The sequence below is a fragment of the Aythya ferina genome (assembly GCF_964211825.1).
Source record: "Aythya ferina genome assembly, chromosome: 8".
NCBI classification, from domain to species: Eukaryota; Metazoa; Chordata; class Aves; order Anseriformes; family Anatidae; genus Aythya; species Aythya ferina.
The window spans coordinates 24,520,843-24,583,041 of NC_140304.1; the positions used below are offsets into that span (position 1 = coordinate 24,520,843).

General features: G+C 46.3%; 2 protein-coding genes and 1 long non-coding RNA gene across 23 annotated transcripts in view; all 3 read right to left on the reverse strand.

The window, feature by feature from the left end:
- Positions 1–15,354: 15,354 nt before the first annotated feature.
- Positions 15,355–29,550, reverse strand: TMEM275 (transmembrane protein 275). Of its 16 annotated transcripts, none has more exons than XM_084528055.1 (6): positions 29,423–29,550; positions 28,806–28,942; positions 27,846–28,526; positions 24,574–27,267; positions 17,500–17,904; positions 15,355–16,405 (listed from the first exon to the last, which is right to left on the reverse strand). In XM_084528055.1, the coding sequence occupies exon 6, from the start codon at positions 16,312–16,314 to the stop codon at positions 15,766–15,768; it is 549 nt and encodes a 182-aa protein (XP_084384181.1). In that variant the 5' UTR covers positions 16,315–16,405; positions 17,500–17,904; positions 24,574–27,267; positions 27,846–28,526; positions 28,806–28,942; positions 29,423–29,550; the 3' UTR covers positions 15,355–15,765. The 16 variants fall into 16 exon arrangements, with proteins under 16 accessions (XP_084384181.1, XP_084384186.1, XP_084384185.1 ...); XM_084528060.1 differs by lacking the exon at positions 29,423–29,550 and having other exon boundaries at positions 24,574–26,443; positions 27,225–27,267; positions 28,806–29,139; XM_084528059.1 differs by lacking the exon at positions 29,423–29,550 and having other exon boundaries at positions 24,574–27,108; positions 27,225–27,267; positions 28,806–29,139.
- An 850-nt stretch (positions 29,551–30,400) lies between these two features.
- Positions 30,401–32,278, reverse strand: LOC311440777. 4 transcript variants are annotated; one of them, XR_014695571.1, is made up of 3 exons: positions 32,240–32,278; positions 30,751–31,763; positions 30,401–30,639 (listed from the first exon to the last, which is right to left on the reverse strand). It is a non-coding gene; the product is annotated as an uncharacterized lncRNA (long non-coding RNA). The 4 variants fall into 4 exon arrangements; XR_014695572.1 differs by having other exon boundaries at positions 32,189–32,250; XR_014695573.1 differs by lacking the exon at positions 32,240–32,278 and having other exon boundaries at positions 30,751–31,375; positions 31,638–32,144.
- An 18,567-nt stretch (positions 32,279–50,845) lies between these two features.
- Positions 50,846–62,199, reverse strand: part of MKNK1 (MAPK interacting serine/threonine kinase 1) — a gene marked incomplete at both ends in the record, with an annotated part of 22,192 nt that continues 10,838 nt past the window's right edge. For 2 of the 3 annotated variants that reach the window (XM_084528044.1, XM_084528043.1), the window contains 8 exons: positions 50,846–52,642; positions 53,557–53,600; positions 54,205–54,369; positions 54,925–55,119; positions 55,389–55,484; positions 56,044–56,099; positions 59,138–59,242; positions 60,907–60,980. In XM_084528044.1, coding sequence (XP_084384170.1) covers positions 52,414–52,642; positions 53,557–53,600; positions 54,205–54,369; positions 54,925–55,119; positions 55,389–55,484; positions 56,044–56,099; positions 59,138–59,242; positions 60,907–60,980 — 964 coding nt within the window. Of the gene's footprint in view, positions 52,643–53,552; positions 53,601–54,204; positions 54,370–54,924; positions 55,120–55,388; positions 55,485–56,043; positions 56,100–59,137; positions 59,243–60,906; positions 60,981–62,199 lie in introns of those variants that run through there. The other variant, XM_084528045.1, reaches the window with a different exon arrangement.

Sequence of the window (62,199 nt, forward strand, 5' to 3'; positions counted from 1 at the left end):
CATCTCCTGAGGTGTGTGATGGCTCAGCCCAGCCCTGGAAAAGTGCTCTCTAGGTTTCCAGCTGGATTTGGGTCACAGCACGTTCCTCCACCTGCAGCCAAGTGAAATGTTTACCTTGGTTTGTGTTGTTGTGGCGAAATGTAATTAATTGCAGCAAAGGGCAAATTTCCTGTCTTCTAAATTATTTATTACGGTGAGATGCAGAGTGATTGCAAGGGTCTCTGTTGCTCTCTGGCTTCTGCTAAGGGATTGGTGTAATCCCTGTAAATTCATTAGCATTTATCAGCTCCCTGTTTGTGGCTATCCGGTTCCTTCCCCCTTTCTTGCCCTTCTCCTTCCATGGAGCAAAGATTTATCACTGAATTAAAGCTTGCTGATGAGCCAGGGAGGGAGGCTAATTCTATTACTTGCCAGAGCGGTTGAGGGGAGAAATTGTGTGCAATAACCATGGCTCGGAGCACAGGTTCCAGAAGTCCAAGCCTGTGAGATGTCATGGAGAGAAAAGAAAAAAGAAAAAAAGGAAAAAAAAAAAAAAAAAAGACCATACAGATGAGGAGGGAGACAGGAATCCTCACTGGCTGCCCATGATGAGGATGCTCAGCACCAAAGCCTCTGCACAGCCCTGTGCTGCGTTGTCCCCTCGGTTTGCAGCAGGGTGCTGAGGAGGAGGATGCTCCTGCCTGGAGGGAAGGCTGTGGTCTCACAGGTGCCTTCAGCCAGCCCAAGCCAATTGCCACCTTTTCCCCCATCTTGTCCTTTTTAACTGGACTGACAGCAGCAGCCAAATCCAAGCTGTGGACAACAATTTTGCTATGGAACTGAAGATGAGGCAAGCATCTCTACACCACGAGCCTAAACCGGCTTGTGCAACACCTAGATTTCCCCCCAGCATTGTGCAGTGCCAAAAATACACAGCCCGACCCATCTGTGAGTGCTTGGTGCAGAAAAATAAATGTGTATCTCCTTTTTGTATTAATTGCTGGTGACACCTACCAGCCTCATCTGGTAGTGCAGAAAACGAGCACTGCCCCATTTCCTTGTGCTCTGCAAGGAGAGATGTTTCTTACAAGCCCTGGGTTGCCCCACCAGCTCTCACCCAGGGCTGAATTTATCTCTGGGGGTCCCTGTTGAGCCCCAGGGACCTTTCCACGACCTTGGCCATCACATCTCACTGTGCAGCAAAGCTCCCCAGCTGCTTTCCAGCATCTCTGCTCTTTTCCCGTGACATTTTGCATTTTGGACTGTGGTTTTCAGCAGAGGCTCCTGTTTCTGTCAAAGGTGGGGAAGGATTCAAGGGCCAAGGGAGGGCAATGGGCAATAAATGAGCTCCAGGACTGGTCTGTGAGCCTAGAAAGCTCCAGATTTCCCTAGATTGGCATTGCTGTTGACTGGTTTGCCTCCAGAAAGTTTCCTCCAGCAGTGTCTGGCTGCTGCATGAGGATTTTGAGGCATCTTCCCCACATGCATCCTGCTATTAAGGCCACCCCTTGCCCACAGGAACCAAAGCTTGGGATCTGCTTCAGCCAGCCATCACCCAAACCACAGACCCTTTGCAAACCTCTCGCTTGGTGCACAGGTGTTTTTCTTCTTTTATTAGCCTCCTGTTGCTGTGACACAGGATATTTCGGAGCAGGTGCTGGCCCATGCAAAATTCAATAACGAAAATGCCAGCTTGGGCTCTCCTCCTGTGTTTGCAAATTGTCAAGGCACGGGCTTTATTCTGGAGGCTCTCCCCCTGCTCAGGGAGGTTGGCATAACAGCAGGACGCAATTTGGTTGTGCACCTTCACTGATTGCTGCTGAAAGGCTGAGGGTTATTTATTTATTTATTTTCCCCCAAGGTCTGCTCTTACAGCCTTGGGTATAAATTTCTTTCCATTTATTTGTCAAAGGCTCTGCTCTTGTGCTGTGTTTGGGCTGTCAGCGGTTGCCTTGAACATTTAGGTCAATCACAGATATTATTTCTGTCTCTGGTGCTGGCAGCTTCTTATCCTGGGCCTTCAGCTTTGTGTCTTGCCTATAAATAAAACACCATTCATTCGCAGCAGAGGGGGAGGAAACAGCAATGAGCTCAAAGTGCTGGTTTCCCAGGGAAGGGTGCTCATTTCAGATATCTCGACCCCTTAACGAATTATCAAACCCCATATTAAGCATCCCTGTTGCTTTAATAGGAACCTTGGAGAGAATTAGGGGGTTAAAAAATAGGCATCAGAGCTGCAGTGCGCACAAGTGTAGAACGTGTATTTGCCGTGCATGTTTGGGCACTACATGGCAGGGGCTTGCACCTGGTGAATGAGGGAGGCAAAGCCGGAGCCTGAGGAGTGCAGAAACAACTGCATTTGCTCTACTCCCTGCAGGTGCTGTTTAACACAAGGCTGATGTTCCTGAAGGCACTGAGCCCCCAGAAGTCTCACTACTCTAAAGACCTCAGGACTGTGGTTCAGGTCAGTGAATGCCCTTAGTGTTGGCAAATAGCAGTACTCTGGCCTGGTCCGCCAAAAGTCTGCTGAGACTTTTCCTCTGCAGCTAAGCATTTTGACATTAAACCAATAACAACGATAACTTTTACATATAACTACTAAACTGGAGTGATTTCCAGTGGAAGCAAGGTTGCTCAGCTCAGATATTTTTGAAGAAGCCTTGCTCTTTAGAGGCAATAAATAGGTGGCAGTAAATAGATGGTAATTTGGGGTCCCATCATTCTGCAGCCAATTGTTCTCGGGGGGCCGAAGGATGCAGATGCCTCCTCTGACAGTCTACACTTGCACTGGTAAGTAGAAAAGGATGCTTTTTTGTAATCATTCTGCGTACAAACAAATTTGAAATATTGACTAGGGAAGGGAATTGGGAAAAACCTGCAAAAACTGCTAAAATACACATCAGGCAGGCTTCTATCACCACATTTTATTTGTACCCTAGAGCAGTAATGATTATAAGCTCTAGGTCTTTGTTTAATCTCTTACTTCCTTATGAGTGCATGCATATTGTTTTGTCATTTAATGGAGTCATTTTGCAAAGTGGATCTGGGGTATTTTCACAGAGGGTTTACATTGCACATGATTGACTGAGCTGATTCCATTCCAGACACTCACGTATCCCCCTGCTGCATAAATTGGAGCTGAGCACTCTTTATTTCCTTGCAAGGGAAATGAGCTCTGACGAATGGGGATGAGCTGAATATCACATTATTTGGGGGCTGAGGGAAGGGAGGGGGGCAAGAGAAGACATTTCTCTGGATTCGTGTGGTTCTGTCTCTTCTCACCATTTTTCTCCCCATGCAGGAATACTTCTTGTCTCCATTAAAATAATCTCCCAGACACCTGGCAGTTAGTTATTATATTAAGAGGTGATGGACTGCAACGTTTGTAAAAAAAATGAAAATCTTCTGCTTTTTAAATTTCTAACCATGGTGGTGAAGTATGGGCCAAATTTTGGCAGGTGAGATCCTGGGGAGCTGCTGGCAAGGGCAAAGCATCCACTGGGCTGGTCCTGCAGCCTCCCTGCATCCCTGGTGCTCCTCAAGTTTTGCCTGGGCCAGCATGCCCCAACCAAACCCACAATGGGCTCTGGCTTGCCATACAGACACAGATTTTCCTACTGACTGATGCTAAATCCATCACTGCGAGCCCCGGCTCTTTGTAACCAGGTTGTTCCCCCAAGTAATTAGTCCATATTTAATCATTGTCAAATATAAAAGGCAGGGACACATTGCAGTCATCCTCGCAAATCATCTTTTGTCCAGATGGCCCACAGAGTACACTGGAAACCTCATTAACAGATTGTGTCAATTAATTACCTGGTCCGGGAATCACTTCTGTGGCTGCTGAGAGCAGCTGCCTGCAGAGCAGAGCAGGGGCCAGGGGCGGCAGTGCTGGACATCGCTGGTGGCTTTTGGGGTGAAACTTTTCAATTTGTAATATTTTTATTTTTTTTTTTGAGGGAAGTGTCAGTATTTCTGTTAAAAGATTTTTCCTCTTTCTAACCCCAGTCTGGCACCACTTGGGTCGAAATGGGTTGGCTTTCCAGCATGCCAGCAGCAGGGAGCAGCTTTCTCATGGCCTCAGACTTACCCCCATCTGTGCAAAACTGCATTATTATTATTTTTTTCTTACCTCAAAGTAAGCAGATTAAAAGACAATTTTTTTCTCAGTCTAAAACTTAGCAGCTATTGATAAATCGGTAATGAATTTGTACTCGAGGCTATTAATTGCCTTGCAGATGTTTAGCCATAGGATTCCAGTGCAGAAGGGGATCAATAGATGTTGAGATTAAATTATCCGACTGTTTCAAACCCCAAATAATCACTGCCTGAGCTTGTTTAGTTTGGGCCCGAGACAAAAGTCAATTCCTTCCCTGTGGACATTTCTATAAAGTACAGTTGACATAAGAAATGATGAGACTCTGGAAAACGAGATTGAGCCATAAATATTCAGCTCTGCAGTGGATCCGAGAATAATAATTTAACTTTCTCTAATGCGCAGCTCTCAGAACGCTTAACAAACCCCCTATTCTTGGCAATCCTCAGCTGTTTAACAATTCAGAGCCTCTAATCCATAACTTGGGAGGGAAAAATGAAGATTTGGTTCGAATAAACCCCTAGCTGATAGAGTTAGAAGAGCTTCACTGTGGCATTTGCAATCAGCTGAAAAGAACAGAAAAGGCTGGAGACGAGTGCTCTGCCTGGAGGTATCTATAGCTACCCCGGATAAGCTCCCTGCCACATTTTGCCTGCTTATACTTTACTATTTCCTAGCATGAGCATGCTCCCACTGGCATTTTCCCCCTCTTCCTTCTCACCTGAGCCTTTCTTGGCTCTTTTCAGCCCAAAATAAGGCACAGCTGCCCTCACCTGCTGCTTCAGTGGGCAGGGTGGGACCTTCCCCATCCAGCTGCTGACAGAGGGGCACGTGGCACCCATTGCCTGTGCAGCTCTGTGCAGAACCCACCTGTGGTTTTTCACCCAAATGAGGCAAATTTCCACCCAGGATACCTGCCCTGTGTGCACAGTGGGGAGGGTCCCGTGGCAAACCCTTAGCAGGAGCAGGGCTTGGAGGCAGCTCTCCTCCTCTCCCAAAAATGCTCCTTGGCCGTGGTTCTCTGCTGTTTCACAGCTGTATCCCTGCCCCTCGTAGGGATAACGTGTTGGGGGCTCTCTGCTGAGCTCCCTCCCAGTCTTCCCAGCACCTCTTCCCTCCACTCCTCGCTGGTAAGGGCTCGGGAGTTGTTATAGCAACCTCGGCGTGGTTAAGTCTCTAGAGGAAAGGTTTATAGGGAGAGGCAATATCTTTTATTAGACTGGCTGATCCAGCTGAAAGAGAAAAAGGAAAAAATAATAATAATAAGTGTGTGAGAGAGCAGCTCTGGCTTGCTGCTGGTCCCCAGAGCTCTGGGCAGGGGAGAAGGAGGCAGATACAGAGGACAGAAGGGGACACCTGGGGACATGCCCAAGCACAGCTGGTGGCAAAAATTTGGGCTTTTCAGGGGAAAAGCAGCAATTTGGTGGGAAATTAGCCCTGTGTTCAGTGCTGGCTCTTCCTGTCAAACACCAACATTTTGCTGCTTTGCCCTCATTGGGAGAGCAGCCACAGCAGCATCAGAGCATCCATCCTTCTGTCCATCTGTTCATCCATCCATCCAGTCCTCTCTGTGTACCCTGTCCACCTGACCTATCAAAGGCAGTGGAAAACACTCCAGAGAAGCCATCAGCATGACAGTCCCTCAGTCACCTTATTTCCAGGCTTCTGGAAATCCCCAGCCTTGATCCTGACCCCAACCCCTCTCCTGTGCCCACTGCCTCTTCCCCAGCACACCTCCAGCAGCACCCAGTATCTCCTTGTCCCGGTCCCACCTGGCAGCTCCTGTTTGCTCAGGGTTGGATCTCTGGCATCCATCAAGCACAAACTGCTTGTTTCAGGCCCCTCCTCACTCAGGCAGACTGCACTCCTGATGTTTGCACACCTCCATCAGTCATCGTGGTGTTCTGGATAAAGCCCACCTCCTAACACAAAGCTGGGATTCACCTGGGCAGTGGGTCCTTGCTGGGAAGTCTGTGATGCAGACTGTCAGCTTTCAGTTACATTTATGGCTTGATGACGATTTTATACAAACACATAGCTTGGGGCATAAAGCTCTGCATGCACTGATGTAAAAGCTCTTGTCTTTCTGCCTGGCATTTCCAATCTCCATCAGTGCCCGAGTGGAAAGTCACCTTTCATTCTGCATATTCTTTTCTGTTTAACCAGGCCCTTGTAACCTGCTGAACAGAAAAAAACAGATCAGGCAGTAACTCACAGCCTGTCTGCTGAAGGATACACAAATTCATAAAAAATAAGTAGATGGATCCTGTATTAACCAGACAGCTCTGGGGAGGGCCAGCCTGTCTGCACGGGGACGTGCTTGCACAGGGCCCAACGGCACGAGGTGGGATGGAGACAGCCCCTCCAAGCCAAAACTGAGATATACAGGAAGGTGGACAATTTATTTATTCATTTATTTATTTTGCCAGAAGAGGGGAAGTTGCACAAGTATAGCTGAGGCCGTGCAAGTCTTCCTCTCTTTTAATAGCTGTTCGCAGCAAATCACAGGCATCTTCTACTTCTTTGTAAGAAGTGAAACCACCAGCATCCTTCCACGTGTGCATTGAGCAGAAATACCAGAAGAGGCCAAGGGGACAGAGGGGCTGCTGCCCCCAGGTAAGTCTCCAAGAGTCAGAGAGGACAGGAGCAGCATGGATGGGTACATTAGGGTATCTCAGCACCTTAAAACAGGCTGGAAGAGATGTCAGGACAGCCCCCATGAGTTAGAGGCTCAGCCCTTGGTAGCCACTGAAGAGCTTTCTGAGGCATCAAGATCTTTCCTCTTAGTCATGGGAACTGAAGGGAGGATGACATTATATCCTGAGGGGAAGGTAGCACTTTCTCAGCATGCATCTCCTCCTCCTCCCGCATGCTGCTGCCCGCAGGATGTATGGCACTGCCCTGTGCTGCTGCCATCTAATAGGATCAAGCTGCCTCTGATTACATCCAGGGAGCTGATAAACAGCGTGGCTGAAAGCCACTCGCCCATTACGACCCAAGTGGCTCTTGCTGCAGGGAGTTAATTAGAGCCAAGAATATAGAGATTTTTTATTTTTATTTTTTATTTATTTATTTTTTGCTGCTGTGGAACTTGCCTTCTGGGGGAGCTGGAGGCATCAGTCTGAGCAGAAACAATCCCAGGAGCCTGTACAGATCTGTTGCCCTTTAGGAGTACAGTTACTAATGCAGTACCAATAAGCTGTGAAGCTGAAATGGGAAGCCCAATTCAGAGCCTGTCCAGAAATTTTCACTTAAGCTGGCCATGTTAGAGTATGTTGGCTCCTTGGCACTAATATTTTGGCAGAAGTTCATGGTTTCAACTGCTTTTTTTTTTTTTTTTTTTTTTTTTTTTTTCCTGCAAGAGTTTCAGTGGTGTTTTTTTCAGCAAGGGCTGAAGAGGCAGAAGAAACTACAAGAGTCCATCACAGGGAATATACACATCCCCTGGAAGCTGGGAGCAAAGGATCTTGAAATTAGCAGACCAAAGAAGCAAACCTGTATCTCTTCCTACTCACGGACTGCTAACCTTTGTTATTTTGAAGTCAGCCTCTGAGTTTCTTCTTTTTTTATTTGTTGGTGCAGCCGGGGTATGATCAGCCCCAGGTTAGCCCATCTGTGAATAAAGGGACAAGCTGAATCTCAGAGATAGGCAGACACTAAATGATAGCTGTGTCCCACAGGGACAGAGCTATACAGACCTTAAGGGTGCTTTACCCCCCCTGCTTAGTACAGCAGCCAAAGTGAACAGTGCACCCTCAAGACTGCTCTTTTTTCTCATTGCTACCTCCTAATTTCCACCTTCTGGAGCAGCGAACGGTCTTTGTGGAAATAGATTCAAGCCCATAAGCCTTAAACAAGGTTCTGGAGCGAGGGGAATTAATTGGAAAATGATTGAAGGCTATTAGAGGGCTTTGCGTGACTTTGTTTAAGGGTGGAAGGCTGCAAATGGCAGGCAGAGCCCTTAAGCCTCCTCCTTCCACCTGTCCGGCAGCAGAAGCTCCCCCTGATTTTGCCTCCTGGCCCCACAAAGCAGGCTTGGGGAGGGCTGGAGGGCTGTGTCACCCGTCGGGGTGCTGCCTGCCACCTCTGCTCCCATGGGATGGGCATCGCTTCCATCTGTCGTGCTATCACTCCTGGCAGGGTACAGATGAACCTCGATCCCGTCACCGCCGCCCTCCTCCAGTGCTGCCTCATGGAGCGTAAAAGAAGAGGAATCTCTGCCCTTATCACTGCAGGCTCTGCTCTTTTACCGACAGAGATCCGTGCCTGCAAAATGCCAAGCGGTTGCGTCAGGTCCCCTGGCCCGCCCAGAGCCGCGCTGGCTCTGCAGGGCCTGTAATTGCTGTTCCAGGCAGCTGCTGCCCTAAGATGGGAGCACTGACTCCCTTCTCCCACCCCATTGCTGCTTATTACTGCTCAGGCTCTCAGGCCCCAGCTCCCTGCCCTTTTCCCATGTCACAAAACCCCAGGGGCCTACATCCGGAGGGCTCTTAAAACCACGGGGATGTGGGGAGGACGAGGTGAGCCCCTGGCACTCTTCCTCCACTTGCACTTAGGTATTTCAGGGGGATAACGAGGCAAAATACCTCACCCCAGCCACTCTTTCTCCCTTTCTCTCCCGGTGAATGCACTTTGCACCTGCTCATTAGCGAACGTGCTCCATCCGCATCGACCTGGGCTGCTGCGGAGCTGCTCCTCGGCTGCCTGCTCAACGCCAGAGCCTGGTTAATAATTACGGCCGTGACTCACCCCGCTCCATGCTGCTGGAGCGCCATTAAGGGAATTGACAGCACAAATAACAGAAGCATTAAGCCTAATGACGGCGCGAGCCTTAGCCCTGCTCAAGTGCTGCTGGTGTCAAGGGAGAGGAGCCTTTCTCTTTGGCAATTGTCCCTCCCGGGGGGCATCTCTTGCCCTGCCCCGCAGGGAAAAGGGAGCCTGGGGTTTCTTTGGGATGTGACAGCTCTGGTGTGATGCACACACACTTCTCTGTGTGCCACCTGTGCAGCAAATCACCCACGTTTCAGAATATCCCCATTCCAGATTTGCAAACCCTCAGTATCCATGGCTTCAGCATGCTCCTGCAGCCCCACACCAGAAAGTTGCTGTCTTCCTCCCAGCCTCCTCCTCTAATGGTTCTTTCCTGAATCATCCAGAAATGTCTCATTTTTGACCCACTTCCCTGGGTTTCCTTTGCTCTTGCGCAGTGCCAGAGGGATGCCCAGCCCCTCGCTGACGATGGATGCCAACTGCCCCCTCTGAGTGCTGCTGTCTCCAGCACAGTCATGTTCAAGCATGGCCCAAACCCTTTGAATTGGTTTTCCCCGGTGGCTGCACTCATCTTCCAGGTGGCAGAGGTTTGCCCCAAAAATCTCTGGCCAGATCTTCTCCCCACCAAAAATCCGTGGCCAGACCTGATGAGCAGCGTTTGGCTGTCATTCAACTGCAGCACACCAAAATTCCACCAGCAAGGTATTTCACATGAATTTCTGCCAATTTATGCTCATTTTTTCACTGATTTTTAGTTCTTGGGACTGGGTTTAATATTTCGTAAATTAGCTATAAACATACCTAAGAGTCATGAAGCAATGTAGATGAACAGAACGCCACAAAGCACCTGATAGCTTTCAGCTGACTTGGGTTCGGCATAGCTATCCCTGCTATTATCTCCCCAAAGCAAAACTTTCCCCGAAATAGCCATTTCTTTTTCTTTTAAAAGGGAAATTCAATTTATCTTCTCTTTTTTTTAGCCAATCCCTTCTCCTTGCCTTCATTGCCACGAATTCCCTAATCTTGTTATTCTTGGGTGTTGGAAGAGAGTAATCATCTCAGCCATGAAATCGAAGACAACAGCAGCACTTCCAGGGAGGTGACTTCAGTCAGAGGAATTAATTCTCCCGGCAGACAGCTCCTCTTTAGAACAAATGCAAGTTTAAGACTCAAAGTCATGTTTTTAATGAGGCTGCATGAAAATATACGTGGCTCGGAGCTCTGGGGAAATTCAGTGTTGTGCCGGAGAAATGCATCACGCCAGGAAAACAAAACGAGCACGATTGTTTCTCAGTCTCCTGCAGAGAGAGCTCGTCCCTGCTTCCCTTCCCAGCACCTCGGGGACCGCTGACCTGAACGAGGGGCTCCGCAGGCTTTGATTGAGGGTTGGATGTGGCCCCCCAGCTGGATAAAGCACCGGCTGCTGGAGGAGGGAGAGGGGGGAACAGCTCCAGCATCATGTTTGCCCGGCTCAGCTGGCGATAAGGAGATAAACCACAGATCGTCCCGATTTCTCATACCGAGATAACAAAGGAGGAGGATTTGTCTCCAAGAGAAGTGTCTTTTCTGCCTCATGTGCCAACAAGAGAAATAATTTCCCTGACTTCATAGCAAACTTCGTCAGATATGCTTCTGGCACCAGGCCAGAGAGCTGCATGCAAAGCTCTGTTCTCCGGCACAGCAGGTTAACGCCAGAAACCCAGGCAAAGGTTTCAGCGGGAGAGACCCCCTGTGATGGCTTTGTAAGCGTGTACAGGTCCCTGGAGGCACAGGTTATTAAAAGCCCTGGTAGAGAGAGGTCTGGCTCTTGGAACCTGATGGGAGCAGGGGGTCTGGGAAGGGACCACAGCCCTAAAGCTGGCCTAGAAGTTTGGTCTCCACGTGGAGGCAGAGCCCAGCACTATCTTATTTTAGGTGTTGCCTAGAGGATTGGGTAGCAGAGAAATTCTCAAGTGTCTGGATCAGAAATTTCTTCTGGAACCTGGGCTATTTTTTGCCTGGCAAAAGCATCACAAGCCAGTGTCTTCTCAGGGCAGGCCAATTTCAAGAAATCATTTTTTTTTTTCTGATGAAAATTTGCTCCCTGGAAAAACTCCTGGGGACTCTTTATATTCAAGGATGCCCTTAAAAAATGTAATCTGCCCTGCCAGCCCTGGCACCTTCTGTGCTCTGAGAATTCAAAGCCATGTCAGCGTGTGCGGGTCCCACGGCGAGAGGCTGACTGTGATTGCAAGTAGCAGGAGATCTGCTGATGGAAACGGCAAAATCTCCTCTCCACAGACATCATAAATTAGACTGAACAGAGCCGTGGAAACAAGCCTGTAAGGAACAATCCCCACCGACTAACCCCGATGGCCCAGCTGCCTTCTGCAGCCTGAGCCCTGGTCCCCTCCTCATTGAGGCTCTGCAGGGGTGGCAGTGGGGCAGTTGCCTGTATCTTAGGGTCCCTCCCGTGGATGCTGACAGCTTCTGGCAGCTGGAGAAAAGCAGCCTTTCAGCCTCTAAGTTGAGCACATTTGCTATGGGCTCACCGAGGACTAATGGCATAAAAGCTCAGTTATGTATTTAAGAGGGACTTTGCACATGGAGGCTTCGCATTTTTATGGATATTTCTGCATTTTCATGGAGTTTTCTTCCCTCTTCCAATTCTTTCCCAGGGAAAAATGTCCTACTTCTTGCCCAAGAGGGATCTGGCAGGTTTGTAAGTTTTCTGTGGGCTCCTGGAAATCTGCTACAAATATAAAATATTTTGGGGGTAGAAATTGTCTGGAGGTATCTCAGTGTGAAGACATCACTGGCACAAGGATAACAGGGAATAAACTAGTCATGAATAAATTGGAGTTGGACTCAATGATTCTTGTGGGTCCCTTCCAACTCAGGATATTCTGTGATTCTATAAATTTGGGCTGAGAACCAGAAAAGCTAGTTAGATTCCATGTTACATTTCTGCTTTATTCTTCCAGGTGGAGAGAGAAGCTCACAGTTGGGGTTGGTGCTGGGCAGGTGCTGCAGCAGGAACAGGCTGGGGGCAGGTTCAGGAGAGCAGCAGCAGCAGGTCAGCAAACCCTCTGTGTGCTTTTCTCTCTGCTCCTACTTGTAAAAGAGAAAAGCCCTTCTGGGAAGTTCTTTCCAAAGGCCAAAAGAAATCCTTCCTGAAGGGAGCGGGTTCTCATTTTACACACGCTGGCAGTGCAGCCTTCTTAGCCAGTTCATTTCTCAGGTCTTTAACCAGCCAGCCTGCCTGGCATGGAGAGATTCCCTCTCATTTCAGATCACTTGGCTGCACATTGGAGAGAAGCCCTTTGACAGGGCGCATTTGCAAGGCTCTCAAATCCTCTTTATTCTTGCTGTGCTCTCTCCTTGCCTCATCTCCAAAAGACCACGCTGGGCTAAGCCCAGAAGGAGCCCAGAAAGGTGATGGCACCAGCCCTACACCCAGACATGCACAGATGCAGCTTCCACCCCTTCCCACACCGCAAACAAAACACCTCCCGTATCCAGAATGGGAGAGGATCAGCTCAAATAACCTGGCCCCTTTTCCACAGCCAGAGAAGCTGAATTCAGAACAGGTAACATGAACTTTTAGGGATACTTTTTCCTTGAAGGTAATTGTGCTGGCTAGAAAATCAAGCAGGTGAGTGTGGAGCATGAGGCCAAATGAATGCATCCGGTTGTGGGGAACACACACACAGTCCTGGGGAAAGGGAGGATGCAGTGGTAGACTAAAAGAGCAGCCAGGCCCAATGCTCACTGAGTGCAATTCTTTTAATGGGTCTGCCTTTTCTAAATTCCACATTGCACACACATAAATACTGATTTAAAAAAAAAAAAAAAAAAGAGAGAGAAAAAGACTCACACACCAGAAACTGACTCGGAGCACAAGAAACGCTCCTCGTTTCAAGACACAAGAAGAAGGCACGAGATTCACAATAACATCAGTCACAGCCCATCACGGAGGCAGACAGACAGACAGACATGGAAATCCCAAAAGACAGAAAAAGGAAAAAGCAGGGCAGTTATGCTTCAGGAGGAAGGTAGCAGATGTTCCTGCACCGGTCAGGGTCACAGCTCGGCATAGAGACCCACCACACCAGGGCATCACCGTCCTGCTGGTCCTATGCCTCTGCTCGCCCGGGCGCTGTCCCTGCTTCTTGGTGTCCCCTGGGTCCCAAGGGTGTCAGGTCCCAGTGCAACACCAGAATTAAGGAGGCCTGCATGTGCAGCATGGCATGTGCCAGGTCCCAGGGCTGTCTGATGCCACAGTGCAAAGGAGAATCGCTCTGAGCTCCTAGCTGGCCCTCCGTGTCCTGCATCTGCCCCTGTTCCTGCCAAAGGAGCCTTGTGTTGTATTGTCATTGCATGATCCATCACTGGTAGCGTTTCATGGTGCAGTTGTCACAAGGAGTCACTCCAGCACACATACTCCAGACTTGGTTTTCAAGCCTTTGGTGAGCAGACGGTTAATTTGTATGGTTACCAATCGATTTTACTATTTTTTTTTGCCTCCAAGTGCTCAAAGAAAAGTGCTGCAACACCTGTATTCACACAGGCAATGCCTCCAAAGGACTTCCACAGTGTTGCGAGCTATTCCAAAAGGCTGGTGAGCCAGCAGCTGGGAGCCAAACACAGAGCAGCAACCTGTTCCGTTTAATTGCTAGCACAATCACCAGCAGGCAAAAATCACGGGAGCCTTTTGTTCAGTACAGCAGTTCCCACGTGCCAAAGGGGAGCTGGTGCTGGAAGCGGAGATCGCCCATGAAAATGAGCTCTAAAGGGGATCACAAAGAGATCAGATCAGACAGACCTGTCCACCTTCAAGCAGCCTCCAAATTCAGGTGTGCTGATACGAGCCCTGCTGCTTGGCAATGTGCTCAGCTTCAAAGCGGCTCTGTGGAGCTGGGAGCAGTTATTTTCCCTCCTGCACAGGCAGGCAGCCGAGCAGCAGTATGATTAAACCACTTGCCCAGGACCTGGAGGCTGTAGCATAGATGTGAACCCACATCTTCCAGAGACAAGTCCCTCTCCTGGGCTTGCCCCTGCCCCTTCCAGCCAGCAGGGCAGCCCTGCTAAAATCACTCTGGTGTCACAAGTCAGTCTCCAGTATAGAAGCAGCTGCTCAAGGCAGCAAACTGTTGCAGCATTCAAGCCAGAGTTTTTCTTCCCTCTCATCAAGGCATGAAATTCAACCTCATCCTCCCCAAGCCCATGAAGGGGACATCAGCTCCCCAGACAACGAGGACACCCCGTGCATGGCCTGTACAGCAGCGTGGCTCTTCTGGCCATCCCCTCCGTGTCCCCAGGTGCCATCCCTTAATCCCACACATCAGCCATCTCCCCTTCATCCCTCACACCTCTCCATATACCTGCTGGTTAAAGCCTCAGGGCTGAATGGGGTGCTGGCCAAGCTGGGAAGCATTACCTCCCTCTGTCTACAGGAGATGTGAAGTACCACAGGAAATAGATGACAGAAAGAAACGTGACAAAAGACCCCAGAAAACCTGAGTGGTGTGGGGAGGCACGGGCTGTTTGCTGGCCTTTCTAATTTGGGAGCTTTGGGGTATCGAGGAGAATTAGTAGGGTGCAGGCTGAAAATAAAACAAGGGCAGAGACGTTTACGGCCTCTCATTAAGCTGTACATCTCCATGCTGCAGGAGCACAAATGATAAAAGCTGACAGGCACTCAAGAAGTAAAAGAAGAAAAAAAAAAAATCAATTCAGGGCTACTAAACACAGGCACCACTTCCAGCTCAGGAAGCTTCCGAGTGTCTTGGTTGGAGGCTGGGAGGGCAGTCTGGACAAGCAATATCTGTGTTTTATTCTGGTGCCTTTGCCTTGAACAGCTCTTTAGGAATTCTCTTGTTCAAACTCATCCCATTGCTCCACAAGCCCAGGAGCACCCTTAGCAGCTGGTTTCCTACAGCAAGGAGTTCCATACTGACTGCCCACTGTGCAGTGGGTCCAGCAAGCATGTCAGGAAAGAGATAATCAACACCTTCCAGCACAGATATACTGAAGCCCATACAATTATTAGTCCCCTGCCCCAAGCTGATGTGTCCCAGGCCAGCCTTCCATAAGATGATGGAAGGGAAAATGCCTCCCCGCAGCACTCAGGATGTAATCATTGCCCAAAGATTTCATTTTCAGACTCTCCCAGCCTCCAGTTACCCCGGGAGCTTGTCCCCAAGAATTTGGCCCTGCTGACCTCCCAGTATACACACTGCACTGAGCAGCACCACTGCAGCCCAGCACGACTAAAACTAGAGGAAAATGCCAGTGCTAATTGTGATCCCTGTGATTCATCGTCTCTTATCATGGATGGTAGTCACCCAACTCAAGGAGAAATGGGGCAAGGATTTTCAGAGGAGGGGAGATTGTTCCACACTGCTTTTTTCAACAGTAAACACAGATATTTTGTCCCTACTGCCAAAAAGCCTGGCTCTAAAATGCTGAAATCTTCTTGTGACTGAGTGGCAGCACGCTGTAATTTACTGCATTCCTGCTTCCATTACATTCAAGAATTGCTTCACTTCAGGAAAAAAAAAAAAAAAAAAAAAGGAAAAAAGAGCTGTCATTTTTCAGCACCCTGTGTAGCCCCTCCTTCAGCCATCACATTTCTACCTTCTGCTAGACAAATTAATTCATTCTCCTCATCCTCTCTGCTCCCCAAAAAGCTGTTTTTTTCCCCAATAACTTTTCAATTCGTCCTTTCACATCAACATCATTAGCAATTTTCTTTGTGAAGCCAAGTAACGGGCACGCTCCTTTCAGCAAAAATCTGGAGTTTTCCTGCTGTGGCATCCCTCTTCCTTAAATTGGTTCAGAGAAGCCTGCCTGCTGGCTTTCCACAAGCACCTCAGCCTCAGACTCCAGCTCACCCGTTGCAGCGTCTGGCTGGCTGCTGGTAAAAGCTCTGCCCAGGTTTAGGATGCGGCCAGGTCCCTGGGCAAGTTGAGCTGTATCGCCTCTCCTCCTGTCGTGTACTTGGCCACTGGCCCGTTGCCCTCCATGGTGAAGAGCTTGCAAGTCTTCGTGCTCTCGTGCACCGGCGTGGACTTCTTGGAGGAGATGGGGGAGTTGGTGGGGCTCAGCTGGACGGCGGTGGTGTCCTGCACTGTGTGCTCGCTCGTTTCAATTTCAAAGGCTGTGTTGCCGGGTTTGATGAGACCAATGTTGGATCCCGGCTTGGATTTTCTGGCCCCGTGAGCCGGTGGCCTCCGGCTGCAGATGCAGCAGGCCCCGAAGAAGGTGAAGGCCACCACCAGCAAGATGGGCCCGATGATGATGGGGGGGTTGTTCACGGGGAGGAAGGTCCCGAACGCGAACGCTCCCACTAACGTGATGTTGATCCCTGCCAGCATGATGCAAAGTCCACACGCACAGCAGAGAGCAGGGGAGGGGAGGCCCTGAGGTCGTGTCTTCTTCTGGATGGGTTTTTGGGTCAAAGAGGCGCTGCTCTTTTCGCTGAACATGTTGAGGCGAGTCTCAGAGGTCACTTCAGTCCTCGCAGGGCACACTCTGTGCTGAGAAGGCTGCTGCTGGTCTCCTGCTACCCTGAAATCCCTGGAGAAGAGAAGAGCATGCGGCTGTTAGAGCAACAAACCAAAGGCACCTTTCCACCACCACCCAAGGTGACCAGCATTGCCTCCAAGTTTGCTGGTACCAACAGCTAAGTAAAAATCGAGGCCTTTTCTCAAGTCTGGGCTCTCCCAGGCCTTGTTCACACGCAGCCAGCTCAGGCTGGAGCACTGAGGTCAGTGTGTTCAATGCCTTCAGCCATCCAGATGGATGCAGCATGACTGAATCCGAGCATGCAATGCCCAGGGGCCTAGACCTTGGCTCTGCCTCCAGCCTGAGCCCCAGCAGAGCAGTGCAGCTGTGTGGCTGAGCGGACAGACCCACATCATCAGCTCAGACGAGGTTCACACAGGCCTGGGACCTGCTGCCTACTTCTCTTGACTCCTCTCCACCCACTCTTCCCTTAAAACGCAGCCTCTTCAGCTGTATTTGTTGTCCATTCGGGCGGCAGCTGGTCTCACAGCGCTAGTCATGGCCCAGACAATATGGATCTCATACATCACACCACGCTGAGTGTGATCACAGGAGACCACGCAGAAGGGGCAAGGAAGCCTGTCTGCCTCAGCAGGTGTAAACCCAAACTTGTGCACAAGCAGACTGAGCTGGGAGAGATCCTGTGTGGGGACCTACCCTTTCCTATGACACACAGCCCTGGCCGACCAGAGCAGCTTGTCCATGGCTGAGGTTATTGGACGTGATAGGAGCTGGCTTTTTGTTCACAGAACTTCACTGGGAAGCCAAATTGCCAGAAGCCAAATTGCCAGCAGTTTGCTGGTGATGCCTTTGATTTTACAGGCAGGAGAGCAATTCTCTCCCCAGCCTGACTGCAAACAGCAGCAGTCTGCTCTCTCGTACTCCCCTGCCTGGCTCCCTAGCTTCTTCCCGCTTCTGTTGTCAAATATTTCATAAGGGAAAAACGGATACCATGCAGATTTCTACTGAAAGAGCCAAAAATCACTGTTGTGCTATTAACACTGCAGCAACTAAATTAACATCCCTCACCCATCACCCTGAAACACGCCAGTGGGATCAGCCGGCCGTTTCCAACATGCTTCCCAGGGTATAAAATTTTCCCATACCTCCAGCTGAGGCAAAGCTCTCTCTGCTGCTCTCTCCAGTGTCACGTCTCATTGCCTTTGCTCGGGCTTTTGTTCAGACCTGAATGAAGTGCAGCAGTGAACTTCCAGTGAAGTTTCTGTTGAGTGAGACATCAGCTGGAGCTGACAGGCACGGATGCACTGAAGGATTCAATTCTTCCTCATCTGGGGATGTCTGTCTAGGGAAGCCTTTCTGCAGGCAAAGATTTTTTCAGAACAGACAATGTGCAGGAGAGAAAGGGCATTTTCTCCATTAGCCGGGCTAACAATATGGATGTTTTTCCAGCAGTGTCCTTTTATTCTGCCTGGGAACCTTGGCACGCTGATGTGAGCTGGAGCCCTGATTCCGCTTCTTCCACCAGCCCAGGAACAGCAGCAAGACAGCTCCTGGTTAAACACACACACGTTAAATCACATCACAGATTTTTTTTTTGTAAAGTTTGCTCCCTCCTCAGCTTCCACCCTGCAAGAATCCCTACTCCTGGGGAGCCAGGCAGCTATTGTGTGCCAAGCCCTAACAGGATGAACAAACACACCGGCTGCCTCTGCTCCTAGGCAAGCCAGAGACCAGAGGGTACATTCCCTCTGAGATTTTCCAGAGGAGATTCTACCCGGCACCCATCACATCTGTCACCTGCAATTACTCCAAGGGGACCGTGCTGGGTTCCGGATGCTTTCAAGGCTGCAGTGATAACAGCCAGCACAGACCCTGGTAGCTTTTTTTTCCTGCCTGACACCACTCATGGTTATCACCAGGAGGGCAGGGGGTTAAGCTGGGGTAAAATCCTTCCATACCAGGATGTAACAGGGGAGGACAAGGAGGCTTGTTCAGGCACCGTTAGTGATAACAAATCAGGGCAGCCTGTCCCAAGGACAACTCACTCCAGCAGGTAAAAGAAAACCACATATCCACTCTGGAAGGATAAATGACGTTATACAGCAGGGCTCCGGGTGGGTGCTGCTACCATCAGCTTTTCCCAGACATTCATGAACATTTCCCAGAAGGAGAGAGGGGATCCTATCTACAGAAATAGGGCCATTGCACATGCTGGAGAAGGATGGAGACCCTTCACCCCGCAGCTGGGCTGGCGCAGGCAGTGTTCCCTCCTTGGGTCAGCCTAGGACAGGCAGAGAGCTCTGGGGCTGTGCCAAGGGGTTGGCCAGGCACTGGCAACTACCTGCCTGCTGGCAGGGGATGAGGGAAGAAGGAAAGTTTGGAGATAAACTGCTGCAGTGGAAGCAGGGATGGGTAGCTTGCCAGAAGCCATCGCTCTAGGAGGCCCATTGGGATGGGCGTCTGGGAACACGTCAGTAGCAGCCTGCACAAAAGGTCAGAGACCAGAGCAGGCAGTGTGGGAAAAAAAGGAAAAAGAAAAAAATATATATTAATAAAAATCTGGGCTTCTGGAGTTGCATCTGTGGTTGTCAAACCTGGATTCTGTAAGTTCAAAGAGCCAGTCCTAATACAAGAGCCATGACAGTCCAGAGCAGAGCTGTAAAAACGTGAATCCAAGCACTTGTACCATACACACTTGGGTGAGGAATAAAAGCACATGGGGGTGACTGAGGGACCAAGCCACCAGGGACACTGGATGGCATGAAAGAAAAGCACAGGGAGCCAAATCCCACTCATTGGTGTTACTTGTATGGAAACATACCCAGAACCATCACACAGAGCTAGTTGGAGTGGTCAGAAATAGAGGCAGGGGCTGAGATCTCAAACTGTGCAAGCAGTGCTGGGGCTTGTACATGGAAGGGATTCCAAAATTCTGGGAAACCAGAGGAAAAGGGGATGAGAAAGCCAGCAGAGCAGTAGAGGATGAAGCAAAAACCAGCTAAAGTCACAGGATGCCTTACACCGTCCTCTAAGCAATAAGACACTGCACACAAAGCCCGTCCTTATACTGATGGCCACATACAACAGAAGCATCTTAACTCTCCTGAAGCCTGTCATCTCCTAGAGCATGGGCTGATGCTGTGGGGAGAGGGGTCCCTCTCCATCCCCCTGCAGTCACAGGAATTCATGAGTGGGGGGCTGTTCTCACTGCTGATATCGGGCAGTTTTTACCTTCCTGCTTCCACTTTTACCAAGTTAACCAGCTCAAAAATGAGCAACTTTCTTTCCAGCCAAATTATCCTGTCCAGAATGACAAGTCTCCTTTCCATTAAGAGAGGGAAAAGTTTTCTTTGAGGTGCGTCAAACAGGTTCTTTTCTTATCAGCTAGAATCTAGGGTTTTTTTCTCCAAATGTTTCAGCTCGAAATGCATTAGTGTCAAGGGGAAAAAAAAAGAAAAAAGAAAAAAAGAAAAAGAAAAAGGAAAAAAAGCTGCATATCCAAGCCTGAGTAATGGAAATCCAGAGGACACAGCGATTCTTTCCAGGGGAATATTCACCCCTCTCTGTATTCTCAGGGGCCAAACAGAGACTTTTATTTCTAGCTCTGAGAGTTCCTAGATCTCCAAGGACATGCTGACAGACTCGGCCAGCATTTTAGGAGCATCCCTTAAAGCCATGCCAGCAGCACCAGGATCACCCACCGCTAACCACGCTTCCCTCGTAGTTGCAGAGAGGGGGATCGAGCTGTCACCCATCCACACCACCTCACCAGGGTAGAACCACCGAAATATTTGAAGCCCATCAGCAAGCCTCCTTCCCAGGGGTGCGACGGCACCACGGAAAAACCCCAGCGAGCAGCAAGCGGCAACTGCAGCCAGACAGCTCCCACCACCCCAGCGCCCAGACAGCCTCTCATACAGAGCCGCAGGCAGTTTTTGGGGGAGAAACACCGGACTTTTCCCCGGGCAGAGCTCCGGGAAAGTCCCCGGCAGGGCCAGGGGGAGCTTGGATGCTTACCTGGGTTGGAGCCGGAGGGAGCGGGTGCCTCGGGTGTCCCCTGCAGCGGCGGCTCTGCGGTGCCCGAGGCTCTCACTTGCCTCCTTCCCTCTCCTCGGCAAACTTTCCTCGGGTGCCAGCAGAGTCCCCCGGAGGGCTCAGCAGGCTCCGGGCGAGCTCAGACACCTCCTCCCCTTTTCCCTCCTTCCCCTCGGAGGATGCTGTCCTCCTCCTCCTCCTCCTCCTCCGGCGGGGCTCAGCCGCAGCATCGCATCCTCCCCTGCCTCCTCTTCCTCCCTGCGGCGGGCAGCGCCGCCCGGCAGGCTCGCAGCCTCTCCCCCCGCCTTCTTTTTTAGTCCTCCTTTTCTACTTCCAGGCTGCAGCTCCCGCCCCCTGGGGTGCCCGAGGCTCAGCAGCCCCTTCCCCGGCAGAGGAAGCCCCCGGGCGGCCTCCGCTAGGGGCAGCCCCGAGCCCCCCCCAGACCGCTGCGCAGAACAAAGCCGCGGTACCGGGGGTGGGGGGACAAAAAAGGGGGACACCCCCGGCCGGGAATTGGCCTCCGGGGGTGAGGAGCACGGGGGCAGGGGGCTCTGCTGGCAGGGTAGCGAGGGGCTGGGGGAGAGAGTTGGAAATGGAAGGAGAAAACAGCGCCCCGAGGGATGCTGGAGTAACTGGGGGGTGCTGAGACAGGACCTCCGAGGGGTGGACGTGCTCAGGGTGTTAGAGCTGGAGAGTTCAGAAAAAAAAGAAAAAAAATAAAAATAATAAGAAAAAAAAAACTTAGATGTAAAGCTACCCCAGCAATCAGATCCCAGGTACGCTCAAAGGTGCTGCTGGCATCCCTATGAGAATTTTCCCTGATGCCAGACCCCGATGCAAGCACAGCCAAGCTCTTCGCTCCCACACTGAGCATCAGCCGCTGTCTGACAGCAGAGCTGGTGCCCGGAGGAAAGGAGACAAGCTGCGAGCTGTGTGCCGAACAGAGTATAGGTCATCCTTCCTCGGCTTAGGCAGCGCAGACGCTCGCATGCCCTCATCTGCTCTCCATGGCCACACGGCTGTAACCAGCCGGGATGTTGCCAGCAACAACTCAACGGAGGCTCTTCTCTGGCTCACTGCAGAAGAATCCTATCCGGAGCAGGCTGGAGCTGATCGAACATGAATCATTCGCCCCTTTTTAAAATGATTGCTTTCATGCTCTCTAGAGAGAGAGGGAAAAAAGGTAGCACAGAGATGGAGAAAAACAGAGGTCAAAGGAGAAATCTCTGAAGAGGAATGAACACTTACTTCTCCTCTCTATTCTCCAGGCACTACTCCAGCCCGAGCACTCAATACAGCAGCATCTTCTGCTGCAACATATTGCATCTCACCTCGCAGGTCAGCATAAAAATTCAGGCAAAAACCAAGCTTCCTCCTTAGCTACAGCAAACTAGAACATGGGCAAGAGGGCAGGAGGGTATCAGAAAAGCTTCTGGAAAGAAAGAACAGGCAAATCTCATTTCAAACCCTTCCAGAGATCCAGTGTCTCCTCTAAGGATTCTCTGGCCCTGTAATAAGAGGTTCAAAATGGCTCGGCATGCTCATCCGTATCAGAAAAGTGGTAGAAGAGTACACCATTGGTTGGGCTTTCCGGGGAAAATCTCCACATAGCACATCTGAGAGAGAGTCCCATGTGCAGCAGAACTGGCATTTGGTGTTTGCTGACTGTTGCTGGGTAGAAACTGTAGTGGCTGAAACTGGTGTGGCTCCACGGTGCTCAACGGGATCAGCCCTCTAAGCCAGATCTGTTCAAGAGAGGCTGTCAGATGGAAAGGGACCGCCAGGGTCATTGATTTGAGTCCCCTGCTATCATGTTGTATAACAGCATTCATAAAGTGCTCAAGCTCCTAATGGGGTCAATTAATACCAAATGACCTGTGAGCTGCTCCCTAATTGCACAAGGCAGTGATGAAGCAGGCTGCTCCTGCTCCAGCTCACCATTGGCTGTCGCATCACTCTCCATCACACTTTCAGCTTAATGGTCCATAAACCCAATAAAAAGGGGAAGGCTTTGCTGAAACGTTACATATTTAGGGCTCCACTGAAGCAACAGTTCTGAATTCCGCATATGTGGCCCTGACAACCTGGCAGGCTGCATTCATGTGATTAAAACAACTGCTAATTCAAGAACTAAAATTAAAGGCTAGATTTCCCACTGGTGTAATTCAGAATAGATTCACTGCCTTGCAGAGCTTTGATAGCTCATGAGCATTCATGTTTTGCCAAGAGGGCTTTGCCAGACTGGTGGCTCCTAACTTCAAACTTACCAGAAACGAGGAAGCTCTGCTATCCTCAGAGGCAAAATCCCAACCCTCCGCTGACAGCAGGCACTCTCCTCTGGAGAAGCTGCTCATTCCCATTTGATGCTGAATTCAAAAATTAGCTTAAGTCAGAAATGTCCAAATAAGAGGCAAAATTTGCCTGCTTTTAACTGAAAACAGATGGAAGGGATATGGGATCTATGGTTTCATAGCGAATTTTAGCAGGGGCTAACAGTGGAAGGAAAGTGCATGGACAGCATCTGACCCTATGAGACCAGCCCTGTGCCAACAGCCCAATTCCTGAGCACAACAGGAGCAAAAAGCAGCAGCCTTCAGTGCTGTCTCCTAACCCATGCCCACCACACAAGGAGAATTTATGAGAGCCTGAGAAAGCCTGGAAGTTTATGGTCCAGCAAGATCATTAGACAAAGGTCACCTCGGAAACACTCCCCTGCAGGTTTTCATGAGGTCTCCGAAACAGGCACCTCTCTGTGCATTCACATTTTAATTGCCTCTTAAGGGAAGGAAGCACCAGGCTGAATCTGCTGTTGCTCCACACCAATTGTAAATGCCACTACATCCATCTGAAGGTTTGCACGATAGCAGGATCCGGCTCTGCCTAATGGCCTGGTGCTCTGGCAATCCAGAAGAGGGCAAGGCCAATTTCTGCAGCAGTGTTTACCTATCTATAACATCATGTACAGAAAGGAGGCGGCAAAAAAGAAATTAGTATTTGTCATTTTCAGAGACAGCTGTGAAATTACTGTGCGGGAGATTTAAGCCCACAAAGGAGACAGCTCCTTGTACAGCGTGTAATTAAAAATCGCAGGACTCTGCCACGGAGTACAACAACATTAATGTGCTCAGACCCTGCAGGCAGCCACAACTGGACCTGTCAAACACAATGGACCAGCTGTACCCTCTGGCTCACAAGGTCCCCACCTTTCTGACCACTGGGAATGGCCCAGAGGGCAGAGCTCGCCCTCAGCTTGGTCCTTGTGCTCTAACCCTCTGCTATCAGCAGCTGCTGTGGCAGAATAACAAGTAAGGTAGATTTTGGGGTCTGGTCCCATATGACTGTTCTTGTGTCAGGGATGAAGATTTTGTTACTTCTGAATGTGGACCCAAACTGGCTTTTCATAGAGGAGAGCCTCAGCAGCCACACCTGATGCAGTTTCCCCCAGGGCACCAGCAATATTCACTGTGCTCGCTGCATCTCAGCAGGGATAGTTCATACTTCTACTCTGCTCTCCCAGGAGCTCTCTCATCATGTCTTCATGACCTAAAGCATCTAGGCCCACTGTTCCCAGATGCTCCCATCTCTATGCTTGCCCACAGCCCTTCAGAGGAGGGGCCTCTCGTTTGCCTTTGTGAGGCACTGGACAGTGTGGGACCCTCATCCCAAGCTCTTGAATGCTGATGCAATCTAAGTGCTTCATTTAGGATTCAAATTCCTGCTCTGCTACAGACAGGTTTAGCAGTGGTTTGTCCATCTGGAGACTGTAGCATAAAAATACCTTTATTTCTCTTCAGGCTGGGCCCTGGCATCTCAGCTAGACAGTCAGCTGGTACCACCAGCCCGACTTCCAGTCTCATTAAAGCTTCACATCTATCCTCTGCTCAGATGACCTACTTCCACTGCATTTTTTTAAACAATCTAGAGAACACTATTCCTCATCATATAAACAAATGAAAGGCTTCCAGATATTCAAACAAGTTTCTCCTTCCTAAGAAGCCCTCTGAAAATACCAAGAGCTGAAGCAAATTAGCAGACAGTGTCCTTGTGTCCCTATTTGTTGGGGAAACATCTGTGCAAGCAGTCGCCCTGTTACACAAACAGTACAGTAATTTTTCATGAAGCCTTCTCAAACAGGAGGAAATTAGCAGGTCAGTTATCAGCAAGGGGCAAATAATTTTAATTACCTTGCAGAGAGATTATGTCTCCTGTGTTTAATTCTCAAAGGCTCCCACTGACAAACTAATTAGCGAGGAGCTTCATTTGAAGAGCAGGCCTGAAGTTATGTGGCTTTATTCTCCCAGCTCACAGGCACACAGTTCATTCTCCTCTGTCATGTCACGGTCCTCTCTGCCAGCCAGATCAGGCCAAAGGAGAGTTGATCTGGAAAACACAAAAATGCACAGCACGCCCAGCAGCAGCTCTACCCCACAGTCCATCAGAGACCTCAGTGTTAGGGCTTCTTCACAAGAAATGCTGGTAGAAGGGCTGTTGGCTCCTCAAACTGGAATCAGAGGATACGTTATATATTATACATTATATATTACATATTATATTTGGTTTTATCTTCCCCTTCATCTCCAAGAAGACACAGATACATTTAATTAGCATTTGGGCTGCTAGGATAGTTAACAGCCTTGAGGGAGTAGGAGTCGTGATAGTGAGGTCCTGATCCAACAAAGCACTTAGAGGTGGTGGGTTTTTTGTTTGTTTAGTTGTTGTTTATTTATTTATTTATTTTTGTATCTACATTGGCTTGTTGATTTCAGTGTGACTTCCCACAAGCCTTAAACATCACATAAACAATGACCTGCCCTTCCACAAGCATTACGCTTTTCTGTTGAGAATATGCCTTATGTGAATGTAAGGGTGTTTCCAAGCACGGGATTTAGCTGATGCCACAAACCAGCAGTGAACTGGGCTTTTGATCATTGTCATGCCTGGTTGAGCCTCAGGCAATACCAGAGCTGACTGCAAGCGTGCTCTCAGCCTGCACAAGGTGCAAATATGTTCATTTCACTTGTCCTTACAGGGAAAAGCACCCACCTGCTGATTTAAACCAACATAATCTATTTCCCAGTGAAGGCAGGCTGAGCTAGTTACTGCGGGTAAAATGATGGATTATAGCTTTCCACACCTTAACAATTTTATTATTTTCAATGGTTTTCCTGTTCAAGCTGTCCCTGTATATGGGGCCCAAATCCCCTTCAAAACAGATTTAATGTAGCTCTGTGGGCCAACAAGAGGAGATTTAATTTGTGCCTGTTACATCCACCGGATGGTCAACTTGCAGCATGCCAGAGCACAAGAGCCACTAATTACCAGCAGCATAAATCGCAATACTCCAGCCAGTTTCAATTCCTGGAAAATCTAGCTTTGAGGAATGTCAGACTCAGCATTATCACCAGATGGTGTTTCTCTCTGAAGAAGACATGTCCTTGATCAGTCCATCGCTGCTTAAGGCGCTACTGCTCTTGTTTTTCACCCCATGTTCTTCACCCAAGGGCTGAGTCTTTCCACAGCAACACAGCGATGATTAAGAGCTGGAAACACAGCCAGTGCTGAAAAGCAGTTGATGTCCCTTCAAAATGTTTTACACCTTGGACACAGGTATGATCTCTTGTAAGTTTTTCTAGTTTGCAAAAATTCTTGGGTCCCTCACAGCTCAATCTGCTGCACAACAACGGAAAGGTTCACAAGGTGAGCCCTTAACTCTTCAGAGCGGCAGAATAAACAAGACTTCTGTGAAAATTAAAGGTCACAGTTGGTAGTCCTTATTTGTCTTGTGTGAAAGTCTGGAAACCTTTTCAGTGTGTGTCCTGTCTCCTTAACAGCAGAGTGCATTAAGAAATTGGCCATTTGGATCCTTTCCTTTTGTACTTTAGGCAGAACCTGCATCACTTCATGAAAGCTGCTGCAGTGACTCCAGCAAGCTTTAACAAGGTCTGTAGGATGCTGCCTCGTGAATATTTACCCTCTGGTAGAGAGCAGATGTCCGCAGACTCCATATGGGATATCACATTACAACATGGCACAGCACAGATCATTAATCACATCCTTAAATGAAGTGATTATAAGGTCATCACGTCAAACATTTCCTAGCATCATGGTGTCTGCACAAATTTTATCTTACATAGAGCCTGGGGAAGCATCTGGTCAAAACACTTGACTCCAACCCATTAGCTCAGCCGCAGAGCCTGTCTCATAACACACTCAATCTTTTTGCCTCTCAGCTCCTACAGCACCAACCCAGTGAAGAGAAGCCACAGAGAAGAGGCTCTCCTCTCCCTCAAAGTATCTGCTGTCTGGACACATCCAGGTTCCAGACATAACAGATCAGAAGTGCTGTGTTTGCTTATGGCACATGTAGGCACGCATGCACCCCACATCAAATCCCGTAACTACCCACTGGTCTATACAGAGCAACTGCTTCTCACAGGTTTGAGATTAGGTGCATGTGATAGACATCTCTTTGCCTTCAAGAGCATGATCCAAAGGAAAAACAAATCCCTCTCAAAGGGAGAGGTGAAGAACCCCAAGACAAGCAAGTCTCAACTCCTGCCAAGAGCAGTCACCAGTGTTTGCCCTCCACACAACCCAATGTTTTCTTTTAAGAAACTAGCATGCAACAGATGCTTCTGCTCCACCATACTGTCCACAGACTGATGCAATCCATAAATCAGTGAATTTGGAGACATACCTCCCTTCTGGAGCATGCAATGCTGCGGGGACATGCCAAGTCAGCAGGCGGGGGAGTAGGCGAATCCAGAGCAGTAACACCCAGAGGAGCACCAGCAGCCTGTAGCTCTGCCAGCAGATAAGGGGAGGCATTACTCACCCACTATAGCTGGGTAGGACAGCAGCTACAGGAAGGCATCCTTCTGTAGACAGGTTTTAATGTTAATTAGTTTTAAGAGCCACTGAAATTGTGCTGTTTCCTTTTCCCCATCCCACACACAGACAGCGCTCAAGTAGGGAAAACCAACCGTCATCAAGACCCTGCTAACTCCCCCTCCACCCAGCAGACTGAATAAGACCAAGTAAGAAATTAAGCACAGGATTCACCTGTCATCAACACCATGATAATGTGAAATTCTGATTAAATTTCACATAGTCTTTTAACAAGACTGGTGGAACTGAGAAACTCGAGTGTCATTACAAGTGATATTGGTTTAGAGGAGCATTTTCCTGGTGGACCCTCCAGTAACAAAGGTTGGGGCAGAGCTGGACACCCCTTCTTCATCACCCTATCCACCACCACATCAACACACTTTCTGTAAGAGTTGCTTATATTTCACCATACTCCTTCTACAGGGATCAAGGACTGAAAGCGTGAGGTGATGCCTAAACACAGGGACATTATCTCGAAGGGATGTTACAGACATAGCTCAAATTATGGATATTATCTCAAATAACATATCACTGATGTAATCTAATAGCAATATATCACAGGTGTTACCTCAAAGAGGGACAGAAGGATAGCAATGTGCACATTTGGCAGAGCAGAAAACTGAGGCACGTAGACTAAATCAGCTGAGGCTCATCCCAAGATGACAATCACGACCTGCCTCCCCTACCTTCTTGCTGCCACACAGTCTGGGATGCACAGGGACAGGTATTCTGGGGGTTTGTGTCACCCAGAGACACAGCACAACCACAAGGCTGCTGTGAGCATCCCACCCCACTGCCCAGGGGACCCACAGCCACCAGCTGAGCTCTCGATCCCTCAATGGTCTACAGAAGATAAAGGCTTCGCTGTTCTCCTCAGTAAATCCTTTGTAAAAAAATGAATGAGGACACTTAACCTGTCTGTGTGAGGAGTCACGGTTTGCCTATCCCTCAGGCAATAGAAGCAGTGCCTAGAATTATTCACCGCTTTTATAAGCGAATAGGAAAAAACAGAATTTGTATCCAACACCTTGAGGACCAAACTGTGCCGTAAGCAGAGCAGCAGCTGGCTCTGCTGGGGCTGGAGGAGGTGGTTAGCAATGCAGCAAGGTGCTGGGCAAGGATCTGCAGGACTAATAAAGCCAGGGCTGAGCTGCAACAATTTTCCGTGGCCCAGCAAGAGAGAGACTGCCCCGAAGATGCCACAGCATGCTGGATGTAGGCTGAATTCACCAGCTGTTTTCTGAAAAGCCTGTGATGCAGACAACATGATTAAGGAAGGGAAAGACAAATAAACCCAACAACCAGAGACAGCTTGGACTGGCGTTTCTGTGGTAGTCTGAAAGGAGGAAAATGGTCACCTCTAACCACAAGGTTCCCCCCCATGCTCTCACATATGCTCATCTATTTAATTTTAAAAGGATAGGTGGTTGCAGGGAGTATGGAAGCATTTCCCCTGCTGCCTGATCAGATGAGAACTGGATTTTCCCTACCTCAGAGAGAGGGATTGGGCACCAGGGGTTCTACTTACTGCTCATTTACACTGCTGCTAATTGCAGCCTGGCCACGCAGCCTCTGCCCAGCCAGCAGGGAGTGTAACTCCACCAAAGCAACCCATTTCTTAACAGCCGTCCCTGCAGATCTGGATTTCTCAGCTCTTCTCAGGGTCTGGGAAAGTTGTTCACAAGTGACCAACAGACAGCATCACCTCTCAGCAGCCCTCGGCTAAGCCGCAGCCACTAACTACACACACGCTCACAGCCCCTTCCAGTTAGGAACTGGGCTGTGCCAGCAGCCCCACATCATTTCACTACAACTGCAGCAGGCTGGGTACATGCATGGAGCCAGCTCTCCAGATCCAGCTAATGAGGAACACCTCATTAAATACCTCGGGGAGAGGTTCCAGCTATCGTGTTTTCCCTTCACAGCCACTGCTGGAAGGAGCCCACTCACAACCACGACCCATTACATGCAGCAACTTGATGACTTGCTGCATCTGTCAGCATTTAAGTCATTAAAAGTGCCCCTTACCTCTCCCTTAGCAAGGTTTCTAGCCATCACCTTGCTGTTATCTTTCTCTGATATTTCCTCCAATTAAATTATTGGGGGTGCCTCCTGTAAGTGCCCACAGCCTGCCCCCTCTCCTACCCAGCAGTTGGGCTGCTACAACAGAAACCAGCACCAGGGAAACAGCTCATCAGCCAGCTGGAGCATCTTCTCTAGAGCCTCTCTCCTCCTTACAAGCTCCACATCTTCTCTGTCTCCAGGCTTTCACCATCAGCTCACCCAGGAGGAGCTGATCTGTAATTTATGCTTTTGCAGTGAATTTCCCTCCCAGGGAGTGCCAGTGAAACCAGCTGCAGAGCGAGCCCTGTCCCTCTGCTCTCAGCACCCCTGGGTGCAGGAGGGTGGCAGGCTCAGCTGTTTGTCACGTTTAGCCCCATTTTGTAAAGATCGGAGGGAAACACTCCCCCCATCCCTATCTCACCTGGGAGAAACCTGCTGGCTCCTCTGCTTTTCTGAATGGGTGTAATCAATGCTGGGAGGGTTGAAAATGTGCTTGTACTGGCCCTGGAGATTTTCTGCTCGCTGCTGGGGACTGCACAACACCTACTCATCTCAGCGGGAAGTGGTTGATGCCTCACAGAAAGAACAAGAGGCCAAAATGCTGAATGCGAGCATTTCTCTTACAGTTCTGTGTGCAACAGGAGCTTATTCCTCATTCAGTGATATAGAATCCAGCTTCTGGGGAGGCGGAGTAAATCAATGATTAATTTAAAGTAATTTATACCTTTTAACCATTCAAGCCTATTTTCCTGGCTTGAGATCCACAAGCACTCTGGATCAATGCCTGGAAATCCATGACTATTTCAGGTGTGGCCATTTGTCCTCTGGGCACAGCTATAGCCTTGTGACTAAAGAAACAGCCCGAGTGCTTTTTTCTGGTCTTTCACATCCAGTTTATTCATTTGTGTCCTCCAGAGATCACCCAGCAGGGCTGGATTGTGCTGTCCCAGCCTGGAGCTCTTTAACCTTCAGTAACTCGTGTTAGGTGTTATTGATGGTTTGGGTGTCACGTAGCACCTTACATATGACACAGCCCCCCGCACCTTGCTCACCCCTTCCACAAAACACAATTAATTACATTTTGAGCCTCTTTAGCTCATCTGCTCAGCCATAAACTCTCCTGCTCTGCACCTTGCTTCAAGCTTCCCGTCATCTGAATGACCAGAGAAACAGAAAAGGCAGCCGAGGGACTGAGCTGACATCAAGCCCATTTTATAGGCAACATAAAGCTGTCTCCAATACTCAAGTGGCAGAAGTGTTTGTGTCAGGAGGGAGTAGCAGAAGGAAGCGGGACTTGTCTGCGGGAGAAATAAAAATAAAAAATTTAATGCAATTAAATTCCCCCAGATAGCGCTTGGCTATCTGGTTATATCACAAGTGACATTTTTGTTAGAAAGCATTAATAAAACCTGCTGTATAATCCAGGAAGATTCAGAGGAATCATTACACAGGAATTGATGGGTCTGCTGCAAAGTTTTATTCTCTCAATGCTGAGGCTCACTTCCAGAAGACAGGATCTGGGGTGGACTGGAAGCTCTCCCTGCTCTCCAGAGCAGGCAGGAGGGGAAAACCTGGGGAAGAGAAGAATCTTTTAGGGTGTCAGAAATCTCTGTAGGATTTTGGTCTATGCCAGTAAGTTATCAGAGCATCTGAATTGGTTTCTGGTGCCCCCAGGGCAGAAGGAATTGCCAGGGTTAGGTTTGCTGTGCTGGTTTGTGATGGGGAGATGCTCCGAGCCTCCTCCTCACAGTGCCTGCCCACACCGCGGCTTCATCCAGCCCTGCGAGGCATCCAGCCGAAATGACGGAAAGAAAGTCGTTGTAAAGGATGGAGAAAAACAGTTGGCAGCTTCTTGTAGAGCTACTCAAGAATTAAATGCCCTGACCTCTTAGTGAAAGTGCCAGCAAACACATCTTATGCTTGTTATTGTTCCTTTCCCATTTGCTTTTAATTTGCTCAATGTATAATTTGTTAAACGGGCTGCCCAGAAGATACCATCTCAGAGCTGGTTATTATGCAGGTGTTGCTTTTATCCTGGAGCAGAGAGAAACATATCAACATCAAGACTGGGGACGCAGCCAGGAAAGCTGCTGATTTCACTAAGAAAATACTAAACATAAATTGTGTCCTGCGTCTGTCCTGTAACACTTTAAGCTCCTTACAACAAAAGCATTAAAAGAAAAAAAAATCACAGTGTAATGAGGACATTATGTGGACTAAAGATGAAAGTCTCCAGGAATAATACAGGCATAGATCATACTGGAACTCACAAAGGAAGCCAGAAAAACCAACCCACACTGGAGAGTCCACATTTCGAGGCAGGGAGCTGTCTCTCTGTGCTGTGTTTGCAGCGCGGCAATGGATATTTCCATTCCTTGAGTGGAGATGTGAGCAGCAGAGCTAGTCAGAAATCTTCCAAAGCCTTGGTTCACCAAGAAAAGCATACAGAGTTTCATCCAAAACATCCCAGGTTCCATGAATCTAATCTGATTTTCTTACAAAAGCTTTGATGCCTGCTTTGCTCCTAGATTGACCAGGGACTGGCACCAGGTCCCATAGCCTGCTAACATCTGGATTAAGCAGGGCTGAGCTCCCAGCAGAGACCTTGGTGCCTTGGGGCTCCTACAGAGGTCCCACAGAGCCTGGGGCCTGTGCAGCGTGCCAGGCCAGAGCCACAGATCCCCAAAGCCTGCTGCAGCGACTGGAAGAAACTGGAGTCACTGCAAAAAGCACTGACATCCCAGAGCAGCTGGCCTGACAGCACCTAGCTCACACAAAAACATAACTACATCCCACAGAAAAAAAAAAAAATATATATATATATATATTTTTATACTGTTTACATACTTAAGGACACCTACAATCCCCAAACATAAATCACAAAGGATATTTGCCTGCTTAAATGTTTTGTTACAGAAGGAAAGCGCCAAGACTTAGAGCAGAACAGCTTTCAGTTTATTTAGAAGAGGAATCCACAATGAGGTATCAGCTTCTAACGCTTACTAAAGCCTTATTTGCCCTGCAGAGCAGCTGTGGATACCCAGAAATGTTAGGAGTTAAACACCTGAGGGTGGCTCATTCGGTGAGGAAGCACAGGAGGATGACTTCAGTTTGTAAAATCACCCCAAGCTCCCACTTTCTCTGGTCTTCCTTTGCTCTCTGCAAAATTTGCTTGGGTAGGCAGCATTACTGCCAGGCAAGCTGCATTTTAGGCCCTTCTCAAAATGCTCTCGGTGGCTCTTTTTGCTTCTGTTTGGAGCCGAGCCCTGTGGTGCCAGCACTGCAGGGCCCCACCGCCCGCCGAGTTAATGTACCCAGCCCTGCTGCGTGAGGCACTCACACAGGTCTTCTGGGTCCGGCCGAGGACAAACGCCAGTTCTAGAAGCAATTTCTGTCAAACACCACGCTGCTCAGCTCACCCAGAGGTGTATCCACAGAAAACAAAGCAGGAAAGGAAACACATGGCCCACATGTAAGCCCTTTACACCAACAGCCTTCACACCTACAGCCTTCTTTAATCCAGCACGGGGCTCCTTCCTCCACTCCACATGTAGTCACCACCATCCCACATGTTCTGGGCTGCAAGAGCACAGCAAGGCTGTCTGGGGACATGTACCACTTGGGAGAGGAAGACTTCATGACATTTTTTGGGGAAGACCTTGCACTAGAAAGCAGAAGATGATGGAAATGGATAATCATCGCCTGCTGGACTGTTTGGTCACTGATACATTAGACAGGAGCTCTTCCCAGGATTGTAGCTGATGCATCCCCCCAGGGAGCTCAGACTTTCCAAGTGATTATTTCAGGATGAAGATTAGCTGCTGGTTCTCTCTGTAAGTCTTGTGAGAGCAGTGCGACCCGGTGTTTTTCTTCCACTCTCTTCCTGTTTTCATCTGTCGGAGGAAGCAAACATCAGCTCTCTGAGGCCAGACAACTTCTCCTCGGGTTTCACCACCAACTAATTATTACAAAGTGATAGGAAATAGAAACCAGCCTGGGATCATACCAGACGTGGGCTAGGAAAATTCTCAAGTTCATCTTCTGTGGTTAAGCTGCCTATTATGTGCTGAATGAGAGAGATGATTAAAGATGGTTGTTATTGCAGTTCAGAGCCAACAGAGACAGCTTGTACTAGGAAGGAAGCACAACACATTGTGCCTGAGAAAGCCCACTGTAAGCATTAGATTACATTTGCTTGGAAAAGTATCAGGCACAGAGATGGAGAGGCTCAAATCTTTGGGCCACTGAAGAGCACCACACAAAGGGAAAGCTGAATGCTGTTCAAATCAGGCAAGATTAGGCACTGAGACAGGCGGTGGGGCTGCACTGTCCTCCAGACACGGCAAACCACTACTGCTGTAGGAAACATAGCAACGGGCATGGTTAAATAACATGTAGGATAACTAAAATCTTTTGCCACCTGCTCCTTTGCTTTGTTTGAGCATGGCAAATGTCTGCATCCCACATTTAGGACTTGCAGACCCACTGGGGTGGGCACGACTGGGGTCCCACTGTGCTCAGAGCAAATCCATCAGCTCTTCACAACGGGATCGAGCCCAGACAAAGAATGCTGGCAGGCCACTGGGATGTGCCACCAGAGAAATCCTTCTGGCCCCCTTTTACAGAAGGGATCTGGAGCATGTTGAGACGAAGTGGCCTGTTTGGGATCGCACCACAATACTGGTGTAGAGCTGAGAACTGAACCTGCTCTTTTTTCCACCACTCTCCCTCATCCAGATCGTGCTGATAATGTCTGTAGTGAAACATATACCAAAAGAAGGCAGATTTATCTCAATCTAGAGCTTGTAAATACTATGCAGTTATTGTATCTAACAACATATAAAAATGCTTGCGCTGATCCTATTAACATAAAAAGCTCACTTCGGGGCAGCAGGACAGTCTTCTCAAAGCCCTCTCCAGTTCTGAAATCTATTATTTCCACTCTTCCTTAAGGCAGCAGCTGGAAGGGAGCTGAGCAGGTTTTCTTTATCTAACGGGACAAAGATGCAGCAGTGATGCCAAGGTCAGGTGCTGGAGAGGCAAACAGGAGCAATGCTGCCCCGCACAGAGCACACCTATCTTCCTTTCTGCATCAGTTTTTGCTAATTTTACAAGTGACATTTTAACAAGGAGGCATTTTCTTTCAGGGCTTGCTAGAAAGCCCCTGTACTTGTTCTACCCCTTTTGCCTTAAGTTTCAGGATGCTCAGAGCAGGAGGGGATGTGGCTCTGTAACTGCCCATGGGCCTAACAGCCGGTTTGGGAGGGAGGCTGCGGTTATAGGAGTTTTTGAAGAAGCAGGCTGCTAAGCAGAGAGGAAGAAATTAGCTTGCTGAAGGAAGGGCAACACTTGGCTACTGTCAAGTGAATCTAGATAGAAAATGAGGATGTTTAGCGAGGCCAGACCGGGACTGTTCTGTGAGTGCTCACTGCTAACACAACCAAGGTGACTGCATTAATACAAGACAAAAGCTGGCACGGATACTCCTGCATTTCTTACCATCGCCATCCCATGACAGCGGCTTCGGTCACAAGCCATAAAGCAGGAAAGACAATGCTTTCTGCAGCCCCCACAAGGAGACATCCAGAACTCTGCATTATTGCAGGAGTCCTTAACAGCCCAGAAATAGAGCACTTATGTTGAGAGACAGCCCGTCCCTCCCACTTACGCCGCCAGCAGCTGCCCTCTCCTAGCCACAGCAAGAGCTCTGCAGAAGAAAGGACCTTGCCCCTTCAGAGCTGGTGCCTCGTGTTAGCTGCTAGCAGTGGGGCCCTGGAGACTGGAAAGGAGGAAGCGAGAACGAAACAGCAGAGTGAGAGCTTTAGGAAAGCACCAGAAAGCTGAGAGCCAGGAAACGCACCGCAGGGCTCCCCAGGAACTGCATGTGGGTTTGAGGCAAGCAGCAGGGACTGAGTGAGCTCGATGAACAGCCCTGTTCATCCTTGGAGCTAGGAAGGTTCTCTGCAGTCCAAGACTTCCAGAACCGCACAGGGGAGCACATCTTCATTACTGACAGTGATTTGTTACAGTCAGGCTGGAATAGTGACAATCCCATAGTGTTAGGCTACGTGAAAACAAAAGCTAAGATCCTGAATACTGGATGTACCACAAAAAAGCAAGGACACAGGAAAAACAGTTATTTTATTTTCTTCCTTGAAACTGGAGGTAAACTGAGGCAGAGAGAGGTTCCAGGACGCATGTCTGTTGTCATGGTTCAAGTTAGGGATGCTAGAGAAAGCAAACGTATTTCAAAGGTCAAAATCAGTACGGAATTAGTCTGAAAAGGAGGAATATTTCTTTCAATGAATACATTTTTAAATAATATTTTTACATATTATATATTGTTATATTTCAGGAATCACAGCATGCATGATCACGTATTTCAGACTTGGCCCCTTTCAGACCTCCAGCTTCTATCTGGAAGCAAAACAGTGGGGGAAAAAAATCTGTATTCCTCTCCATAAACATTCACACAAACAGCAGCACTACTTTAATTAATATAATTAGCAGTCATAATATATTTGTTCTTACAGCTGTGACAGCACTGATGCCTCACACTACACCAGTGTCTCTCCAGCGTGAGCTGGGATGTCTGTCCTCTTCCAGCACATTAAACCGCTGCCACAAAGCAAGCTTTTCCTGACAGGTTGGCCATAAGAAACTAAAGACTTCATAGGATTTGGTGTTTGATGAGAGCCTGTGGCTTTTTGTCCCAGCTTTAGAAAGAGTCTAATTAGATCCAGTGAATCCAGTCCTGATGGCACTGGTGAGAAGCTCCAAGCTGGTTGAAGCTCCCTGAACTGGACAAGCATGCGCTGAAGTGTGCATTGCTGGAGAAGAAAGCAAGAAACCCCGAGCTGTGCTTCCAGCTGTGAGGTCTGGGGTTTGCTGTCAGGCAGGTTCATGAACTACTGCACAGATCAGCATGGAGATCTCTCTGTCATGGGCGGAGGACAGAGACTGATTTTTACAAGCAAGTTAGACACAGAGGGAAAGGGAAATAAAAAAAAAATAAAAAATATATTTAAAAGATAAAACTTTATTCTTTCAGTTTCAAAGTCTACTGTTTGTTTAGTCTATAGCTGAGCTAGGTATTCAATGTACTCGAGGTAAGCAGGTTCTTCTGGAACTGGGGACCTTTAATACACTTCTTTGGGAGAACTAGACAAAAAATGGCAGGGAATGGGGTGAATAAGAAATGACATGGGATATTGTACTGTCAGATGCAACTTTGAGACTGGTGATAGCTGTGGAATAAATTCTGAGAAGGGACCAAGGAGGTAGTTTGCAAGACGACATGGATGTGTGCCTAATGGGCAAGCATCAGAAAGACATATTATCCCTGCAATGTACACAGACACATAGCAGTAATCATTAACTGCAGTCAAGTGCATTATCTCTTCATGTGCTCTGTTCCTGCAGACCTGATAATTTGTCTCATCCTACACCTTAAAAGATCTGATAGCTGGGAGATGTAATGAGTGAGATCTTACACCACAAGACATCGTTAGATTGCCTACAGCAACTCAAGACTGTTTCTTTTTCTTCAATACAAGGCGGAAACATTAAAAACCTTGATGTACATCATGAAAACAAATGAGCCAAGACAGCCCAGAAAATCTGACAGTTACTCTCTTTTGCATGTTTAGCTAGTACATCTCTCACAGCCTCCGTATCCCCCATACCAGACTTCTTTCCATTGTTTTTCTGCTCATTTGCTTAAGAAAGAAACTAATATGAAGATGAGATTGCTTCTACCAAGAGATGGTGGCAACAGGTCTGAAGCTCTTGTGAATTAGAGAAAGTAGAAGAGGATCAGCCTGCTGAATGGAAACTGAGATATCACTTGGTGTCATCAGAGGACCTCCTGGGAAGAGCTGAACCCTGCGTGTCCCCAAAAATTAAGAGTGTAAATTGATATGTACTCCTTCGCTTCACAGAATCTGTGCGTCATATGAGGCAGGGGTAGCTGTTACCATGGCAACTAATCTAATCTTTATTTTAATTTTTGCTGTAGTCAGATCACATCAGATAGGAAATAGCCATGCTCAGAATTAGAGCAATTGTATGTGCGAACACATGCACAGCAAATATACGTAATTGCATACGTGGCTGTGGCTAAATGTGTGAAAAATAAATAAATTGTTTTTATGTGGGAATATAATTTTTTAAAGAAGTAGAATCAAACTGAACTCGATTTCAGACATACAAAGAACATAGAGACCACTGTGCACAACCATCACGTTGAGTGCAACTGAGGCATCTTGTTGGGTTTTACTCACCTATCACTGCCCTATGGGAAGGGAAAATGTATAACTTCTTTACCTTGCATTTGGAGGAGGAATTTATCCCATCCCAAATTGCAAGTCACATCAGTCTCCTTCTCCTGAGAGCTGAAGAAGGCTTCTCTGGAGGAGAAGTACAGGGAGATACAAAAATTGTGGCCAAATACAAAAGCCTTGATAACATCATAAAAACCATAGATCAGGCAACAACGTGATCTTGATGCAGTAACATCACCATGTCAAAGTCACACACCACAGGAAAAGAAACTCATGAGATCTCCCTTCCTCAGTTCACCATGTGGCTGGCAACCACTGCTTCCCATCCTCAGGGCAGGAAGCCAAGCAGAAAGCACAAACAGGCCAAACTCAGGACAACCCAATGCCCTCCCTGTTTGAAAACCCTTGAACTACAGATATCAAAATGCCTGAGGCCCTGAGCAGAGAGGTGTGCACTGCCTTAGGCACAAAATCCCTCACAGACAGAGCTGCTGTGGCAGAAATTCCTTAATGCCAGATATGGGCAGATGGAAAATCTCAAATGTGTTCCCTAGGGATTCAACTACCTGCATGGCCACCAGTCAGGTTCCTGCCTTAGGCCACTGTCATCACCACAGGCTTCCAAATATAACAAGCCAGCCCCTCTCTGGCTCTGAAGTGGGACAGTTTTCATGGCATCATCAACAGAGCTGAACTGTTTTATGTCAACTTTGCTTCTTCAAAGGGTCCTTTTCCAGGTATTCCTTTTGGGGGGTTTATTTCTGGTTCCTTCTACTAGGAGAGCCACATTTTCCATGCAGAGGTCACCAAATTCTGGTACTGCTGCTTTCCAGAAGAAAAAACCAGAAGACAGCTTGAAAACTAGCATCTTCAGGAGATACCATACAGCAAAACTCATCACCTACAGGACCAGATCCTGATTTAAGAACAACTTAATCCAAAGTTCAGCCCATCTCCTGAGCCATGAGGCTGTAGGAGTATTGTGTCATGAGTAAATCAGGCAGAAAACAAGGAATAGCAAGTCTTACTCAAGCTTCATAAAAGGATATCTCTCTGCCTTTTGCTGACTGCATAACACACCTCCACTTCATGAAGTCCCTAAGCTGCTGATTGCCAGAGGCTGGGGGGTTACAGGCAGGGAAAGTTTACTAGTTACATATTTTTCTTCTGCATCTCCTTCTGGCCACTGACAGAAACAGGATGCAGAGTTAGACAAGATTTAGCCTGACCCAAAACAGCCCTTTTAATTCTCAGCAAGAAGCCAAAGTGCTCCAACCTCCAATTTAGGGGATGATGGGATTAGCAACCCTTCCTTTCAGCAATTACCAAACCAGGCCCTCAACTTGAGTGCCAGATCTCTCGTTAGCACAGGAGGAGACAAGCTAGAATTACAGAAGCTGTTCCCTAAAGGTGAAGTTCTGCTTTGAAGCAGTGACTTAATTTAGGCAGATGAGGTAGGTATTCAGAGCGAGATGGATGTTTGTGCCTGGAACAGAACAAGCAGAGGAAGCAGCTCAGTAAATGATATGTTTTTAAGTATTTTTAGTAATGCAATGCAGCTGTAAGAGGAAAACAAAGGAGAAAGAGCAAGAAACAATGAAAATGAATTCAGCTCCAACCAAGCACAACGGGATCACACTGGTGCGTCAAAATATGCTCCTGACCACCACCTTTTAGTGCAGGCTCAAATAAACCCATTCCTATGATCCCATTGTCTGGCAGAAGACCTCAGCCCAGAGTGGGGCTGAGCATACCCCACTCCAGCAGGTATTAATCACATACCACCACCCCAAATCCCTTTGTCCATATGTTCCCAGCTGCTGCTGGGATCCTTACCATCACCTCCAACTGCAAAAACAGCAGCTGCAATTAATAACGTGCAGACACTCTCAATTGCTCATCTCAGCAGCCATCTGGCTTCATATCACACACATCCCTGCTATGCAAAGCAGAAGGGTATTTTAGCTCCTGCCACCAGTAGATGAAGGATGGACTAAGAAACAAGCAAGATTGATAGGAAACAGAAGATCGATTATAAACAAGCAGGAGACAGAAAGAGGGTGTTCAGTGATACTTCTGTGCAAACCAAAGGGGATCTGCCTTTCAGAAGCAACAGTTGCAAATCAGCATTCCCTGAGGACCCATTCTGAGCAACGCTCTATGAGATACCTCAATAGCTCATTTTGTCTTTGCTACCATCGTCATTTGTGTTCATCTCAACGGCACTTCCCCAGGCTTTGAGTGCAAACAGTAAGTCAGATCTTTAACTGCTCTAATTTGGTGTGGCTCCCTGAACATCCATCTTCAAAGGATCCTTTAATAGCAATTACAGGCCAGATGAGTGGCATTTTAGTTTCCAATTAAACCAGTTTAGCTCAATTCAGAACTGCCAAATTTTGCCCAGATCTGCCATTCAGTTCAGCGCTCTGTGCTTTGTGGAAATGCAGGCAACACAACAGGAAAGAAAGTAGAAAACACACTTTCTGGGATCAGGACAATCTCTCGGAGCCATCTTTGTACAGCATCTAGCACATCAGGGACCCTTCCCATATGCAAGGCTTTTAGATGCACATTTTAAAGTCAGTATATTTGAGATATGACTTTCTAGGGCATTAAGCATCCCATCTCACATCTGCTACTGAGATTTTGGCCTCCAAGACTGAAGATGATCATCTTCCCTGTGTTGTAGAAAACAATGTCACACAGTTAAGATAGCGATGTTAAACTCATGCAGAACTTGGCATAATTTTAGTTCAGCTGCAGAATTTCACTGGGCAGGGATTCAAGATGAGAGCCCTGGTCTTGGGCAAGCTTCCCATGTCCGTTTCCTCAGCCCTGAAATGTGAATGGCATTGATATCCCTGGGTGAAAAACTGTATTTATTATATATATAATAAATATAATATATAAATATTGTAATTATTTTGACTGTTCTCATTATGAACATTGCTTCAAAACCTGAGATGTTGACATTGTTTGCACTCTGCCAAAACTAAACTGCTGCTTAACAAGAAAGTAGCCATTCCTTAGGCACAGATGTTAAGAACTAGACACTATTTGATATCCAGCCTGTTCTGAAAGGAATTCACTATCAAATCCTTAAGAGGTAGAAGTCTGTTGGACATGATGACCAGCATCTTTGTAGGTATCTCTCTTTGTTTTGTGGGAAATAGTTTATTCCCAAACCTTTATGTCTGTTTGTGCTTTGCTGGCTCCTATGCTCTCTGCATGTAATAGGACACTGTGCTAAAATTTTCACTTCTGCCTAGAGTGATAAGAGCTTTTAGCACTTATCTGACATAAATGCAAAGAGCATTTGCTGCTGACACGATGCTCACGTACTATTCTTTGGCAGTACTTCAGCTACATATTTAGCATCTACCACCAAAAGGAGATTCATCCTGAGTTTATGGACCTGCTCCCAGAGCATCATTTATGCTAATGTAGAGTGGGCCCTGAACATGATCTGACCACCCTTACCTTGTGCATGTGGGGACATATTATTTTAGCTAGGTTCCTCCTTCTCACCCAGCTTGCATTTCTGTCTGATTCCCAAGATGAGAGCACTGTCATCCTGCAAAGGACATGAGACCTTGCACATGTCCTTACCTGCCTGGAGACCTGGTGGGACCATTCAGGCACCAAGAGTTGCTGATCTCTGCTCTAGTAAGCAGAGACAGGGATCCAGGAAAGAAAAAATGCAGGGAGGGCCAAGGGCTAAACATTCATCTGAAACATGTCAGCAGGAATCTTGATCTGAACAAACACAATATGACCTTAATACAATTTTAAAGGGGATTAAGCAATGTGCAAAAAGGCATCACATTGATTTTTCAAATCCTGTCTGTATCATATGGGCTGTAAAACATTATTAAAAAAAAAAAAAAAAAAAAAAAAAAAGAGTTAGTAAAGAAAAAAACACTGTATGGAAACTTTTATTCCCATAAACATCGAAAGAAGCAGAGCTGCCAACAGATACACCTACACCTATCTCCCGAATTAGTGCAGCTGTCTCTTGGGAGAGTTAATGTCCTTTCTCCCATACATCTTTTCCTGTTTGCAGATATCGCAAGAAATAAAGTGAGGTTAGAAAGAGATTTCTATTATCATCCCTTCCTTCAATGCACACTTCACTTCCATATTTTCCTGTGCAGGGCTTGGGTTTCTTTCATTCTGTTTATTTTTAATTCCTTGCCCACTTAAGCTAAGACAACAACATTTTGTTCTGTATTTCCACAGCTATTCCATGGTGATTTGTTAACGATGTTGGCTTTCCAGTCAAATGACTGGAAAGATAAAAAGTTGGCAAGCTACTTCCCTCATTAGGGAACACAGCTCTAAAGCGCTCAAGCGCCAGCCTATTAGCTGAATTATTCAACAGAAGAAAAAAAAAAAATACATGATAAGAAGCTACAACAGGAGTGGGGAAGAAAGTGAAGCTTATTGACTTTGGTGCTATTGGGAAAGTTTGGCAGCATCCCTTGAAGCTCAATTGTAGAATTAAGCCCATTAAAGGAACTTAGGCGAGGTAGAAAGGCAGCACAAAAGCAGCCAGAATCTGGCAGTCATAACCCAGATACTGTACTGTATTGTTGCAATTTGGAACTGATAACGAAGAAGCTCAATCAGGGAGTATTTCCAAAACCGTAATTTAAGGGATCTGTTTATGTGCAGCTTGTGAATAACTGGTGGTGTTGGCGAACTTCCACATTCAGCCACAGGCTTTAAGCATGCAAATAACTCACCATGAGGATCCCCAGTAACAGGTTGTGTGTGCGCGCTTATCACGCAATAAATACCATGTAATTCAGAAGAGCTTAACTGCCCACGAGAGAGGAGTGAGTTGCCTTGCACATGCCAATGGCAAGAGGAGTTGATATATGGCAGCTTGTTTGTTCCTTTAACAAAACAGAGTGGAACAAAGCCCTGATGGGAAAGTCAGGATTGTCTGGTTTCTGTTTTCATGTAACCTGAAAAGCAAAAGGGAAGCACTTGATTCAGACACAAAATTGGCCCCAGGCAAAACCTTTAGGAATCCCTATTTCTGGGGAACTGCTTAGGAGTGGGAAAAACAGTATCTGAATTTTAATAGCAAAGGGAAGTGATTAAGGGCACAGCCTCCGGTAAGAGATTTCACCCGAATGTGAGGTAAAAGAGATTTCAAATCTTGGAGAAACCTCAAGAACAAAGTCCTTCGCTAGAGGCGTCCACATGCAGACTGGACTGCAGAGAAGAGAATCATAAAATATCCTGAGTTGGAAGGGAGCCACAAGGATCATTGTGTCCAACTCCTGGCTCCACACAGAATGCCCAAAACTCAGAGCATCTGTCTGAGAGCGCTGTCCAAACGCTTCTTCAACTCCAGCAGGCTCGATGCCATGACCACTGCCCTGGGCAGCGTGTCCCATTGCCTGACACCTCTCTGGGTGTAGAACCTTTTCCTAACCCCCAGCCTGACCCTCCCCTGTCCCAGCTCCATGTTGTCCCCTCGGGTCCTGTCGCTGTCCCCAGAGAGCAGAGCTCAGCGCCTGCCCCTCCGCTCCCCTCGTGAGGGAGCTGCAGGCCGCCATGAGGCCTCCCCTCAGCCTGCTCTGCTTGGGGCTGAACAAACCAAGGGGCCTCACCCATTCCTTGCACATCTTCCTCTCTTTATAGCCCTCCTTTTGGGCACTCTACAATAGTTTCATGGATTTTATTTATTTATTTAGTGGTGCCCAAAACTGCACACAGTGCTAGAGCAGAGCAGGATGATCCCTTCACTTGCATAAACTCCAGAAGCAGCATGGGCAGGGAGAGAAAGGGTGTTACCTGAAGGGTTCACAAACAGGGTCTGGGGGATTTAGATATTAATTTAGTTATGCCAAACATTACTCAGAAATGGGAAAGAAAACAGAAGAGAAACACATACACGAGATCTTTACTTTTACTTACAGCTATAGAGTTGCTGTGCTAAAGCAAAAGGCATCAAGTATTTTGAAGCTTTATAAACTGCAGTTATCCGCTTATTTTAATTGTCATGTGGCACTAGGAAGATAAAACCCGACTCTGGAGATCTGGGAAGCGTGTCCTTTAGCTGCTGCAGAGCCTGAGAAAGCAGCGCAGCTCATGTGGCAGGCTACCACCCACTCCTCCGTTCCCAGGCACGATCGTTCTTTCACCCAGAAATACTGTCCAAGTAGATTTTGCATATTTTTGTGAAGAGATTAGTTATACAGCTCTTGTGAAAAGTAACTTCAGTCACAGTAGCTTCCTAAATTTGCGCAGGACCAAAAATTCTTATGCCACGGTTGTGCTGATAGAAGAGGATCTAACAAATGAGGAGAAAGTGGCAACCATCAAATCCATTAAGCAGCTACAATATTTTTACTTGGTGACCAAGACAGAAGGAGAAGTCAGGCAGTGAGATCTATGTGATGGCTCAGTGTCATCAACAGAAAAGGACCAGAATATCAGAAGTGGGATGATGACAACCTCAGTAAGGTTGCAGGGCTGAAATTCAATAGCAGGCAGAAATGGCATTAGGGAGCAATTATAATTTTTGCTCTAAGTGCTAAAGACTTGACTTCCAATCTATCGTTCCCAGAGGACAGGAAAGGACTGGGTATACAGAAGCAAGTTAGCGGCTACAATACCTAGACAACAGAGCAATCTTTATATTATCAGGTGAAACATTTCTGGCGAACAGGAAATCACCGGTGCTAGCATGTACAATAGTAACATGCCTCAGTGGCTAGAGTCAGGAGATTTTCCCACCCAAAGGGCTTAAGTGTATTTACCTGGACATGCAAAGGCTGAGGAGGAATGCGAGTACCAGGGATAATGTTTAGAAAAGGGTAGAGTTATTTACACGGGAAGATGTTCCATTCAGCCTCTCCTCTCAAAAGCCCAGACCTCTCATGGTATCTTTACATTACACTCAGAGTGGGAAAGGCGAGTAGCCCTGATTTCCAGCAGGCAAATTGAGCTACAGAGCAAACATTACTTCCAGACCTGCAAAGTGCTCCAGGGAAGCCATGAGACACAGGCTGAACAGATAAAACAAGTCTTCTTGGAGCAGCTTCAGTGCCATCTTACTGTCTTCCCCAGAGACCCTCTAGATTGATCATCCTTTGGGACAGTGTGTGTGGAAAGAAAACAAAGAAAGAAAATACTAAATGGGTCACTTTCAAATGACTGCACTGGCCTATACTGAGGATAGCTGATATATCTGTATGGAAAGGACCAATACAAGTTGCCATTCAATTTCCTAACCCCGCCCCCAAGTCAAATTTTCAGAATCAGAAACAAATTTTCTAAAATGGCTTAAAATACTTGAATGACAGAAGAAGGCAGGGAAAAAACTATTAGTCTTGAGGCACGTTTGGATTTGCCATTTGTTAAGACAAAGGACTCACTGCTCCACAGATCTCAAACATTGCTTTCGGCACTGGGAAGTGTGCTGACATAGTCTGACAAAGGGTAATTAATCCAAAGTCAGTGTAATTGAACACTCCCACTGCTGCTCAATTAATCCGATCACTTCCCCTATAAATTCATAACTGCAGCTCCTGACCACTGCAGACCTTATTTATATGCCAAAGAGGATTCCAGTTCTGAAAGACTCACAGGTGTCTGGGACAAAGCAAGACAGAAGAAAAGCTGGGCACAAAGCAAAGAACTCAAAGCTGCCTCCTTCCCTCCCCCAAATGCTCAGTTCCAGGAGAAAGAAAAATACGACAGCAGAGAAGGAAAATGCTAAGAAATTTAACTTGCCAAAAATAGCAAGAGGCAAATGGCAATGATTTAAAATAATAATAATAAAAAACATAATAAAGAAGAATTTAAGTAATATCGCTCTCCATTCTGGACATGGGATATTTGCAAACGATTTCTTACCTTTTTTTCTCTCTTTTTCTCTACTCTGAAGGGTTCCTTTGTTTTGCCATTGATTTTTCCCCAAAGTTGCAGGCTGTTATATTAGTAAACAATTAATTTTACAAGGCCGTAATTCTTGTCAGCCCTAGAATTCAGACAGAAACAGTTGCAGGAATGTAGCTGAGATTTCAGGGAGAGGTAACAGGGACAACTTTCTGGTTGCAGACGGGGCTGGGAGCTGGGACTGTGCACCAGGTTCAGGATCAGACTGTTCTGCATTTTCAGCCCAAACCCCAGGGCTGTATTCAAGCTGCTAGAACAGAGATCATTGCTGGTTTTCTGCGATGAGACTGCATGGGGAAATTGGATGCTATCGTAGTTTTTTTTTTGGCATAAATAGCTGGATGATGGCTTGCAAAGCTGCCCAAGTGGTTTAGACTTCAAATGAAGAGAAATGGGATAGCCAAACCCTGGAGGGCCCCTCATGATATTCCCCCATAGGAGATGGAGCCTCTTCCAGGTTCAAGTGAGATGAAGTAAACTGCTCAGAACAGGGGCAAGTTTTATAGATGCCTCTTCCTGCATTGCAATAAAGCTGACAACACCTGTAGAGATATGAGGGAAAGCGCTTTGCTCTGGTGAAAAAGCAGAGAAATGGCAACACAGAGCATTATATCATGGTGAGACAGTTCTAAGACACGGCATTAGGAAAGCTTCATCCAGCTGGTTTCACAGGAGGACACGTGGGAGATAACAGGAATTGTCTGTAGGGAGGGGTAGTACAGGAGAAAGCCACTGTGGGACCAATCCTTGCCAAAGGCAGATGGAAATTTGGTACCAGTCATGGCAGGGATAGGCGTTTTTCTCCAAAAGCAGCATGTTCCATGGATAAAGTCACAGAAACAAAACAAACATGCACACATGACATCACAAGAAATCCAGTTCCTGGATTGTGCCACAGTGCCTCCTCGCAGCTGAACAGTGCTGAATGTGGCCTTTTGTTATTCCTTATTGTAATATGTAATTATTATGTAATTATTATTCCTGATACAGAATGAAAGGCACAGCAACCACCTTGTGTACTGGTCAAGCAGGCTGCAATTAAACCATGCCAAACATTACTGCAGGGAGCCATGGGTACACCTGTAATTGCCCACTGTAGGTGCTTTAAGGCTGCAACAGTTCATATTGAAATTGTTCCTATAAAACAGTTCTCTGACCAAGGAGCACAGGACTTGGCCCCAGGTTCCCAATTCACCAACCTGCGTTAGTCTTTGCTCTCCTCCTGCACAGAACTCCAGGAGTTCTCTCCTTTTCATTTCACAACAGCCTGGAGAAGCTCTGGTACTCTGCTGGAGCCCCCCTTGGCTAAACAAGTGGAGCTAAACCTGCTGCAAGGCAAACACCTGGAAACAAATGAGTGAAACTGGGGGAGCTAAAGGAAAAAAAAAAAAAAAAGAAAAAAAAAAAAAAGAAAGAAAAAGGAGCAGGAAATATATGAAGCAACTCTGCTTTCCCCACAAGCAGCCTGGAGCTAAAGAAAACGCCACAGCTCTCAGTGCAGCTGACCAGAAGCATTCTCTGAATGAAGTCCAGGGTGATTTAGGGTGAGGGAATGGTGGGGGAGACACAATCTATACCCTACTTCCCCCGTGACAGTGTTGTCTAATAACTTGCCATAGGATTTTGATCTGAAGGAGGACCAAATTAGGTTATGAGCTTGCTGTCAATGAAACAGAAAACATCAGGCTCCCAGCTCCTTTGCTTGGTGTCTGCCACACGCAGCCCTTGCCCTACTTCTCCCTTAGCAAAGCATTTCGGAAGGCCCCATTCCCCCTTCCCTCCCACTCCACCCTGAAGCAAAGTTGATGAACCGTGGCTCCTTGTCACCCTGCCAAACCTCGCTAACTGATCGCGGTGTGAAAGCAGCTGTGACAGGCAGCAGCTGAAGAGGCAGCATCAAATTAAGCAGCTGGAAGGGACCCAGCAAAGCTCTTGCTGCTCTCTGTTACCTACTGCATGAGTCAATTCTCACCATCCTCAGCATCCCCTTATGTTTGACTGGGTGCAGGGCCCGATTCCCTGAGCAGCCCATTCCAGCCAGTCCCCACTAAATAATCTAGGCGCTGAAGCATTTCTTGCAGGGCTTTTTCCCACTGGAAGAGAATTCGTGGCTCAGTGACGTCTCCCTCCAGACCCGCAATAGCTTTTTGTGCAAACAATGCCAGTGAAATGCCACCATTGCTTTTACAACTTTTTGTTTTGTTTTTGTTTGAGAGAATTGTGTTTCTGTGCTCGGAGCATTTTGAATGCGCTGATCGAATCTGGCAGGAGTAACCAAACACACACACACACACATCGCCTGGGAAATGGAACAAGGAGGGAAGGAAGGATACAAGCAAATATTTCTACAGGATTGTCAGGCCTCTCAGTTTCCATGGCAGTATGTTTCCATGGAAGCCAAATTTGAAGCCTGTTGCTGCCACTGGAGTGGCCCAAAGAAAAATTATTAGTCTTGAAAATTAACCAAGCTGCTCTCTACCTTGAGAGCCAGCCCACCCACAGCCCTAAAAAATATATATACACATGTATAAAAACCAGCAATTTCCATCTCTGATAAAAGATTCAATAAGCACATGAGGAAGGAGGAGAGAGGAGGAGAAAATACCACACAATGACAAACAGGAGCTTCCTTTTATGCAGCCAACAATACAGCAAGGTTTCCAAAACACACTGGCAAGCACAGGGCTGAATGTGCTTTATGAAATATTTCACACAAAGGTCGACAAAATCCTGCAAAGCGTTCTGTACCACCAGATGCTGAGGGGACAAAAGGAGGGCACCTTGAGACTAGTGCTGTGGGGCTGCCGTTTGTTTGTTCAAAGCAAAGCCCCTTAATCATGCTTCTACCTCCCCAGCTGCTTGCTCACCCACCTCACTGTAAAACATAGAGGAAAGGGAAGATTTTTTACTGGGGGCATTCTTAGTCAACATTAAAGAGCAGCAGCACTTATTTTCCTTGCTGGTCAGGCTTATGAATGCTTGAAAAGTCTCCTTTTTCCTTATCTGCCCCATTTCCCCACCGAAGAGGTCTCTGCAGCCCCTTTCATTTCCCTTTAGCCAGGTAGCCCATGCAAACTGCCTGCTTTATTGCCAGTAACCAAAATAGTGTTGCACAGAGACTCAGCCCTTTCTGAGATGGTGCAATTCAGTGACGAGATGCAGGCCTGTCTATAGGAGGCCTGGACGCAAGTTCAGTGACGATAGCAAACCTATTTGAGAGACTATTTCGAAAGGACAGATCACCGAGACTCTGAATTTGTGACTTCCACCCAGAAACAAGTGCTATTCCCCCACTGAAATGGAAAAAGTAGCATAAAGTGCACCTAATTGGGCCTTCTGGGGATGTAAAGCCTAAAGAAAACTCAGCTGTAATTGAAAGATAAAGATCAGAGGGGAAAGAGGCCTCTGTGACAAGGGGGGCCCTGTTAGACCAGCAGCTGAATCTGACTTCGATTCTCAGTTTGAGGCAAAGAGATGTGAAATCAGTACTACTGAGGAGTCTTTTTTGTATCACGTATCACTACAAGGCCTCCTGTGCTCTGTGCTACCCCTCCTACCAGGGGAAGAAGGGACGAGAAGCAGGTGGTTTTAAAGCCCTGAACTAACGCACCTGATCGGGACATGGTGGGAAGACTGCCTTTGGAAGGAAGGTGAGCACAAATGCAGGGCCTGCTGTAGGGTTTGGGATTCCCGTTCTGTTCAGACTTCTGGAAAAGGAAACAAAACCCAGTGCTTGACACAGACTGAGCTGATTGTTGCAGGTGAGCCATACAGGGACACACCAGCAGCACTGCATCCCACCTCTCACACCGGCTACCTTTAGGGCAAAACAGCCTTCTCCACGCAAACTTGTATGGACTACAAGCCATAAACCTCCAAAGAACCTCAAAAACTGCTCAGCAAGAAGCAGTCAGAACTAGTTTACATCTGCCAACAGAACAATTGGCTTAAATCAACACCTTTTCCCTGTCTGGGGAGGTTTTCTTAGCTCCTACCATTACGCAGCTCTGGCATGTACTGCTACCAGCTGTCAGCCTCCCTCTCTGCCAGAGATTAATGCCTTGAAGGAAAGCATGACCAGATTCTAGTTCTTCAGTACGAAGCCCAATATTTTACCTTCAAGCCCTGAACAGATGAGTTTGCAAGTACGTACCAGTGGGGAGCAAGGATGCTCTAATACAGGTCACACGTGGAGGCGGCTGCTGGCAGCATCCAAGGCAGCTGAGAGCACCACGAGAGCCAGATGGGGCCACAAGCCATCAGTCGAGAGGCTCGGCATAACCTTCAGGCAAAGCGTAACCATTCAGTGCAAGTCCTGCTCAGCACTTCCAGCATTTCACACACCAGCGCTTAAAATCCTTTGCACAGCACACATCAACAGCTGAAGCTTTCCCTTCACACAGGAGGCTTCAAGCCCAGAGGAGCACTTGCTTGCCTGGGAACGGCATCGCTCAGACCTGCCTGGCTGCGGCTGTGAAGGGATGAGGAGTCTCTGTAGGGTAATGCCACTAGCCAAAGGCAATGGCAAAAATAGCCCCAAACTGAGGTTCTCTTTGGATATTTCAACCTCTTCTCCCATGCTCTCTTGTAAAAAGAAAGCAAACCTGGCCAGCAAGCCAGTTTTTTCCTCCCTGTGCATTCACATGCATGGGATTCACTTTCCGTGCTGGCTTTTAAAGAGAGAAAAGGGAACAAGGGCTGGTAACAGGTCACCCGAGAACACAGCAACAGCAGCTTTGGTCTTTGAACCAAGTTGCTCTCTCGGGGGCTACCTCTACCAGCAGTGAGTAGCAGCAGGCACAGAGCAGAGCCCACACAGGAGCACTTACCAAGGCATTACCACAGCTACCAGACCCCTCTGGCTCCAGACAAACAGCATAGTTAATGTCCCCACTGCACAGCTCCATGCTAATGCTCCTGCTTCAGCTTCAGGAGTCTGACAGGCTTTGGGGCTCCATCCAGGAGTATTTTACATCGCACCACCACTCCTGGCCAACCTTCAGTCTTTTTGCTTACACAAACCAAAAGGGAAGAACACAAAATGTAACTGGGCAGACGAGTTCCTAAGCTCACAGGCCCTCAGTTATCTGATATTTTATGAAGGTCAGAAGGATCTCAGCCAAACAAAGCTGAGACCACAGGAGCTCCAGAGACCAATAAAACAACAGTCATAGAAGTGAAGAGTATACTTAATCTTCAGAGTATGTCTTAAACCCAGCAACACAGAGAATTAAGCAAGTAATTCGTAATTTGTGTCACCAAAAAAAAAAAACAAGAGAAAAAACCACACAAGTTCTCAAATGTGTTAAATCCATAACTTAAAATATTTTAATAAAAACAAAGCAAAATACATTTCATAATCCACTGGCACAACGTATAAAATTTTTTAAATAAGAACACCTTTAATATTAGTCACAAAATACAGCATGTTGTATAAAAATAGCTTGCACGCACACTGATAAAATATAATGTAAAACTGCTCTGAACAGCCCATGCAGAGACATTCAGCCTTGACTTCTCTATTTCCAAGCACTTGTTGGAGCAGCCACTTCACTCCTTCTCATTCACCTTGCGAGTGTTTTGTGCTGGCACTGGGGGCCCTCCTCCTACCCCTCTCCACCCTGCGTACGATGCCCCAGCAAATGTTTTCAGAAATGGCTGGCAAGGTTAAGGTGCGTCACATCGAGCATCCAGCCCGACTATCACAGCTTATGTTTCAGAAAGTGCTCCACAGCCACGTCCTTCTCAATGGACACCTCACCTTGGTCACTCAAAATCTTCAGCTTTTCAGCCAGTAGCCACCCAAATTACTCCCGACCCCTGGTGCATCACAGTGCTGAAGCTGGAACCTGAAATCTGGCCACCCAGCCAGAGGTGACAACGGGAGGCAGAATGCCACAGCTACAGCACTGTTTTTGCACAAACGTACCTTTGCATTTGATAACCCTGAATTATTCACGCACCAAAGGTCACTCAAGCTTGTCCATTCACGTTAACTCCAAGTAACGCATACAAAAGGACTTGAAGGAATATGAATTTCCAGAAAGGAAGATATAACTGAGGATAGCATTAATACAGAAAAAACAGATATTAAATATGAATTCATCTGTTATACTTTGGTTATCAGACTTGAGAGTATAACTGTAAGAGAAGGGGGCACTGGACAAAAAAACGGGATGATATGAAGTACACTGTAGTTGAGAACAAGACACCAGAAAAATAACAAAATACCCCCAACATTTATCCCATATGCTGATACAAACTACCAACAGGATAAAAAAGCAACAAATTCCTCCTCATCTCTACAAGCCCAAGAGACCCATGCACCTTTGCAGTATCATCCACATAAAATTTAAGCCCAGTGAAGGTATGGAGACAGAGATCCATCCAGTCACCTTCACTTCTTGAGTCTACAGATGGAGAATTAGGGCACTGTTGGTTGAGAACAGTCCCCGCTGCTGACACCAACAGCAGCACCTTGCAAGATCTGCCAGCAAAGAGTGCAGCCATAGATATGTAAACTTTATGCTCTGCCAGGCAAAGCAAGAAAGTATTTCTCCCCCTGATGTTTTCAAATTTGAAATTTAAAGCGTGTTCTTCTAAGAAGAAAATATGAAAGGTTTGTGATTTATCACCTCAGATAATACAGCAGCAAACCCATCTTCTCTAGCTTAAAAAGATCAGTTAAATTATCTTAATGCACCAAATCTGACAGGCAAAAACACTCCCATAAAAAGCTATCCCCTTAAAGTTACAAAGCACATCACAAGAGCAAGCTTCTAATCAGAGTCAGAAGCAGAGATGCTTTTATCAGTACCGAAAATCCACGTAAGAAAACAGGCTGATCTTGCCAACCCGTAACAGGAAAGAAGTTTAAAAGGCTTTATGGGGAACTGGCTGAAAGTCACTGTTTTTGGTGGCGTGCGTCATTGCTCTGCGCTTGGCGAGGCGGGATTTGGACGGAGGAGAAAGCTTCATGGAGCACACGGCGTGGGCAACGCTCTCCTGCTCTGCGCTGAGCTCGTTCTCGTGTTGAGACAACTGGCGGTTAAGGGCTATAGCCTCAGCAGCAAAAAGCGTCAGGTCTTTCGTGCTACTGTTCCTTTTGGGGGAAAAGGAGAAAGCAGTTACAACACACGCAAAGAGTCACTGGAGCTGGTTACCCTCAGATAAAAATATGCATTTCCAGGCAGTTTTCTTTCTCTTATCAAAATATTGACAGAGCAGGCAAAATGACCAGTTATTACGTGAATCTCTCCTCGTTGTGACAACCAGCAATACGTAACAGAAACACACAGGCTTTGCAAACAGCTACAGCTCTAGTCCTCAGTCTGCCAAGGGCTCCCCAGGTAAAGCCAGGTAGCCACTTGGCTAGCACACATTAAAAAAGGACAAGCACACGGGGCAATGCTGTCTTTCTTCAGAGATCTGCAATCCCACTAAAATTGCACACCTGGCTTCAGGAAATGCTTTTCTGAGGGCATAAAGAACCTGGAGTCACCAGTGGCAGACGTAGAAATGGAAACAGATGTGTGACTCAGACCCTCTGGCATACAAACTCTGCCATCCTCTTTAAATGAATCCTGCCCTGCTCACAGTTAAATTGCTACTGTGATTACCACCAACTCCAGTGGAAGTCAGATGCGAGTCTGCACATATGATGATTATTCACCCATCAAAACGTAGTCTCTTTGGATAACACACGCCTTTATGCCTTTTTCCCCCTCCTGGGCAGCAAACTGCCAAAACCATCATTATTTGAGTCTAAGATTAGCCATGCTCCACAGGAAACGCCTTTCCCATGAACAAGCAAGATTAGGTTATAAAGAAAAATCACAGCTTTAATATTTCTGATGCTCTTAACAAAATGAGTGCTGTCACATTTATGAAGTAGCACCATTAACCAGGGATCTTATCCCTGATTTGTCACCTCTTATCTGTCCCCATTCCTTCAGTAACAGTTCTTGACCAGTTTTATAGACATCAATAGACATTAAAAAAAGAAAAAATGGTTACCTTTGAAGAACTTGAGGGGTAGGTAACCCCCTTTCAGGAGCCTCCTAGAAGAAGCAGTTAAGAAAAGTTAGTTATGTGTTAGTAGCTGGGAACCAAGCTTCTAATGATTAAAAATCATGCAACTTGCCCAGACTTACAACAAATGGATATTGCATATTAACTACTTTGCTCTGGATTTACAAATCACTGTTGACATATTCCTAAGCCATCTTTCCCCTCACAAGAAGACTGCACCATTTGCTTGGGAAGCTCTCCATAGGGTCTACCTGTTCTTTCCTGAACTGGAAACTAAAGCAAAAAGGAGATACTAATGTTCTTTTAGAACTACTTTTAAAATCTACTAGTGTTCTGCATTACTGTATTAAAAAGTAACACCATAACGCGTGCGCTGCAGTGCTCGGTATCCACAAGACAGCCATTTAAAACACATAAAGAGATAATTAAAAAAAAAATACTTAAAGCTTGACAGAGTCATCAAAATATTTACCGCACAGAGCTTCAGGAAGAATAAAGCCACTGGAAATAATTTAATCAAAATATTAGTGTTAAAGCATGCAGTATCTTTACTAAATGTTTAGAAGGAGGGAGCAGCTTGTTTACGACTCATGAAGAAAATAACCCTTAAAAATGGTAACTGGGAATACGTACTCCTTGAACCCATGAATGCTGCAGAACTTGAGCAGCACTAAGCCGCTCTTTGGCATCACGAACCAGCAACTTTGAGATGAGATCTTTGGCCTCGGAGGATATATGTGACCAGTCCTTGTCGGGAAATTCATACTTGCCTTCCTGAATGCTCTCAAAAAGCTTGTTCTGGGAAAAGAGAAAAATTAATTTAAACGGCAACTAGAATGCAACCAGATGATTTCTCAGGTGGCTTTCTTCTTACTCAAATTTATCCACCTAACGTGGTGAGTGATAGCTGAAACCATGCGGTCTCCTTCCTGAGTCAATGGAGAGTGAGAGGCAGCTCCACAGTGATTCAGCACATCCTCAGATGGCCGTGATACACTCGCTGCTGACAACTCTCTCTCCCCACAGAAACAGTGAAGTCAATGTACTCAGTTTTAAGAAAGAAAAAATTCAAGCCCTGCATGGAGACTCTCTTGGAGCTCAGCATCCACCTCTGGGCAACCTGCTCCTGTGCCTCACCACCCAAGGGAACAATTTCCTCCTAACCTCTAATCTAAATCTCCCCTCCTTTAGTTTGAAGCCATATCACCAGCCTTAATTCTCAGTGTGGGCTTATCTTCCCACATATCTGGTTCTGTTACACAACTCTTCAGCGTTGGTATTATGGCTACTCTTACACCCTACATTGATGAGGCTAAGTGCACTCTCTCAAGCGTGCCCTGTACATGCACTCACCTGGCAAACTCTGCAGACTTCTCCTCTGTCCCAGCCACAGTCTGTGCCACAGTTGCCCACAAAAGGGGGGTAACCGCTGAGCATGATGTACAGAATCACTCCCAGGCTCCAAAGATCACACCGCTTGTCATAGAACGTGGCCTCCTCTGTGAAGACTTCAACCACTTCGGGTGCCATGTACTCTGCTGATCCACACTAGAAAACCAAATCCGAGCAAATTTTCAAAGGGAGGGCTAAATCAAGACAAAACTCACAGGTAGCTTTTGTTGGTAGTGGTGTTTGTTTTTTTTATTCCTTACCTTTTTTTTTTTTTTTTTTTTTTTTTAACATATGCCTGCTTTAAAAGAACTATCCACACCACTCAGTGTTGATGTAGTAAGCCTTTTGGAAGCTTTCCTCTAGAGACGTGAAAATTTGTTTTATGGTGGAATGGGAGAAACATGAAGCCAAAATAAGTCTCTTACCGGTGTTGTTAGTTCTGGAGTAGTGATGGGAGTACATGCACTATTCAGCTTCACTCCACTACCAAGATCAAAGTCACATATTTTTACTGGCGATACCTAAAAACAAGACAAAATATTACGAGATTCAGAAGATGAGGACTAACGCAGTATGTGTGAACACAGCATCACATGGAAAAACTCAGGACAGAATACAAGCTGTTCTGCAGCAGCAGGCCTAGTGAAACCCATTCTTACCCTGATATTCTACCCCTTGCATTTACCTCATCTGCCCCAGCTGCTCCCACATCCCACCACCTTATTTTTCTACTTGGTTGGCTCCACACTGGAGCAGTTTGGGAACTATACAGAATGTGACCAGCAGGACTGCAGATGTTGCTTGTCCATCTGGGTACTGCCTCAGTACAGATGATGCTAAGTTGTAATTGCCATGCCCCCTCTGAAAGCAGCTGGCTTTTTATCATCTAGCTAGATGCTTGCATTTTTACAGCTCACAGAAGAACTTAGCATCTTTCAGGCTTATTTATGTTAAATTTAGTTGAGACTCACTAATTGATTCAGAAATCTTCAAGAAGAGAACAGATAGAATGTAAGCACTGGCTTTGGAAACTAAGTTAAAAAAAATACACTTCAGTAAGTTGAGAGACCGGAGCAGCACCTTTTCTGGAGATTCACACAGGATGTTTTCAGGCTTCAGATCCCTGTGAGCAATACCTAAACAAGAGCACAAATGTTTGTTACAGAAAACACTCTCCTGTTTTACTTCTCATTACTCCCCTGTATTAGAAAGTGGTGTAGAAAATACTCTAGGCCTGAGTTTACACACACACATCCTGTGATGATAGAGCAAATAACCGAACTGCAATGCTTATTTGTAAAAAGCAACCATTGCATCCCGCTATGCCTTTATCATCCTTAAATGTACATAAGTGTCAATCAAGCAAATAAGAACCTGCTAACACTGGAATATTTTGACCTACCCTAAAAGTAAATATGCTAATTATAAATAGCTTATTAAGATGACTTGACCTGTAGGAAAGTTTTCTTGTGTGCACAATTTAGTCAACGGATATTTGTACCTTCTACAGGAAGCTCCTTCTTTCCAGAGGGATCATTTGGTAACTTACTGAACTCCTACCAGTACAGACAGTACCTAAGACGCACTTCCCAGAAGAAAACACTGAGCTCCCAGATGAAAATATAACCCCTTTAACAGCCATGTACAGCTACATATCAATTTCTGAGGCAAAAATAAAAATAAAGGCTTTGGTGTGAGATGCAGAAGAAAAGGGTAAAGGAGAACAACCAGAGGGCTCCTTCATTCACTCAATGGCTACCACAAAAGGCAGACCCAGTTGAGAAACACAAAGTATTCATCTGCACAATTCACAGGCAATGGTGGTTCTTTGTGGTCAAAGCGGTTCTTCAATTGCCTAAACACACTTTGCTGGCAGTTCTCCATTTAATATGATCAAACAAGTCTGGAGGGCAGAAAACAAGCAGCAAAAATAAGATCAAGTGAGCAATTTGGCTGTTAACCACCTTCCAGTCTTGCTTAAAAAACCTGCAACTCCAAGCACGCTTGCTACTGCTCTATAGCATGAGGTAAGTATTGTAGCAAGGTATCCCACCAATTTCTGGTTAAGGTTCCAATCTTTTTCAGCACAAACCACAAGACATGACTTAAAATACAACACTGGTATCATAGCATAGCACTGATCAAAGGAATCAGCTTTCAGAATGACAAAGTTCACATTGTTTATGCATGGAAGAGGGGAAACACGACCAACATCCATCAGGATGGCCCATGCTGACATTTACAGCAAGGCTGACAGAACCCCCAGCAGTTAGCTTAGCTTGCAATATGAAACCTAACAGTGCTTTTTTGTATTATAGCTTGAATTCAAATGTCTGATTATATAAGGTTTTATTTTGCAGTCACATACAGCGCTGAGAAAAGAAAACAACTGCCTTTAAACACTCCTCCGGTGGATTATTAGCAATAAAGCACACATACCCCAAGTGGGTGTAAGGCAGTATGATCATCCAGCTGAGTTTTAAACTACTACAAGCAAAAAAAATTAGTTGTCCTCATTCAAATTTTTATTATTTTTTTAAAGCATCTAGCTGTAGTACTTCACTGCTAAGCTGTGCAATAAAACTGCTTTAATTTCCTGTTTACTTTAGCGTTCTGTATGCTACTTACTAATTATTTTAATGTGACACGGAAGAACCATAAAGAGAACAATAAAATGAAAGGGCATGTTGCAGCAGCCAATTCTGCAAGACGTCCCCACTGTAGCAATTCCCAGCAACAGGCAAGAAGGAAAGTCTATTGCTGCTCTAAAGCCATTTTAATGAATCACACCCCTTTTGTATGGGGGAATGGGGAATCAAAAACAAATGCTCCGAGAGAAGTGCAAGAAGATACTAGCTGAGTAGATGTTAAGTATGCTTGAAGAGCATTCCTGGACTTTCATTTGTTACGCTACCTCCTATAGCACTGAATATTAGTTTCTCCACATGTCCAGCCTAAGTTTCCTGTTTCTTATTCACCTTATAACTCAAAGTCAAAATCTTCTAAACATGGATGTTCAAAGATCACATTTTCTACAAGTTTAGAACTCTGAGTCGTTGCATGGCCAGGCTATGGAGATTAACAAGTTTCCTAATCCAAATTATTTTTTTTCCTCACATTGAAATTAACCTCTGATATCATAGTCATGACATGCAACAAGATCCATATTCCTCAGTTTTACCACTTTATTTATTCCTTATGCATTGCTACGCTCTCGTTTTGACAGGTTCAACCTATCAAGGTTGAAATACCCTGATTTCAACTTCTCAAGCACATGAGCAGTCCTGCGACTTTAAAGTAAAGCCTAGAACTAAATGTTTTATTGAACTGAAGCCAGCACTCAACAATTTCAACAGCAAGCAGACCTGCTGATGACCTGTAAAATCTGTCTAATAAAAATGTCAAGATGAGCAGAGAGTTTACCAAAATAAACAATAAGCATAGCCTTCAATTATACATCATTTTATTCAGAGGTAGTCACTATAATGAAATGAAAGCAAACATTAAGTAAATCTGCTTAATCTATGCAGCACCAGATATCTGGACATGTATCTACCACATCCCACTTGAACACATACCCTAAGATGCACACAGACATTTTGAAATGAACTAAGAGTACTCCAAGGTAGAAAAAACAGGAGGAAAAGATTTTAAAATAAAAGAACTCTTCATAAACTACTTTTAAATCTGAGCATATCCCTCGTGAAATGAGAACATCTCCAAACAAGGACAATGGTTCACTTGCAGGTCTCTCACTCAACAGTAGGGACCTGAATGTGGAGACCAAAAGCTAATACAGAGGTCTTGTAACCAGCAGAAACTTGAGGTAAACACAAAGAAAAGCATCCCTGTAGATCTGAAAGAGGAGGAAATTAAAAAGAAAATCAGCTCCCTTTTGAGCAATCTTTACATGTTAATTAGGTAACATGAACAAGCAAAGAGTTTAACCCTAATGGTAATTCTCCCTGGCTGCTTATTTATCTTTTATTCTTCAAAAGGCTATACCATCTTAACACATTATGAAAAGATCATCATAGAGGAAAACACAAGTCATCTGACATGGCTGGAAACAGAAATGCTAGCTAAGCTAAAGCTGGTCACGTGCGGATAAAAACGAGTTTCATATCCTAATACACAATATCCACTAGTGAAGATGGAGACAGCCTTCTCTTACCTTTTGTATGAAGGAAATCTAGAGCTGAGGCAATATCCCTCACTACCCTGCTAGCTTCTCGTTCATTGAAGTGCTTCCGCTTTTGGATATGGGCCAGGATGGAGCCTGCAAGAGTAACAGGTGGAAGAGGAAACCTTAGTACAAATGCTGCCTGTGCTGAGAAAATACTGTGAATAGAGGGTTAAAATACAATTGCCATTACTGGTCTGCAGTAGAAGGAAAACTGACGTCAGTATGAACAGGGCCAGAGAGAAACCATTTAGAAAGGTTACTTTTGTCTCAATATCATCAAAACGAAAAGACATTCTACCTGCAAATACACAATTCCCACTGACATCAAGGTAAGGCTCACACAGTAACTTGAGGCAAAATTTGCCCAGGGATGTGACATCTGAAAAGAACTCGGCTATGAGCATACTGAAGGATTGGTAACTTGCTCAGAGCACCGTTGGTAACTTTAAGAAAGGAAAAAGGCTTTTTTTTCCCCTTATATTTAAGTGAATTTCATCAATCTTCTCAAAACATTAAAAAAGAAATCTTTAAAAACTAACTACACATAATCCAGAGATCCAACCACATTAAATAGCCTTACTACTGTCTTCCATTTCCTTACCCAGAGAGCTATGTTTATTACAGCAATCAGGCAGAAAATTTCAAGAAGTAACTGACATTTGTGATTAGCTCTGAATACAGTAAACATTTTATACCTCAGGTGATTTTGTTTTTAATCTTAAATTCTAGATGTGGAAGGAAACCTGCCATCCTCTGTTGTGAGATATCTTATTCTTACACCATCAATGCTGCCACCACTCCTCCACAGTGAGGAATCAGACAGGAAAAAGGAAAGATGTTTGCTGGCAGAGACAGTCAGAAAGAAGGATGGACAAAGAAACGCTTCAGATGTGCTTTGAAATAGCATTTCAGATGCCCGGAGGAAGGCCAATCTGGACTGGATTATCAGATCTCAAAGACACAAGGCTTCCCTTGCTGATGACACCACTTTTGAGCTTAACAGAGATTTCTTCAGGGCACAGAGTTCAAAGGATTTTCCTGGTATAGTTGTTTTTGCAGCTTTAGGAAGTTCCTGAATGTCACCATCCTTCAGGAAAAGCCCACAGATTTTGCAGAAAACAGATCTGAGCCACCTGACGTGCTCATTTCACTAAGCAGGCTTACTTCAGAATAAACCTTCTGAATACAGCTGATATTCCAAACTCTCTCAGGTAAGAATTGTGTCAATGGAAACATATTCTCCAGACTTTATATTCAGCACTCATAGAAAAATCCTACAAACAAAAACAATAGTAGGGCACTCCTGCCATGGTTGTACCACCTCTTCAGCATTCCTCAGAAACTAAAATGTCATCCAGTATCTTCCAAAATCCGTTTCAGAGAAAAAAAAGAGGAAGACTACTGAATCGTGCAACTTCAGTATACTAAGCTAAATTTTAGCACTTTTGCTGTCAAAATGGTACTTTGCCTGAAGGTACACTAAGCAAAGCTCTGCTTTAGTAGAGCTGGTATTTCTATCACTTAGCTATTGAGAGGGATTGCAACAGCAGCACCACATCCATCCATATGCTATTTTCTTTTTTGCAAACACAGGTATCTCTCAAGAATGGCCATAATTTAAGCTTTGTATATACTCTGCAGCTTCTTTGTCTTAAAATTATCAACCATTTACAGCAAGCTCTTCATTTTCCTATAAAACATTGACAAAAACAAGACAACATGACTCAACGAGCAAAGGCACAGTTACTGGACAGTACCTCCTCGCAGCTTCTCAAAGACAAGGTAGTATCTTGCGTCATCTTCAAAAAATTCTATTAATTCCAAAATGTTCCTTTAAAAAAAATAGCAGAATGAAGCACAGCATAAAGAGAGCAATGAAGAGTTTCACTACGGATAATCAGGAAGTGCCAGAAGTAACCAAAAATAAGAGTAGTAATTACACGAGTTGCTTTGGTTGCCTGTAGCATTAAAATCACATTTCCAATTCACACTGAGATTTAAGCAGTGTAAACAGGCCAAACACCAAAATTTTCATCAGACAGGATTTTGAATGCCTTCTGCTACTGCTCAATTGAGGGGAAGATAACTGATAATAATAGGCTGTATTCGATCATTTGGAAGAGAGCGTTTGTGCTGAAGGCAATAGCAAAAAAATAATTAAATTGGCATTCTTTCTCTCTGGAAATCACAAGGCAGAACACACAGGGATTGGAGGAGACAGGCATTTGTCAGCATGACATTAAGTTTGGTTCATAACTTGCCATTTTTAGACTAACTTCTGTTTAGCTAGCATACAGTCTTTGCAGTGCAACATATATATCCCAGGTTGCCCTCAGAATGTCCAACCTTGAAGTTAGATTTCTTCAAAACTTATAGAAAATACAAAATCTGAATTATGCATGTGCTCATGAGAACTGCCGTTTTTAAATCAGTTATGCACTGGGTGACCTTGTGTGCTCTTAACTGCACACAGAACGAATATTAATCTGCTTTTCTATGGCACAACTTAAACCCACGACTTCGGTAAACAAGCTTGGTTTTAGATTATCTTTAAGCATCATAATAAAAAATAAAAGTTTAATGTGAGCTACACAACTGTACTACAGATAACAGCTGCAGGATATATTCTAACAATTACAGAACAAAGACATCTAAAGGAGTAGTTTCAGAATTGGCTTAAACTGGTCTCAGAGCACACTGCCACTGGCAGCGCAGGCTCTCGCTCCTTGTCAGACATGACTGGCAGCTTTACATTTGCTTTATCCTGTGGCTGTGTGAAGTCAGCACACTCATTCAAATGAAAACTAAATTAGCTTTTAGCTCATCTAAGAGTTCCAGTGCAAAAGCAGAAGGACTGACACAAAAGAGGAGGCAAAACCACACATTAAGAAAGGAAGGGCAAGACTGTTGCATTCAACAGCAGCTTTAACCAGATCGGCTTTTGCCAATGATGAAATCACAAGGGAAGTATCAAAACGCTGATTCCTTATTTGGACAAAAGCCACATATCATTGAAGCACAGTCAGACTACACTGACCTGGATGCTGATC

What these genes read in the sequence shown, in the direction of transcription:
- TMEM275 (XM_084528055.1), bottom strand. Translation starts at nt 16,314, where the DNA reads ATGTTCAGCGAAAAGAGCAGCGCCTCTTTGACCCAAAAACCCATCCAG.